A 67372-nucleotide genomic window follows, 5' to 3' on the forward strand; every position below is an offset into this window, starting at 1 on the left:
GCTTAACTGGAGTCATTCTCCCTCTGGTAAATGCTGCTCCGGGAGGTGGCTGGCGTGTCCCTGCGGCCCCTGAGAAAGGCAGAGCAGGGGGGCTCCACATGCTGTCCTTGCCTGCAGACACCGTTCCTGCAGCTCCATTGATCAGTAATGGGGAACCGTGGCCAGTAGAACCTGTGGGCTCGGTGCCTGTAGATGAGGGGCAGCACCTGGTGCAACAGAGCCATTGCTGGTACATGTCAGCTGCTTTCAGGAGTGAGCCGCCTTAACCCCACTGCTCCACCACCCGGAAGCAGTCTCAGAACCTGCCCTGAACCTCCTCCTGCCCCCAAACTCCTTCCTAGAGCTTGCACCCTGAAACCCCTCCTGGATCCCACTCCTCCACCCTGGGCTAAGCCCCTCCCACACTCTCAACCAGAGCCTGCACCCTAACCTCCTACCCCAGCCTGGCGCAAGTGAGTGAGGCTGGGGGAAGGAGGAGGATGGAGTGAGCAGAGTGAGGCCTTGGGGCAGGAAGGAAACGGGCCTGGGAGGGCGCTCACAGCGCACACATTGAAAGGGATTTTGTGGGGAAGAAGGGGAGACCCCCCCTGCTGTAGAGAGCACTGCTGCAGCATTCAGCCAGCTGGGGAAGCCATGGCCTCTGCACCAGAGCGGGGCGCTGTCGGGGGGCACAGTCACTTTCACACACGATTTATTGGAACCAGAACAGGCCCCCTACTCCTGCCCCCAGGCCTGGGGGGGGGGGGGGGGGGGAGAAGCAGGAAGAGCTGAAGTTCTTAGCAGAAACAGGCAGGGGGTGGGGATGGCAGCTGGGTCTCCAGGGTCAGCCAGGCCCAGCTCTCTGCGCTGCTCCGCCCTGCAGGGGCTCCAGCCAGGGCTGCTGCTTCAGTCCGAGCAAGGCCGCCAGCTTGCGGCGCATCAGCTGGATCATGGACTCCTCCTGGCTTGCCTGCGGAGGAGAGAGGACAAGCAGAAGGGCCAGTTCCCGGCGTGCAGGCAGCGCGTCCCCACTGAAGGAGCCGGGGCCCTGTGTGCTGTTGCCCTTCCCCCACCATGCAGCCACACACGCCTGCCTCCCCCCCCACCGCCTGGGGAGCCGGGGCAAGGCCACGGTGCCTACCATGGCCGCTGCCCGCTCCTCGCCGAAGGTGGTCAGCAGGGCGGAGACCAGCAGGTTTGTGAGCACGTACAGCATGGAGACTATGCTTGTGGGGATCAGCAGGGCAGCCAAGACGGGGTCCAAGTTGAGAACCTGGAAGGCAGCAGCCCCCGCCCAGCCCGGCATGTGGGGCAGGAGGCCCGTCAAGCATCCAGCCAGAGGCAGCTTTGACCTCCAGGCAGGTGCCTGCCAGCAATCCGCCCGAGCAGCTGGGCCGCGGGCCCCTCCCCCTGGCTGGGCTGCAGGCGAGCCCCCAGCAGCGCCCAGTCTGTGTTGGGGCAGAAGGGTCTGGCCCCAAAGCTGGGGGAGGAGCTGCACAGCTCCACTGGCGTGGGCCCCCCTCGTTTCTCCTGCTCCCCCGCAGCAGTTCCCCGCTGGGCCGGACTGGGGGAACCAGCTGGCAGCTGGCTTGGCACGCTCACCGTGTCGTAGTTGAAGTCCCCCACCAGGAGCCCCACAATGGTCACTGCCGCGCTGCAGAGTGTCCGGTAGCTGCGGATGCTCCAGCCAAACAGGAGGTTACACTGGAGCCGGGGCAGGGACGCAAAGGGGAGCGAAGGTGAGAACGGCCCAAAGGTCATCGCGCCCAGAGAACAGGGAACCGCCCAGGGATCCCTCCCACCACCTGCTCCCAGCTCCTGGCACGGGCCAGGGACACCCTCCCTGCTCAGCAGCCACTGACGGACCCAGTCTCCATGGACGTCTGGCCCGTTGACGTGGGGAATCCCTGGCCTGGCTGCTTCTGCCCAGGAATGTGCAGGGCGCCCCGCAGAGCGACTTACCGCCATGGCGTAGCCCAGGAGCAGCACCAGCAGCACCAGCAGCAGCCCCAGCATCTCCCGGCAGGCGCGGCGCAGGGTGCGGCTGGCCAGGCGCATGCGGGGACTGAGCTGCAGCAGGCTGCACAGCTTGCACGTGGCCAGGGCCAGCAGGCAGGCCAGCAGGCAGGTGAGCGCGGAGGCCGCTTGCGCTGGCCCGTAGAAGCTGACAAACCTGCCCCGGAGAGAAGCACAGCCCGTCGGCCCCTGCCCCCAAGCACATTCCCCGCCCCCGAGTGCGTCCCCCGCGGCCCGTTGGCCCCCGAGCACCTCCCCCGCGGCCCCGGCCACCGAGCAGCAGAGCTGGAGCCTCGTCGCCCAGCAGAAGCATCTGTTCCCCACCCAGCAGCCCCTGTTGCTGGCCCGCACTGGGCCTCCCGACAACCCCTCAGGCCAGGGTGGGGCCTGGCTGTAGGGCAGTTGAGGCAGCTGATGTGGGGCCCCCAAAGTGCAGGGCCTCGGGCAGCTGCCGCGAACCCCCCTCTACACAGAGGGCTCTGGCGTCAGCAGCGTGACTGACCTTTGTCATGCCACCCGCTAAATCCCACAGGCAAAGCTCCGTCTCCCTCCAGCTGCTGGCCGGCCAGGGCCTGCGCTGTGGGCAGGGAGCCCCGCTTGCCTGGGCGGGGCCTGCTCCACCCCCAGCAGAAACATGCTGCCTCTCCCCGCTGGGAGCCCTAGGTGGAAACCGCGCCTGCCCGGGCGGAGGGAGGGAGGGAGGGGCACAGTTCATTCGTAGCTAAACTTCACAGTTTGCTCAGCGGCCGGCAGTCTGTGGCCTGGCCCCTGCCCAGCTCTTGGGCCTGGCCTGGCCCTGGAGGCCGGGGGAGGGCCGAGACGTGTCTGGCTGCTGCTCGTGCCAGCCTGGCCATGGGCGCTCCTGGGGCCTTGCTCACCGCCGGCGGTCCTGGCGGTGCTGCTCCAGCGCGCTCTGCTGCAGCAAGTGGCACTCGACGGCGACTCCGCCAGCCGCCAGGCCCAGGAGAACGATGCTCCCGTCCAGCACGTTGCTCGGGCTGCGGAAGTATCCCCAGCGCTGCTGCCTCAGTCGCCGCCCCTGGGTACAGGCGAGGTCACCGCGGGCCTCACGCATCGTGGCCCGGCCGGGCAGTGGGGCCCACGGCGGGCGCAGGACACGGTGCCCTGGCCCCAGCAGAGCGACCGGCCAGGGAGGGGCCAGCGCCCGCGCGGAGGGGAGCCCTGGGCGTGTGGGGGCCAGGCCGGGGAGGGGCCGCGCGGAGGGGACCCCTGGGTGCAGCGGGGGAGCGAGGGGGCCAGGCCGGGGAGGGGCCGCGCGGAGGGGACCCCTGGGTGCAGCGGGGGAGCGAGGGGGCCAGGCCGGGGAGGGGCCGCGCGGAAGGGACCCCTGGGTGCAGCGGGGGAGCCAGGCCGGGGAGGGGCCACGCGGAAGGGACCCCTGGGTGCAGCGGGGGAGCGAGGGGGCCAGGCCGGGGAGGGGCCGCGCGGAGGGGACCCCTGGGCGCAGCGGGGGCTGTTGGAGAGCGGGGGCCAGGCTCGTGGCAGCGCTGGGGGGAGCAGCAGGGGGCGGGGGTCTCACGCCCGCCGGGAGGGGCTGGGCAGGGCGGGGGGGCTCACCTGCAGCCAGATGTGGAGCAGCAGCAGCAGGAGGCAGGCGGCTCGCGCGCAGGCCGCAGGGGTGAGGCCGGGGCTGCCGTCCAGCCGGATGCTCTGCAGCTGGGCCGAGGGGAGGAAGGCGCCTGGGAGGACAAAGGCAGCGGAGCGGAGCGGTCGGCTCTGGAGCCCCGGCCCCAAGGCGGCTGCGGGTGGAAGGGGCCCAGGCACCGGAGCCTCCCTCGAGGGGCCCCAGAGCAGGGACCCGGCTTCCGCCGCCGCGTAGCAACCCCCCTCGGGTTAGGGTGGGGGCTGAGCGGTTTGGGGGTTCGGGGCGGCTCGGGGCGGGGCTGAGCGGTTTGGGGGTGCGGGGAGGCTCGGGGCGGGGCTGAGCAGTTTGGGGATGCGGGGAGGCTCGGGGCGGGGCTGAGCGGTTTGGGGGTGCGGGGAGGCTCGGGGCGGGGCTGAGCGGTTTGGGGGTGCGGGGAGGCTCGGGGCGGGGCTGAGCGGTTTGGGGGTGCGGGGAGGCTCGGGGCGGGGCTGAGCGGTTTGGGGGTGCGGGGAGGCTCGGGGCGGGGCTGAGCGGTTTGGGGAGGCTCTGGGTGGGCCGGGGGTGGGGCTGAGCAGCTGCCAGGCCCCCGCCGTCCCCAGGGAGGCTCCGCCCCCCCCCTCCTCTTGGCGAAGCCCAGTGGGGAACCTCCCGGTGCCTCGGGGGCCTGGCAGCGAGGGGGAGCCAGGGCAGGTGGGAGCCTCAGCCCCGGCCCCGCTGGGCTCCCAGCCCGGCGAAGCCCCTACCCGTCCCGGCGCTCTCCAGGAGCAGGGTGGCCACGCACAGCAGGTTGGCGCTGGCGCTGTAGACGCTGAACTCCACGAGCAGGTTGGCGCTGGCGCTGTAGACGCTGAACTCCACGAAGACGGCGCAGCTGCACCCGTCCAGCCAGCGGCTCCGCTCCAGGGACTGCAGGACGCTGCGGGCGCCACTGGCCGTTAGCGGAGCGGGGCGGGGCCCCCCGCTCTGCCGCCCCCAGGCCAGCCCCCTCCAGAGCCCCAAGCCCCGGCCCCGCCCCTACAGCCCGCGCCCCGCTGCCCCAGGGCCCGGCCCCACCTGTGCGCGCTGCTGGCGTTGGTGCCCAGGGACGCCAGGTAGCCTGCTCCGGGGTACAGGGCCAGCTGCCCCCACACGGGCTGCTCCCGCAGGCTCTCGGCGCCCTGCAGCTCCCACACGCTGTCCCGCGGCCCCCTGCCCTGGCCGGCGGGGCCCCAGGCTGGCCCGGCGCCGCGGCAGGAGCAGAGCGGGGCCCGAGGCTGGGGCCGGAGCTGCCGCAGGCGCACGCTGCCGAGGAGGAAGCCGGTCCCGTCCGCGGTGAGCCCTGCGGCACAAGAGGGGCCGAGGGGCGGGGCTGAGTGGGGGGGGCGCCCGGGGTCCGGCAGCACCGCTCGCTGGACACGGCACCGGCCGCCGCCCCCGGGCCACGCGGGAGCCCGGCAGACTCCTCTGGCCAGGGGACCAGGCTGGTGGCACCGAGCCCGAGGGCTCTTCACCGTCCAGCTGCTCTGGAGCCCTAAAGGGGCACGGGCAGGGGGCAAGCGGGTCGGGAGGGCTCAGGCAGGTCCTGGGGGCGCAGGTGGGGCCGGGCGGGGGGCAGGCAGGGCTCAGGCAGGGCCCGGGGGCGCAGGTGGGGCCGGGCGGGGGGCAGGCAGGGCTCAGGCAGGCCCCGGGGGCGCAGGTGGGGCCGGGCGGGGGGCAGGCAGGGCTCAGGCAGGGCCCGGGGGCACAGGTGGGGCCGGGCGGGGGGCAGGCAGGGCTCAGGCAGGCCCCGGGGCGCAGGTGGGGCTGGGCGGGGGGCAGGCAGGGCTCAGGCGGGGCCCCGGGGCTCAGGTGGGGCCGGGCGGGGGGCAGGCAGGGCTCAGGCAGGCCCCGGGGGCGCAGGTGGGGCCGGGCGGGGGGCAGGCAGGACTCAGGCAGGCCCCGGGGGCGCAGGTGGGGCCGGGCGGGGGGCAGGCAGGGCTCAGGCAGGCCCCGGGGGTGCAGGTGGGGCCCGGCGGGGGGCAGGCAGGGCTCAGGCAGGCCCCGGGGCGCAGGTGGGGCCGGGCGGGGGGCAGGCAGGGCTCAGGCAGGCCCCGGGGCGCAGGTGGGGCCGGGCGGGGGGCAGGCAGGGCTCAGGCAGGCCCCGGGGCGCAGGTAGGGCCGGGCGGGGGGCAGGCAGGGCTCAGGCAGGCCCTGGGGCGGGAGTGGGCGGGTCCTGGGGTTCTCACCAGGCTCTGGCCCATGGAGGCCCGGCAGGAAGGTGCTGCGGGCCCAGCTGTAGAAGTGGGCCGGGCTGCGGACGTGCTGGAAGTGGCGCGCCAGGCTCCTGCCAATGGCCTGGTTGAGGTGCAGCTGGTCGGGGCTCCGCTCCGTGTAGCACATGCCCAGCAGGGCCGCCAGCAGCACCAGCTGCGCTGTGGGCAGACAGTGGCCACTCGGACCTGGAGTATTTGGGGGACGGGCGCCCGCAGGGCCAGGCCACCCTCATGGCCGTTAGCAGCCTTGGCCCAGCCTTGGCCCCGCTGGTGGGGCAGGACCCCAGCTCCTGTGGGCCAGGTCTGGGCCCCGAGGTTCCTCCCAGCCTCCCTTAGCCCCGCGGGAGCCCAACAAGGTAGTTCAGAGCCCCTGCCAGGTCCTGCTGTATGTGCTTGGCGGGTACCCTGCGGCCGGCTCGCCCGACGGGGCCTTGGCGGGTACCCTGCGGCCGGCTCGCCCGACGGGGCCTTGGCGGGTACCCTGCGCCCGGCTCGCCCGACGGGGCCTTGGCGGGTACCCCTGCGCCCGGCTCGCCCGACGGGGGCCTTGGCGGGTACCCTGCGGCCGGCTCGCCCGACGGGGGCCTTGGCCGGGTACCCTGCGCCCGGCTCGCCCGACGGGGCCTTGGCCGGGTACCCTGCGGCCGGCTCGCCCGACGGGGGCCTTGGCTGGGTACCCTGCGGCCGGCTCGCCCGACGGGGCCTTGGCTGGGTACCCTGCGGCCGGCTCGCCCGACGGGGCCTTGGCTGGGTACCCTGCGGCCGGCTCGCCCGACGGGGCCTTGGCCGGGTACCCTGCGGCCGGCTCGCCCGACGGGGCCTTGGCCGGGTACCCTGCGGCCGGCTCGCCCGACGGGGCCTTGGCGGGTACCCTGCGGCCGGCTCGCCCGACGGGGCCTTGGCCGGGTACCCTGCGGCCGGCTCGCCCGACGGGGCCTTGGCGGGTACCCTGCGGCCCGGCTCGCCCGACGGGGCCTTGGCGGGTACCCTGCGCCCGGCTCGCCCGACGGGGCCTTGGCCGGGTACCCAGCGGCCGGCTCGCCCGACGGGGCCTTGGCGGGTACCCTGCGCCCGGCTCGCCCGACGGGGGCCTTGGCGGGTACCCTGCGCCCGGCTCGCCCGACGGGGCCTTGGCGGGTACCCTGCGGCCGGCTCGCCCGACGGGGCCTTGGCCGGGTACCCTGCGGCCGGCTCGCCCGACGGGGCCTTGGCCGGGTACCCTGCGGCCGGCTCGCCCGACGGGGCCTTGGCGGGTACCCTGCGGCCGGCTCGCCCGACGGGGCCTTGGCGGGTACCCTGCGGGCCGGCTCGCCCGACGGGGCCTTGGCCGGGTACCCTGCGGCCGGCTCGCCCGACGGGGCCTTGGCCGGGTACCCTGCGGCCGGCTCGCCCGACGGGGCCTTGGCGGGTACCCTGCGGCCGGCTCGCCCGACGGGGCCTTGGCGGATACCCTGCGGCCGGCTCGCCCGACGGGGCCTTGGCGGGTACCCTGCGCCCGGCTCGCCCGACGGGGCCTTGGCGGGTACCCTGCGGCCGGCTCGCCCGACGGGGCCTTGGCCGGGTACCCTGCGGCCGGCTCGCCCGACGGGGCCTTGGCCGGGTACCCTGCGGCCGGCTCGCCCGACGGGGCCTTGGCCGGGTACCCTGCGGCCGGCTCGCCCGACGGGGCCTTGGCCGGGTACCCTGCGGCCGGCTCGCCCGACGGGGGCCTTGGCCGGGTACCCTGCGGCCGGCTCGCCCGACGGGGCCTTGGCCGGGTACCCTGCGGCCGGCTCGCCCGACGGGGGCCTTGGCCGGGTACCCTGCGGCCGGCTCGCCCGACGGGGCCTTGGCCGGGTACCCTGCGGCCGGCTCGCCCGACGGGGCCTTGGCGGGTACCCTGCGCCCGGCTCGCCCGACGGGGCCCTTGGCGGGTACCCTGCGCCCGGCTCGCCCGACGGGGCCTTGGCCGGGTACCCTGCGCCCGGCTCGCCCGACGGGGCCTTGGCGGGTACCCTGCGGCCGGCTCGCCCGACGGGGCCTTGGCGGGTACCCTGCGGCCGGCTCGCCCGACGGGGCCTTGGCCGGGTACCCTGCGGCCGGCTCGCCCGACGGGGCCTTGGCGGGTACCCTGCGGCCGGCTCGCCCGACGGGGCCTTGGCCGGGTACCCTGCGGCCGGCTCGCCCGACGGGGCCTTGGCCGGGTACCCTGCGGCCGGCTCGCCCGACGGGGCCTTGGCGGGTACCCTGCGGCCGGCTCGCCCGACGGGGCCTTGGCGGATACCCTGCGGCCGGCTCGCCCGACGGGGCCTTGGCGGGTACCCTGCGCCCGGCTCGCCCGACGGGGCCTTGGCGGGTACCCTGCGGCCGGCTCGCCCGACGGGGCCTTGGCCGGGTACCCTGCGGCCGGCTCGCCCGACGGGGCCTTGGCCGGGTACCCTGCGGCCGGCTCGCCCGACGGGGGCCTTGGCCGGGTACCCTGCGCCCGGCTCGCCCGACGGGGCCTTGGCGGGTACCCTGCGCCCGGCTCGCCCGACGGGGCCTTGGCGGGTACCCTGCGGCCGGCTCGCCCGACGGGGCCTTGGCCGGGTACCCTGCGCCCGGCTCGCCCGACGGGGCCTTGGCGGGTACCCTGCGGCCGGCTCGCCCGACGGGGCCTTGGCGGGTACCCTGCGGCCGGCTCGCCCGACGGGGCCTTGGCGGGTACCCTGCGGCCGGCTCGCCCGACGGGGCCTTGGCGGGTACCCTGCGGCCGGCTCGCCCGACGGGGCCTTGGCCGGGTACCCTGCGGCCGGCTCGCCCGACGGGGCCTTGGCGGGTACCCTGCGGCCGGCTCGCCCGACGGGGCCTTGGCGGGTACCCTGCGGCCGGCTCGCCCGACGGGGCCTTGGCCGGGTACCCTGCGGCCGGCTCGCCCGACGGGGCCTTGGCGGGTACCCTGCGGCCGGCTCGCCCGACGGGGCCTTGGCGGATACCCTGCGGCCGGCTCGCCCGACGGGGCCTTGGCGGGTACCCTGCGCCCGGCTCGCCCGACGGGGCCTTGGCGGGTACCCTGCGGCCGGCTCGCCCGACGGGGCCTTGGCGGGTACCCTGCGGCCGGCTCGCCCGACGGGGCCTTGGCGGGTACCCTGCGGCCGGCTCGCCCGACGGGGCCTTGGCCGGGTACCCTGCGGCCGGCTCGCCCGACGGGGCCTTGGCCGGGTACCCTGCGCCCGGCTCGCCCGACGGGGCCTTGGCCGGGTACCCTGCGCCCGGCTCGCCCGACGGGGCCTTGGCGGGTACCCTGCGGCCGGCTCGCCCGACGGGGCCTTGGCGGGTACCCTGCGGCCGGCTCGCCCGACGGGGCCTTGGCCGGGTACCCTGCGCCCGGCTCGCCCGACGGGGCCTTGGCGGGTACCCTGCGGCCGGCTCGCCCGACGGGGCCTTGGCCGGGTACCCTGCGCCCGGCTCGCCCGACGGGGCCTTGGCCGGGTACCCTGCGCCCGGCTCGCCCGACGGGGCCTTGGCGGGTACCCTGCGGCCGGCTCGCCCGACGGGGCCTTGGCGGGTACCCTGCGGCCGGCTCGCCCGACGGGGCCTTGGCCGGGTACCCTGCGCCCGGCTCGCCCGACGGGGCCTTGGCGGGTACCCTGCGGCCGGCTCGCCCGACGGGGCCTTGGCGGGTACCCTGCGGCCGGCTCGCCCGACGGGGCCTTGGCGGGTACCCTGCGGCCGGCTCGCCCGACGGGGCCTTGGCGGGTACCCTGCGGCCGGCTCGCCCGACGGGGCCTTGGCGGGTACCCTGCGGCCGGCTCGCCCGACGGGGCCTTGGCCGGGTACCCTGCGGCCGGCTCGCCCGACGGGGCCTTGGCCGGGTACCCTGCGGCCGGCTCGCCCGACGGGGCCTTGGCGGGTACCCTGCGCCCGGCTCGCCCGACGGGGCCTTGGCGGGTACCCTGCGGCCGGCTCGCCCGACGGGGCCTTGGCGGGTACCCTGCGGCCGGCTCGCCCGACGGGGCCTTGGCGGGTACCCTGCGGCCGGCTCGCCCGACGGGGCCTTGGCCGGGTACCCTGCGGCCGGCTCGCCCGACGGGGCCTTGGCCGGGTACCCTGCGGCCGGCTCGCCCGACGGGGCCTTGGCGGGTACCCTGCGGCCGGCTCGCCCGACGGGGCCTTGGCGGGTACCCTGCGGCCGGCTCGCCCGACGGGGCCTTGGCCGGGTACCCTGCGGCCGGCTCGCCCGACGGGGCCTTGGCCGGGTACCCTGCGGCCGGCTCGCCCGACGGGGCCTTGGCCGGGTACCCTGCGGCCGGCTCGCCCGACGGGGCCTTGGCCGGGTACCCTGCGGCCGGCTCGCCCGACGGGGCCTTGGCCGGGTACCCTGCGCCCGGCTCGCCCGACGGGGCCTTGGCCGGGTACCCTGCGGCCGGCTCGCCCGACGGGGCCTTGGCGGGTACCCTGCGGCCGGCTCGCCCGACGGGGCCTTGGCGGGTACCCTGCGCCCGGCTCGCCCGACGGGGCTTTGGCCGGGTACCCTGCGCCCGGCTCGCCCGACGGGGCCTTGGCGGGTACCCTGCGCCCGGCTCGCCCGACGGGGCCTTGGCGGGTACCCTGCGGCCGGCTCGCCCGACGGGGCCTTGGCGGGTACCCTGCGGCCGGCTCGCCCGACGGGGCCTTGGCGGGTACCCTGCGGCCGGCTCGCCCGACGGGGCCTTGGCGGGTACCCTGCGGCCGGCTCGCCCGACGGGGCCTTGGCGGGTACCCTGCGGCCGGCTCGCCCGACGGGGCCTTGGCGGGTACCCTGCGCCCGGCTCGCCCGACGGGGCCTTGGCGGGTACCCTGCGCCCGGCTCGCCCGACGGGGCCTTGGCGGGTACCCTGTGTCACGTTACTGGATTTTAAGGGGAGCAGCCAGGTCACTGCTGCCCCCGGGGGGGGTTGCCCCCAAAGTGTATACAAAGGGGGCCATGTGAGGTGTCACATGAAAGCTCCTGTTCTACTGGTTCTGCGTGTGCTATTCATGTGCTTGTGTGATGTCTGTGTGTGGAGTTACAAACATGGACGCTGTGTTGATGCTGGAAAATTCTCAGGCCGAGGCAGAGCGCTGGCAAGGAACGCTCAGCCAGTGGCTATGCTAATGAGTGAGGCTCCATGGACAATAGATCTAAGTGCCAGAGACCCACCTGGGCTGTGTCTAGACTGGCAAGTTTTTCTGCAAAAGCAGCTGCTTTTCTGGAAAAACTTGCCAGCTGTCTACACTGGCTGCTTGAATTTCCGCAAGAACACTGACTTCCTACTGTAAGAAATCAGTTCTTCCTGCGGAAATACTGTGCTGCTCCCGTTCGGCGCAAAAGTCCTTTTGCGCAAAAGCTTTTGCGCAACATGGCCAGTGTAGACAGCTCAGATTTGTTTTCTGCAAAAAAGCTCAGATCGCGAAAATGGCAATCGGGGCTTTTTTGTGGAAAAGCGCGTCTAGATTGGCACGGACGCTTTTCTGCAAAAAGGGCTTTGGCTGAAAAGCGTCCTGCCAATCTAGACGCTCTTTTCCACAAATGCTTTTAATGGAAAACTTTTCCGTTAAAAGCGTTTGCAGAAAATCATGCCAGTCTAGACGTAGCTCCAGGGAATGTCTGGAGACCTGCGAGCCAGCCAGGATAACGGTTGCTGACTTGGGACACAGGGCTAGGTCAATGGACCATGTGACCTGCAGTGACCTGCTCTGGCCAGGAAGATGCCAGGACTCAGGAGAGGTCTATAAGCGCCATGTGCACCCTCCATCTTGTCTTGAGTTTTGTTTCTGATCCCAGATGCAGCCTCGCAGGAACCACGAGCCGGGAAGAACCGTGGACCCGTGTTGACATAGGATGTAACCAGAGACTTGTAAGCCAGGAGCTAGAACGTCCCTGCTACGAGCCTGTGTCGAGAACTGGGAGAGTCGATGCAGGTGACGGATTCTCCTCAACCTCACTCTCAGGCTTTTCTTTCTTCGTAATAAAGCTCTAGGTGGTAGATGCTGAAGGACTGGCCCAGCGTGGTGTGTGGGTGGGATCCAGAGTGTAAATGGACCTGCGACCTGTGGCTGGCTTCTTGGCACTGGAAGAACCCGTCTGGGGTAGGTGCGATTGGGTTCTATAACCCTCGCCTGTGTGTTAGGCCCGGGGCTGATTGGGGCCAGAGCCAGCCCAAGGTACAAGCCAGCTGGGCTACCGCCCAGGGTGCCCCATTGTAGGGGCGCCGTGTGGGGCTCCTGGGCGGGGACGGGGCCACGCTTGTGTCGCACTCCCTGGGGCGGCACCATGCTCCCGGGGTCCCGGGGGTGCAAATGGCTCAGGCCGGCCCTGATTGGGGCACAGGGAGAGCTGGGGTGTCGGGGGGGTTTTGCTCGTGAGGCTTCAGGCAGGCAGCTGCAGCGCTCGGTGAGACCGGTGTGTGGCCTGTTTAGGAAGGTCTCCAGTCTGGGGGCTGTGAGGAGCCCCGAGTTTGAGCAACTCGCCCTCAGTGGTGCCCAGACCCGGCCTGGCCCGTTGGCACCGGCTCTGTGTGTGAGCTGCTAGGGCAGGGCCGGGGGATCGCGTCACCCAGCACCAGTGCTGCTGGCGGGGGCAGCTCCAAAGCTGGGGACAGGAGCCTGCAGGAGCTGCCATCGCCCGGGGCTGTGAGCAGCGCCGCCCGCTACCTGCGATCTCGCCCAGCTGAGAGTACAGCTGCTTCGCCCTCCCGCGCCTGCCCCTGCTGGGTGGCGCTGGCCTCGGGGGCGGGGGCTGGTAGACGGGGTCAGTCCAGTCTCTTGACCCGGGCAGCTCCATGTAGGGGCACCTGGCTGCAGAAAGAGACGTGTCAGGGCTGCAGCACCCGTAGTGGCCTAAGGGCCTGCCCCGCCCCTCCCCCGGCCTGGCCCCACCCCATCACGCCCCCTCCCCTGGCCTGGCCCTCCCTGCGCCTCCCTCGGCCTGGCCTGACCCTGTCACGCCCCCTCCTCCGGCCTGGCCCTACCCCATCACGCCCCCTCCCCTGGCCTGGCCCTCCCTGCGCCTCCCTCGGCCTGGCCTGACCCTGTCACGCCCCCTCCTCCGGCCTGGCTCTACCCCACCCCATCACGCCCCCTCCCCTGGCCTGGCCCTCCCTGCCCCTCCCTCGGCCTGGCCCGACCCTGTCACGCCCCCTCCCCAGCCTGGCCCTCCCCATCGCTCCCCCGGCCTGGTCCGACCCTGTCACACCCCTCCCCCGGCCTGCCCCTCCCCCGGCCTGGCCCTACCCCTTCACGCCCCTCCCCAGCCCTGCCATCCCGTCATGCCCCCTCCCTGGCCTGGCCCTTCCCAGCCTGACCTCCATCACACCCCTCCCAGTCCTACCCCGGCCTGGCCTGGCATAACCATGAGGGATGGTCAGCAGCCTGGAGACTAAGGGGTTAAAGATGTCCCTGTACCTAGCCAGGTATCTGGTCAGCCAATAGCAATTCAGGTAGGGATTTCAAACTGGGACAAAGGATTTTTAACTTTTCCTTCCTTTGTCTCTGAGCCAGTTTGCTCGCTAGCTACTGTGGGAGACAACAGACATGTCTCTCTCCAAGAAAAACTCTCTTCATAATGTGTAAGTAGGGTAAAGTCGAGATAAATGCGTCAGGTTTTATTGTTTTCTGGTTTGGGAATTTGGATCTGATGGCTGTGCTGTTAGAAATGGGGTTTCCTCTTTTGTAACCAAGTCCTGGGCCCATGGGGGTCCCCCATGCATATATTAATTGGTGACTTTTTCCATCTAGTCGTTATGCTTGCAACAGGAGTACTGTTTTGGATAATAAAAGTTATTTCTTTTTTTTTTTAACCCGGTATTGGTTCATTCTGTGTCCTGGAAAACCTGTCTGTGGGACCTGCAGGCCTCTGGCTAGGGGGCAGCAGCCACAGCCGGCAGCTGGTATTTTCTCTTTTCTTTTCAAGCTCTTTGGGGAAAAGCCGTTGGGGGGCCCGGGCTGGGTTCCAGTGCCCACCCCGCGTGTGGGTTCAACAGCACTTGATGGGGGCAGCGGATTCCCAAGATCCGGGGATTAGGATTTTGAGGGGAGGTTTTGTACCAAAGCCTGGAGAGATCAGATTTGGGGGCCCCCACTTCTGTGTTCATCGTGCCAGAGTGGGGAATTAGCCTTGACCCCTCCCCCATCACGCCCCTCCCTGACCCTTCCCCAGACCGGCCCTCCCCCATCACGCCCCTCCCTGACCCTTCCCCAGACCGGCCCTCCCCCATCACGCCCCTCCCTGACCCTTCCCCAGACCGGCCCTCCCCCATCACGCCCCTCCCTGACCCTTCCCCAGACCGGCCCTCCCCCATCACGCCCCTCCCTGACCCTTCCCCAGACCGGCCCTCCCCCATCACGCCCCTCCCTGACCCTTCCCCAGACCGGCCCTCCCCCATCACGCCCCTCCCTGACCCTTCCCCAGACCGGCCCTCCCCCATCACGCCCCTCCCTGACCCTTCCCCAGACCGGCCCTCCCCCATCACGCCCCTCCCTGACCCTTCCCCAGACCGGCCCTCCCCCATCACGCACCTCCCTGACCCTTCCCCAGACCGGCCCTCCCCCATCACGCCCCTCCCTGACCCTTCCCCAGACCGGCCCTCCCCCATCACGCCCCTCCCCAAGGCATTCCAGAGTGCAGGCCCCTGGACATCTCCTAGCAGGGAAAGCAAAGGGCTGAGCCCAGGGCTGACTGTGGCCTGCCAAGAGCTGAGCAGCAGGTGCCAGGGCCGAGGACGGGCCCCACACCCAGTGCCTGCCTGGGGGAGGGGCAGAGGTCACCTGGCTCACACGTCTGCTGTGAAGGGTGCTGGGGGCTGTGAATCAGGCAGGCACCCTGGGGGCTGCCACCGGGTCTGTGTCTGGCTGGGAGGGCCCCGGGCCCCGCAGACAGAACTCACAGTCAGACTGCAACTGGCTGGCAGGGCCACGTTTCACTCAGTCGCGCGTGGGCCTGCGGAACTCTCTGCCACAGGATGGGAGGGCAACCACTCAGGGAGGTTCCAGGAAGTCTCTCCCTGCCTGTGTGGAGCAGCGGGTGTGTCTCTGTGCACCCCCAGGGCAGCGTGTGGTGCCCTCCCTCTGGCCTGATTGGGCAGCTGCTCTTCAGGGGCGTGACGCACGTGTGGGTCTGCAGAGCGCCTGGGGCAGCCTGGCGTGTCTGCCTGGTGCTCTGACCAGCTCTGGGCCGCCGTGCCAGCGGGTGGCAGGCGCTGAGCCTGGCCGGGGGGCCGAGGTGCTCTGTGGTAGCCATGCGCAGCCTGGGGGGGCAGCTTGTGCCAGAGCCCGGGACGGACCCTCCTGCCTGGGAGCCGCCTCTGGGTTTGTGATGCAAACGGGCCAGCACAAGTCGGACCTCGGCTAGGCCACTGTGCTGTAGTGTGGGGCGCCCCCGAACCCGGCCGAGCCCCCCTCCCTGACCCCTGCTGAGCCCTCCCCTCTGAGCCCAGCTGTGCCCCCCTCCCCCCGAACCCGGCCGAGCCCCCCTCCCTGACCCCTGCTGAGCCCTCCCCTCTGAGCCCAGCTGTGCCCCCCCCCTCTGAGCCTGGCCGAGCCCCCCTCCCTGACCCCTGCTGAGCCGCCCCTCTGAGCCCAGCTGTGCCCCCCGCCCCTCTGAGCCCGGCCGAGCCCCCCTCCCTGATCCCTGCTGAGCCCTCCCCTCTGAGCCCAGCTGTGCCCCCCGCCCCTCTGAGCCTGGCCGAGCCCCCCTCCCTGACCCCTGCTGAGCCCTCCCCTCTGAGCCCAGCTGTGCCCCCCGCCCCTCTGAGCCTGGCCGAGCCCCCCTCCCTGACCCCTGCTGAGCCCTCCCCTCTGAGCCTGGCTGTGCCCCCCGCCCCTCTGAGCCTGGCCGAGCCCCCCTCCCTGACCCCTGCTGAGCCGCCCCTCTGAGCTCAGCTGTGCCCCCCGCCCCTCTGAGCCCGGCCGAGCCCCCCTCCCTGACCCCTGCTGAGCCGCCCCTCTGAGCCCAGCTGTGCCCCCCGCCCCTCTGAGCCTGGCCGAGCCCCCCTCCCTGACCCCTGCTGAGCCCTCCCCTCTGAGCCCAGCTGTGCCCCCCCCCTCTGAGCCTGGCCGAGCCCCCCTCCCTGACCCCTGCTGAGCCCTCCCCTCTGAGCCCAGCTGTGCCCCCCTCCCCCCAAGCCCGGCCGAGCCCCCCTCCCTGACCCCTGCTGAGCCCTCCCCTCTGAGCCCAGCTGTGCCCCCCCCCTCTGAGCCTGGCCGAGCCCCCCTCCCTGACCCCTGCTGAGCCCTCCCCTCTGAGCCCAGCTGTGCCCCCCGCCCCTCTGAGCCTGGCCGAGCCCCCCTCCCTGACCCCTGCTGAGCCCTCCCCTCTGAGCTCAGCTGTGCCCCCCGCCCCTCTGAGCCTGGCCGAGCCCCCCTCCCTGACCCCTGCTGAGCCCTCCCCTCTGAGCCCAGCTGTGCCCCCCGCCCCTCTGAGCCTGGCCGAGCCCCCCTCCCTGACCCCTGCTGAGCCCTCCCCTCTGAGCCCAGCTGTGCCCCCCTCCCCCCGAGCCCGGCCGAGCCCCCCTCCCTGACCCCTGCTGAGCCCTCCCCTCTGAGCCCAGCTGTGCCCCCCTCCCCCCGAGCCCGGCCGAGCCCCCCTCCCTGACCCCTGCTGAGCCCTCCCCTCTGAGCCCAGCTGTGCCCCCCCCCTCTGAGCCTGGCCGAGCCCCCCTCCCTGACCCCTGCTGAGCCCTCCCCTCTGAGCCCAGCTGTGCCCCCCCCCTCTGAGCCTGGCCGAGCCCCCCTCCCTGACCCCTGCTGAGCCCTCCCCTCTGAGCTCAGCTGTGCCCCCCCCCTCTGAGCCTCCCTGACCCCTGCTGAGCCCTCCCCTCTGAGCCCAGCTGTGCCCCCCGCCCCTCTGAGCCTGGCCGAGCCCCCCTCCCTGACCCCTGCTGAGCCCTCCCCTCTGAGCTCAGCTGTGCCCCCCGCCCCTCTGAGCCTGGCCGAGCCCCCCTCCCTGACCCCTGCTGAGCCCTCCCCTCTGAGCCCAGCTGTGCCCCCCCCCTCTGAGCCTGGCCGAGCCCCCCTCCCTGACCCCTGCTGAGCCCTCCCCTCTGAGCCCAGCTGTGCCCCCCGCCCCTCTGAGCCTCCCTGACCCCTGCTGAGCCCTCCCCTCTGAGCCTGGCTGTGCCCCCCTCCCCCCGAGCCCGGCCGAGCCCCCCTCCCTGACCCCTGCTGAGCCCTCCCCTCTGAGCCCAGCTGTGCCCCCCGCCCCTCTGAGCCTCCCTGACCCCTGCTGAGCCCTCCCCTCTGAGCCCAGCTGTGCCCCCCGCCCCTCTGAGCCCGGCCGAGCCCCCCTCCCTGACCCCTGCTGAGCCCTCCCCTCTGAGCCCAGCTGTGCCCCCCGCCCCTCTGAGCCCGGCCGTGCCCCCCTCCCTGACCCCTGCTGAGCCCTCCCCTCTGAGCCCAGCTGTGCCCCCAGCCCCTCTGAACCCGGCCGAGCCCCCCTCCCTGACCCCTGCTGAGCCCTCCCCTCTGAGCCCAGCTGTGCCCCCCGCCCCTCTGAGCCTGGCCGAGCCCCCCTCCCTGACCCCTGCTGAGCCCTCCCCTCTGAGCCCAGCTGTGCCCCCCGCCCCTCTGAGCCCGGCCGAGCCCCCCTCCCTGACCCCTGCTGAGCCCTCCCCTCTGAGCCCAGCTGTGCCCCCAGCCCCTCTGAGCCCGGCCGAGCCCCCCTCCCTGACCCCTGCTGAGCCCTCCCCTCTGAGCTCAGCTGTGCCCCCCGCCCCTCTGAGCCTGGCCGAGCCCCCCTCCCTGACCCCTGCTGAGCCCTCCCCTCTGAGCCCAGCTGTGCCCCCCGCCCCTCTGAGCCTCCCTGACCCCTGCTGAGCCCTCCCCTCTGAGCCCAGCTGTGCCCCCCGCCCCCTCGAGCCCGGCCGAGCCCCCCTCCCTGACCCCTGCTGAGCCCTCCCCTCTGAGCCCAGCTGTGCCCCCCGCCCCCTCGAGCCCGGCCGAGCCCTCCCCCGAACCCGGTCAAGGCCTCTCTGCTGCCAAGGCTCAGGCAGCTCCGGCCCAGCCGCAGCCCCTACCCAGGAGAGCCAGGACCCTCTGCAGCTGCTCCTCCTTCCGCGGGTCCGGCCACAGCAGCCTCTTCAGCACCAGCGAGAAGAGCAGGGTGAGCCCGGCCACCTGTGGCAGAGGCACCGGCTGAGGCTGGGCCATGGGGGAGACGAACCCGCGCGGCCGGTCCGCTGTGTCGGAGGGGCTGTTTGGGGGGGGCTGTGTCGGGGGGGGGAGCTGGCAGGACTCAGCCGGCTGCGGGGAGACGGCCGTGGGGGCGGGGGCCCTGGCGACTGGCCTGAGGATCCCTTCGCTGGATTCACAGCCCCATAGCCCCTACTGCTGGGCACTGGCTGGGGGTCGCTCTGGGCTGGGGAGCAGGGGGGCGCTGTCCCCTCTGGGAGGGGGGCCCCAGGGAGAGGGGCCCCTGAGGGGCTCACGGCAGAGGCGGGTGGCTGGAGGCCCTGAGAGGCGCCGTCCCGGAGGCGGAGGGGGGGCCCCAGGTGAGAGAGGCCCCGCGAGGGGGTCGCCGCACTGGAGGGGGGGGGCCTGCCCGGGAACAGATGGGCTGAGCGTGGGCACCACCTGTGAGTCGTGAGGCTGGGACCGGTGGCCGTGGCTGCGCTGTGGCTGGGGCCTTTGGCTCTCCTGGGGCTGTGACCCACGGCCGGGGGCCGTGGCTGGGGCCCGCGGCCGTGGTTATACTGTGGCCGGGGCCCGCGGCCGTGGTTATACTGTGGCCGGGGCCCCGCGGCCGTGGTTATACCGTGACTGGGGCCCGTGGCCGGGGCCTGTGGCCGTGGTTATACCGGGGCTGGAGCCCGTGGCCGTGGTTATACCGGGGCCGGGGCCCGTGGCCGTGGTTATACCGTGACTGGGGCCCGTGGCCGGGGCCTGTGGCCGTGGTTATACCGGGGCTGGAGCCCGTGGCCGTGGTTATACCGTGACTGGGGCCCGTGGCCGTGGTTATACCGGGGCTGGAGCCCGTGGCCGTGGTTATACCGTGACTGGGGCCCGTGGCCGGGGCCTGTGGCCGTGGTTATACCGGGGCTGGAGCCCGTGGCCGTGGTTATACCGGGGCTGGAGCCCGTGGCCGTGGTTATACCGGGGCTGGAGCCCGTGGCCGTGGTTATACCGGGGCTGGGCCCGTGGCTGTGGTTATACCGTGACTGGGGCCCACGGCCGTGGTTATACCGGGGCTGGAGCCCGTGGCCGTGGTTATACCGGGGCCGGGGGCCCGTGGCCGTGGTTATACCGGGGCTGGGCCTGTGGCCGTGGTTATACCGGGCCGTGGTTATACCGGGGCTGGGCCCGTGGCCGTGGTTATACCGGGGCTGGAGCCCGTGGCCGTGGTTATACCGGGGCTGGAGCCCGTGGCCGTGGTTATACCGGGGCCGGGGCCCGTGGCCGTGGTTATACCGGGGCGGGGCCTGTGGCCGTGGTTATACCGGGCCGTGGTTATACCGGGGCGGGGCCTGTGGCCGTGGTTATACCGGGCCGTGGTTATACCGGGGCCGGGGCCCGTGGCCGTGGTTATACCGGGGCCCGTGGCCGTGGTTATACCGGGGCGGGGCCTGTGGCCGTGGTTATACCGGGGCTGGGCCCGTGGCCGTGGTTATACCGGGGCTGAGCTGTGCTTTGCACGTGGGTCTCTCTTTACCTTCAGTGGCTGCATTAGGAAGATGCTCTGGAGCAGAGAGAGCAGCATGGAGACGACCCAGCTGGTGGCCTGCTGCCTGTCCAGCTGCAGGCTGAGGAGCACGGTGAAGTAGGCGGAGGCCAGGCAGGCCCCAGCCAGGGTGAGCCAGCAGAGGAACAGCGCCTCTCTGGGGCGCCGGCAGGGGAGGCCGGGCTGGCACGCGCGGGGCTCCGCGATGGGGAAGCTCCTCCCGCCCCTGGAAGGAGGAGAGGCGGTCAGGGGCGCGCCAGCCCTCGCCGGCAGCGCAAGGAAAGCGGCCGCGGCGCCTGGTACCTGGCCGACCCGGGCTCCTGCTGCGGGCGGGGCTGCTCCAGCTGCTCCACAAGGCTCTGCAGCTGCCTGGCAGCCTGCGCGTGGCCGTCCAGCGCTCGGAGCTGGCCCGGCAGCGGCCCCAGCACGTGGCTCAGGTAGCTGCTGAGGTGGCCCCAGCTCTCTGAAAGAGCAGGTGCCGCAGCGTCACTCCTGTTTGCCAGGCCCCTTGCTCCCCCGCTCGGTGGGGGATTGGTGGGGTCAGGGGGCCAAGGCGCGGGGGGTCAGCGGGGTCAGGGCGCTGGGGGTCGGCGGGGTCAGGGCGCTGGGGGGTTGGTGGGGTCAGGGGGCCAAGGCGCTGGGGGTCGGCGGGGTCAGGGCGCTGGGGGGTTGGTGGGGTCAGGGGGCCAAGGCGCTGGGGGTCGGCGGGGTCAGGGCGCTGGGGGGTTGGTGGGGTCAGGGGGCCAAGGCGCTGGGGGTCGGCGGGGTCAGGGCGCTGGGGGGTTGGTGGGGTCAGGGGGCCAAGGCGCTGGGGGTCGGCGGGGTCAGGGCGCTGGGGGGTTGGTGGGGTCAGGGGGCGAAGGCGCTGGGGGTTGGTGGGGTCAGTGGGGCCAAGGTGCGGGGGGCTCTGTGGGGTGACCCACTGGGAAGGTGAAGAGCTGGGCCAGTCCCGGAGGCTGCCAGCCGCTGGGCTGGGAACTGCCCCAGCGCCCCAGGTGGGAGCTGCCGCACGGGAGGGCGAGGGCCAGGCAGGCGTGGCAGGGGCGGCTGGCTGCGCGCCGGGGCAGGGCTCGGGCTGGCGGGCAGCAGGGCGACCGAGGCCGGTGTCCGTACCGGTGACCAGGCAGGGCTGGCCCGGCTCCCCGTCCCGGCGGCTGGCCCTCTGGAGCTCCGAGCCCACCCGGCGGCAGAGGCTGTGCACGAGCTGGGGGACGCTGTCCATCTCCTGGGGTAGAGCCTCCGGCTCCAGGCCGGGCTGGGTCCTGGACAGAAGGCCCAGCGTGTCCTGCAGCTCCTGCAAGGGACAGACGCCGGGACGTGGCTGCCCTGCCCAGTGCCACCGCGTCCGGCGGGGCCCTTCCCCGTCGCCAAGGGGCCAGGCTGGGCAGGCGGCTGGAACCGGCGGGTGAGTTCGGAGCCGGCTCCCTGCCTGGCCCCTGGGAGCACGCTGCCCCCCGCGCAGGACCTGCTACCACACGGGGCAACCCCCAGCTGGGGGTCCGGGGAGGCGTTCCTGCAGCGTGGGGCAGCAGCCCAGCATGAGGGACCTGGGGGGGCGGCTCTGGGGGCCACAGGGGAGGAGGCCCCACTCCGGGCTCACCTGCCTGATGCGTGTCAGGGGGGCGGCGTGGCGCGGGGGGGCCGAGGCCCGCGGCAGCTGGCCAGTGGCGTGGGGCAGCGGCAGCCCCTGGGGCGGGAGCAGCTGGAAGAGGCGCACGACGGCCAGGTTCACGGGGAGCAGGATGAGCGCGGTCTGCAGGCTGGCCAGCAGCTCCCTCCAGCTCAGCGCCACAGGCCCTGCCACAGGGAGAGGCGCCGTCAGGGAGAAACTGAGGCACCGCCAGGGCCACAGCAGCTGTGGGGCCCGGTGTGGCATGAGGGGTTTGAATGGGAGCACGGCCCCACAGCTGGGGCAGGGATGTGAGGAGCCGTGCTGGAGCCGGGCCTGCGCTGGTGGGTCGCCTGCCCAGGGAGAGGGGTGGGACCCAGCCTCTAGGGCGCCACAAGGGCCCCAAGCGCTGCCAGGTGCCCCCGCGGGGCGGCCGGTCCCCGCAGGTCCCTTGGGCGTGTCATCGGCCCCAGCGTCTGCCTGGTTGGTCCTGGTGCATCGGGCCCCGGCTTGGGCTGCTTCGGACCCCCTGGCCTAGTGCGCTAGGCCCCGAAGGCCCCCCCTGCAGCCAGCACAGAGGGGCAGGGCCCGGCGGGGGGTTAAGGACGAGTCGATACCCCCCCTTGCTCTCTCTACCGGATAGAGGCAGCCTAAGGCGGGGAGAGGGGGAGCTTCAAGGGGCAAAGCTGCAGGGAGCCGGGATCAGCTGGGGGGGCTCCGCGTGGCATTGCAAAGTGGCCCCGCAGCATGGAGCCCGGAGTCCCCCGCTGCCCCAGCTCCGTGACAGCACATCCGCCTGGAAATGCACTAGAGCCCCCAGCCCTGCCCCCCGCTCCTGCCCCCGCCCCACCCTCACGGGAGCGCCCCCAGCCCTGCCCCCCGCTCCTGCCCCCGGCCCCGCCCTCATGGGAGCCCCCAGCCCTGCCCCCGCTCCTGCCCCCGCCCCACCCTCATGGGAGCGCCCCCAGCCCTGCCCCCCGCTCCTGCCCCCGGCCCCGCCCTCATGGGAGCCCCCAGCCCTGCCCCCGCTCCTGCCCCCGGCCCGCCCTCATGGGAGCCCCCAGCCCTGCCCCCGCTCCTGCCCCCACCCCACCCTCATGGGAGCGCCCCCAGCCCTGCCCCCGCTCCTGCCCCCGGCCCGCCCTCATGGGAGCCCCCAGCCCTGCCCCCGCTCCTGCCCCCGGCCCCACCCTCATGGGAGCCCCCAGCCCTGCCCCCGCTCCTGCCCCCGGCCCCACCCTCATGGGAGCCCCCAGCCCTGCCCCCGCTCCTGCCCCCGGCCCCACCCTCATGGGAGCCCCCAGCCCTGCCCCCGCTCCTGCCCCCGGCCCGCCCTCATGGGAGCGCCCCCAGCCCTGCCCCCGCTCCTGCCCCCGGCCCGCCCTCATGGGAGCGCCCCCGGCCCTGCCCCCGCTCCTGCCCCCGGCCCGCCCTCATGGGAGCGCCCCCAGCCCTGCCCCCGGCCCGCCCTCATGGGAGCCCCCGGCCCTGCCCCCGCTCCTACCCCCGGCCCCGCCCTCATGGGAGCCCCCGGCCCTGCCCCCCGCCCCTACCCCCGCCCCGCCCTCATGGGAGCCCCCGGCCCTGTCCCCGCCCCTACCCCCGCTCCGCCCTTATGGGAGCCCCCGTCTCACCTGGCTCCAGGGCCCCCTGGCTGCCGGCCCCAGGGGGGTCCCTCCAGAACAGGATGTTGATGAGCATGGTGCACAGCAGGAGGGTCAGGCAGCAGGCCAGGCGCTGGAGCCGCGTGAAGGGGTCCCAGGGGCAGCGGGTCAGCACCGACAGCCACAGGTGCTCCTGCGTCACCTTGTCCACCAGCGCCGACCAGAACAGCCGCCTGGGGGGGGGAAGGGAGAGGCACTGGCTGTGGCTGCTCGCAGGCAGGAGCTAAGGGGGGGCAGGAGTCGGGGGGCTGAGTGGAGACACAGGAGCTGGGCAGGAGGCTGGGGAGCTGGGGGGGCGGGGAGGGCGGAGGCGGGGGAGCTGGGGGGCGGAGGCGGGGGCCCGGGAGCGGGGGGGCGGAGGCCCGGGAGCGGGGGGGGGGGGGCGGGCGGAGGCGCTCACCTGGCGCAGAGCAGCTGGCTGCGGGAGGCGGCGGGGAAGAGCCGGTCGCGCTGGCAGTCGCCCAGGTCTGCAGCCAGCCAGGTGCTGCAGAGGAAATGCCACTTCCTCCGCGCGGCCACCTCGCTGACCACCACCTGCCGCACGTACCTGCGCGGGCAGCAGCCCCGTCAGGGCCCCGCCCGGGTACCCGCCGCCCCTCCCCCACTGCCCCCCCCGCGCCCGGGGCCCCGCCGCCCCTCCCCCACTGGCCCCGCCCGGGGCCCCGCCGCCCCTCCCCCACTGCCCCCCCGCGCCCGGGGCCCCGCCGCCCCTCCCCCACTGCCCCCCCCGCGCCCGGGGCCCTGCCGCCCCTCCCCCACTGCCCCCCCCGCGCCCGGGTACCCGCCGCCCCTCCCCCACTGCCCCCCCCGCGCCCGGGGCCCCGCCGCCCCTCCCCCACTGCCCCCCCCGCGCCCGGGTACCCGCCGCCCCTCCCCCACTGCCCCCCCCCGCGCCCGGGTACCCGCCGCCCCTCCCCCACGAAGTGTCTCGCTCGGTTCCGTACCAGGAGGGGCTGGGCCCGGCGTTGTCGTGCCAGAGCCGCACGTGGTGCAGCTCCCCCAGGGCGCGCCGGGTGCGGACCAGGAAGACATCGGCCCCCCCGCGCTCCAACACGGGCTTGTGGGGGTCCCGCAGGCAGCACGGCTCGCTCCGGCCCTCGCTCCCGTACAGCGTCAGCACCACCTGCGCCGAGAGCCCAGCGCTGCAGCCCCCCGGCCCCCCAGGGCCGCAGAGCCCCCCCGGCCCCCCCCGGGGCGCAGAGCCCCCCCGGCCCCCCCCCGTCCCTCGCTCCCGTACAGCGTCAGCACCACCTGCGCCCGAGAGCCCAGCGCTGCAGCCCCCCGGCCCCCCCCGGGGCGCAGGGCCCCCCCGGCCCCCCCCCGGGGCGCAGAGCCCCCCCGGCCCCTCTGGCCCCCCCCGGGGCGCAGAGCCCCCCCGACCCCCCCCGGGGTGCAGAGCCCCCCCGGACCCCCCCGGGGCGCAGAGCCCCCCCGGCCCCCGCCCGGCCCCCGCCCCTCCGGCCCCTCCCGGGGCGCAGAGCCCCCCCGACCCCCCCCGGGGTGCAGAGCCCCCCCGGGGCGCAGAGCCCCCCCGGCCCCCCCCGGGGCGCAGAGCCCCCCCGGCCCCCCGTCCCTCGCTCCCGTACAGCGTCAGCACCACCTGCGCCCGAGAGCCCAGTGCTGCAGCCCCCCCGGCCCCCCCCCGGGCCGCAGAGCCCCCCACCGGCCCCGCTCCCGGGGCGCAGACACCCCCGGCCCTGCCCCCCCCCCGGCCCCGCTCCCAGGGTGCAGACACCCCCCTGGCCCTGCCCCCCCTGGCCCCGCTCCCGGGGCGCAGACCCCCCCCGGCCCTGCCCCCCCTGGCCCCGCTCCTGGGGCGCAGACCCCCCCCCAGCCCTGCCCCATCCTGCACAGCGACCCGCCTGGCACAGACCCCGGTGCACCCCTCCCCTTGCCGCACAGAACTCGCCCCGCCCCCTGCAGTCACCCCCCAGCTGGTGGCACGAGCCGCCTCTGGCGCGGCCCTGGCCGGGGCTGTGTTGGCAGGACCCCCTGGCCCCGTGGGCACCAGCCCCCCGAGCTGCCTGGCGGGAGCGGTGGAGACGGGGCCCGCAGCGCCCGGCCTACCTTGGCCGTCGTGGCTGCTGCCCGGCGGTAGCCAGTGAAGACCTGCACCACGTACCGGACGGGAGCCCCGGGGTCGCTGTCTGCCAGGACCGTGACCTTCACCTGGAGCCCCGGGAAAGCGGCCTGAGCAAGAGCCTGGCAGGCCAGGAGCAGCGCGGCGCAGCCTCTGGCCGTGGGCACTGGGCCTGTTAGCCCTGCCAGCCGGGGTGCAGCGCCCTGGGCCCCTAACTGTGTGCTGTGCCGCAGGCAGCCCGTGGGCAGGGCCCCCGCCAGACACCCCCGCTCGGGCTCCAGCCAGGGCCAAGCTGGGCCGCAGGGCCCTTGCACCCGTGTGCAGCGGCTCTTTGCCCGGCTCCCCTCCATAAGCCCATGAGAATGGGCCCCGCCCTGGTTCTGCAAGGGATAACCAGCCCTGGGGGAGGGCTGGGCCAGGAGCCAGCAGGTAACAGCCAATCAGGGCCCAGCTGGCTGGGGGGGCAGCAGGGGAGGGGAGGACAGAGGGTACCTGAGAGGGGCGGGGCTGGGGAGCGCTGGCCAGGTGAGGCCCAGAGGCAGGCACCTGAGGCTACCAGGGCTGCAGGGAGGCCCCAGGCAGGTCCACCCCCCGCCAGTGCTGAGTGGCCAGATGACGCTGGGCAGGGTCACTGAGGCACGGTGGGCACAGGGGCTTTGGGGCTCACTGCGGGGGCTGCGGCAGGGCACCGCCCTCTGGGCGGGTGGGGGTCCAAACGCAAGGGGGCGGTGCTGTTCACAGGGAGGAGCAGGCATGACACCAGCCAGAAGGGGGCGCTCCAGCACTGATTCCCTGCGTGAACAGCAGGCGTTGGGACCGCCCAGCGTCCTGTCGGCCCACAGCGGCCAAGCCCGGGTGCTCAGAGGGGTGAACAGAGCAGGGAACCATCCAGTGATCATCTCCCGTCGCCCATCCCCAGCCCTGACAAACACCATCCTGCCCATCCTGCCCAGCGGCCATTGATGGACCCAACCTCCATGAATTTATCTAACACTGTTAAAGTCCTGGCCTTCTTATGATCCTCTGGCAAGGAGTTCCACAGGTTGACTGTGCCTGCTCCCTATTAATTTCATGTGGTGACCCCTAGTTCTTATATTGCCGTAACAAGTAAATAACTTTTCCTTATTCCCTTTTCCCACACCTCTCATGATTTTATAGCCCTCTATCATATCCCCCCTCAGTCTCCTCTTTTCTGAGCTGAAAAGTCCCCGTCCTTTTAATCTCTCTTCACATGGGACCTGTTCCAAACCCCTTGTCCTTTTTGTTGCCCTTTCTGCACCTTTTCCAATGCCCGTATTTGTTTTTTGCGATGAGATGACCACATCTGCAGGCAGGGTTCCAGCTGTGGGCATCCCATGGTTTCCATAGAGGCAGTAGGCTAGTCTCTGCCCCTTTGCTAATGGTTCCTAGCAGTCTCGCTGCGGCGCGCGCGTGCCTGTCTCCACAGCGCCCCTGACACTCGAGGGGCTGGAGCTCTGCGTGCCTGGCTGGTTCCCAGTGGGCGCTGCTCAGCGCGTCACCCGCACCGGGTCGTGTTCGGTACCTTTCTCCCATCCGCCTGGTCTCTCCTCCAGGCCCACACGGCAGCCAGTCCGTGCAGCAGCAGCAGGCTGGCCAGCAGGGCCACCCCCACGGGGTTGCTGGCCACCTTGCGGAGCAGCCTGCCCGTGTCCTGCACCCTCACGGTCCTGGGCACCACGAAGAAGGAGCTGCCAAAGGCGCTGAGGTGGCTGCACAGACACTGGCTGCTGCTGACGGTGCTCCGAGGCCCCACCTGCAGAACAGGCCCCTTGACTCCTGGCCCTGCCCTGGCTGAGCCGGAGCCCCAAGCCACTGGGGCTCAGCAGGCGCGGCTGCCGTCTGGCCATGGCTCCGCACTGGACAGCCTGGAAGGGCTTTGGCTGCCCCGCCCTGGGGCTGTGCCAGCTCCTCTCCCAACGCCTGCGGCTCCAGCGCCCTGCCTGCAGCCCTCGGCTGCCAGGACCCTCCACCAGGGCCAGGGAGGCAGGTCCCGGCGGCTCCCTTCCCTCCGGCAGCGCCAGGCGGGGCCACTGGGTCTCCTGCTGTCCCGCACAAGCCCCAGTGCTCAGAGCTCGCACGCCCGGCTCCGCTCCTGGGGGCAGAGCTGCTGGGACGCCTGCCCACACAGCGGCAATTCCCAGACTGCCCCCTTCCCTGCCCTGCTCCCACTCCCAGCCCTGGCCCCGCTCCTGGCCCCCTCCCAGCCCCATCCCCACCCCCACCCCGCTCCCAGCCCCGCGCCCTGGCCCCACTCCCCAGCCCTGGTGTCGGAGTGGGCTTTTATATTTCTATTTCAGGTTTAGTATGTAGTAATGTCTGACTTCATTTCATCCTGCCGGACCGGTGTCAAGGCAGGGACAGGCCCGCTAGGTAAATGCACACGTCCGTGTTTTAAGGGTTAGTAAGTAGAAGGCAGGCCCTTGTACTGTGTCTCTGTTACTAAGATTAGAGGAATGTTGAAGGCCTGAGCCACATGTGAACTGTTCTGGTGACAAGAGTCAGTAAGGTTCAATTTCCAATGCTTTTTGCTTTTCCCCAATATAAAACACTGCTGGCTGCATACCTTAGAGGGGCTCTGTGAAAGGCTGTTTGTGTGCATGAGAGCTGTATGCATCAGGAAGAGCGAGGGCGAGAAGGCTGTCATTAAAGCCAGATGGTCAAGAGAGAAGCGGGAGAACACGGGGTGAAGACAGACTCATCAGCGTCAGAAAATCATCAGTGCGCATCAAGGAAGGGGGCAGATTGACGGCTCTGAAGGTGAAGGCTGGCACCCCCAAAGACAACTGATTAACAGGCCAGGACAGGCCGACCTCTCGGGGGTGTTTTGGAATGTTAATTTCAAAAGCTAACACCGATTAAGGAGCAAGCGGTCACAGACTGACAGCAGAACCCACAGCCTTCAACAGGGAAAGGGGACTATAAAAGCAGGCTGCTTTGCCATGGAACTTTGGGTTCGTCTTGCCACAACTCCAGGAGCATCAGCTCGCGACCGCCAGAGCCCGGCTCCCCTCTGCGATCAATGTGGCCACTGGATTGGTCCAGACTTGGACTGGTAACTATGGCGGCGACTGGCGGGACGGTGTGCACGGGGCGTGAGTGACTGACTGACCTGCAGATGCTACTGTTGGATTCTCAGGAAATGCGGCCTGCTGCCTTCCCCCCTTGAAAAGATCTCGTGTGCTTTGAATGGCCGTAGCACCAGCCCCACGCCCAGCCCTGGCTCCGCTCTCTGGCCCCAGGCTGCCCACTCCTCACCTGGCAGCCGTCCTGCCTCCAGGCCTGCTGGCGGGGGTCCCAGAAGTGGCACTGTGTGGCCAGCGTGGTGATGGTGTAGGTCACGGGGCCTGGCAGCTCTTGCGCTGGGCTCTGCTGTACCACGGCCCGGATGTGGTAGGGCCCTGGGCCACCCTGCAGCCTTGCGGGAGGCACTACCCACGTGTAGTTGTCACCTGCGGGCAAAGCACCAATCGCTCGGCTGGGTGGGGAAGCATCAGGGCTGGGGTGAAAGAGGGAGAGTGGGGGGGCAGGAGAGGGGGAGTGGCGGGGGGCCCAGGATGGGGCGGGAGGAGGGGAGAGTGGGGGGGCAGGAGAGGGTGATTGATGGGGCGGGAGGAGGGGAGAGTGGGGGGGCAGGAGAGGGTGATTGGTGGGGGCCCAGGATGGGGCGGGAGGAGGGGAGAGTGGGGGGGCAGGAGAGGGTGATTGGTGGGGGCCCAGGATGGGGCGGGAGGAGGGGAGAGTGGGGGGGCAGGAGAGGGGGAGTGGCGGGGGGGCCCAGGCTGGGGCGGGAGGGGAGCAGCGGGGGGGCCCAGCCTGGGCAGGAGGGGAGAGCGGGGGAGGCAGGCTGGGGCGGGAGGGGAGTGGGGGGGGGGGACCAGGCTGGGGCGGGAGGGGAAAGCGGGGGGGCCCAGCCTGGGGTGGGAGGGGAGCAGTGGGGGGGCCCAGCCTGGGCAGGAGGAGAGAGCGGGGGGGCAGGCTGGGGCAGGAGGGGAAAGCGGGGGGGGACCAGGCTGGGGCGGGAGGGGAGCAGTGGGGGGCCCAGCCTGGGCAGGAGGAGAGAGCGGGGGGGCAGGCGGGGGGGACCAGGCTGGGGCGGGAGCGGAGCAGCGGGGGGGACCAGGCTGGGGCGGGAGGGGAGCAGCAGGGGGGCCCAGCCTGGGCAGGAGGGGAGAGCGGGGGGGGCAGCCTGGGCAGGAGGGGAGAGCGGGGGGGGCAGGCTGGGCAGGAGGGGAGAGCGGGGGGGCAGGCTGGGCAGGAGGGGAGCGGTGGGGGTGCAGGCTGGGCAGGAGGGGAGAGCGGGGGGGCAGGCTGGGCAGGAGGGGAGCGGTGGGGGTGCAGGCTGGGCAGGAGGGGAGCGGTGGGGGTGCAGGCTGGGGCGGGAGGGGAGAGCGGGGGGGCGCAGGCTGGGGCGGGAGGGGAGCAGTGGGCGGGCCCAGCCTGGGCAGGAGGGAAGCGGCAGGGGACCAGGCTGGGGCGGGAGCGGAGCGGCGGGGGGGCCCAGCCTGGGCTGAAGGGGAGAGCGGGGGGGGCCCAGCCTGGGGTGGGAGGGGAGCAGTGGGCGGGCCCAGCCTGGGCGGGAGGGGAGCGGCGGGGGGGCCCAGCCTGGGCAGGAGGGCAGAGCGGGGGGGCAGGCCGGGGCGGGAGGGAAGCGGCGGGGGACCAGGCTGGGGCGGGAGGGGAGCGGCGGGGGGGCAGGCTGGGGCGGGAGGGGAGCGGGGGATGCTCCCGGGGGTTGGCTGCTGGGCCTTACCCGGGTGCTGCCCGTGGGCCGTAGGCAGGGTGGTGCTGAGGAGGGTGCCGGTGCCGTTGGGCGGGTGCAGGAGGCCCAGGTGCAGCCGGAGGAGCAGGGGGGCGTCGGGCAGCACTCGGACGACCAGGGCTGCCTCGGGGGATGTGATGTTCACCTGGATCACAAACTCCCCGGTGCCGGTGCTGAGGCCGGTGGAGCTCGTCTCGGGGGGCTCCTCTCGCCACAGCCCGATCTGCCAGGGCACAGGGCCTCAGGTGCTTGCCCCACGGCACCGGCCTGGGCTCCCAGGCGCCAGGGGGTGCTGGGCCTGGCGCCGGTGCCCGGAGACTGGCCGGGGTGGGGCAGGGCGCTGGAGATGGGAGGCCCAGGCTCACATGGCCCCGTCCATTCGGCGACGAGGCAGAGCTGGGTCGGCACCGTCCCTCTCTACTTCCCACCACTGCCCAAGGCCCAGTCGCCTGGCGAGACCCCTGATCTGACACCCAACATCCAGCGGGACCCTCCTAGGGGCGCCAGGTGTCCGGTTCTCTACCGCACAGGCCGGTACTTGCGCCCTCTGGCCGGTGGAAACAGTCAGAAAATACGGGACACGTGCAATGCGCAAAGTCGGTATTTTCTGAATTCCCGGCTGGGCACCGGAGGGAAGCCTAGCGGGGGCGGGGCCGCGATTGGTGCTAGGAGCCTGTGGTCGTGTGCAAAAGGGGAGGGGGTCCGGGACTCCCAGCCACTCCCCCCACCCGGCTTTTGCACGCGACCAGAGGCTCCCAGCGCCAATCGCGGCCCCACCTCCCAGCTGGGAGCCTCTGGTTGGTGCAAAAGCCGGGCGGGGGGAGTGGCTCCCAGACCCGCCCCCACCCGTCCAGCTTCTACTAGCAACTCGAGGGAGTGCCTGCCGGGGGCGCGGCCCCTTGGAGTCCAGCTGCGGCCAGTGGCTGCACCCCCCCCGCCAGCTCCGCTTCCCGCCCCCCTTCCTCCGCCCCCCCTCCTGTCCAGCCCCACGGCCCCCAACCCACCCCAGTTCTGCTTCCCGTCCTCCCTTCCTCCGCCCCCCCCTCCTGTCCAGCCCCCTGCCCCCGATCAAGTGTGTCCAGTATTTTGGGGGGAGGGTCTACCCGGTAACCCTACATGGGTCTGTCTACACTAGGCCCCTAGTTCGAACTAGGGAGGCTAATGGAGGCATTCGAACTTGCAAATGAAGCCCGGGATTTAAATATTCCGCGCTTGATTTGCATCTTCCCGGCCGGTCGCCATTTTAGAAATGTACAAGTCCGGACTGCGAGCCCGCGGCTACACGCGGCAGGGACCCGGAACTGCCAATTACAGCCCTAAGTCGAAATACTGTTCACCCCATTCCGGGAGAGATAACAGGGAGTGCGAACTGGGGGCTAGTGTAGACGTGCCCCACGCCTGGCCTGTGCTCAGCAACGGGACTGCTGGAAGACCTGCCACCCGGAAGCACTTCCCAGGTGGCCCCACACTCTAGCCCGGCTCCGCGTGCCCCACTCCCGGCCCCACTCCCGGCTCCCCGTGCCCCACTCCCGGCCCTGCGTGCCCCACTCCCGGCTCTGCGTGCCCCACTCCCGGCTCCCCGTGCCCCACTCCCGGCCCCACTCCCGGCTCCCCGTGCCCCACTCCCGGCCCCACTCCCGGCCCCACTCCCGGCTCCGCGTGCCCCACTCCCGGCTCCCCGTGCCCCACTCCCGGCCCCACTCCCGGCTCTGCGTGCCCCACTCCCGGCCCCACTCCCGGCTCCCCGTGCCCCACTCCCGGCCCCACTCCCGGCTCCGCGTGCCCCACTCCCGGCTCCACGTGCCCCACTCCCGACCCCACTTCCGGCTCCCCGTGCCCCACTCCCGGATCCCCATGCCCCACTCCCGGCCCCACTCCCAGCTCCGCGTGCCACACTCCCGACCCCAGTCCCGGCTCCCCGTGCCCCAGTCCCAGCCCCACTCCCGGCCCCAGTCCTGGCTCCCTGTGCCCCACTCCTGGCTCCCCGTGCCCCAGTCCCAGCTCCCCGGGCCCCACTCCCGGCCCCACTCCCGGCTCCGCGTGCCCCACTCCCGGCCCTGCGTGCCCCACTCCCGGCTCTGCGTGCCCCACTCCCGGCTCCCCGTGCCCCACTCCCGGCCCCACTCCCAGCTCCGCGTGCCACACTCCCGACCCCAGTCCCGGCTCCCCGTGCCCCAGTCCCAGCCCCACTCCCGGCCCCACTCCTGGCTCCCCGTGCCCCACTCCTGGCTCCCCGTGCCCCACTCCCAGCTCCCCGGGCCCCACTCCCGGCTCCCCGGGCCCCACTCCTGGCTCCCCGTGCCCCACTCCTGGCTCCCCGTGCCCCACTCCCGGCCCCACTCCCGGCTCCCCGTGCCCCACTCCCCATGCCCCACTCCCGACCCCACTTCTGGCTCCCCGTGCCCCACTCCCGGATCCCCATGCCCCACTCCCGGCCCCACTCCCAGCTCCGCGTGCCACACTCCCGACCCCAGTCCCGGCTCCCCGTGCTCCAGTCCCAGCCCCACTCCCGGCCCCAGTCCTGGCTCCCTGTGCCCCACTCCTGGCTCCCCGTGCCCCAGTCCCAGCTCCCCGGGCCCCACTCCCGGCTCCCCGTGCCCCACTCCCGGCCCCACTCCCGGCTCCCCGTGCCCCACTCCCGGCCCCACTCCTGGCTCCCCGGGCCCCACTCCCGGCCCCACTCCTGGCTCCCCGGGCCCCACTCCCGGCTCCCCGTGCCCCACTCCCGGCCCCACTCCCGGCTCCCCGTGCCCCACTCCCCATGCCCCACTCCCGACCCCACTTCTGGCTCCCCGTGCCCCACTTCCGGATCCCCATGCCCCACTCCCGGCCCCACTCCCAGCTCCGCGTGCCACACTCCCGACCCCAGTCCCGGTTCCCCGTGCCCCAGTCCCAGCCCCACTCCCGGCCCCAGTCCTGGCTCCCTGTGCCCCACTCCTGGCTCCCCGTGCCCCAGTCCCAGCTCCCCGTGCCCCACTCCCGGCCCCACTCCTGGCTCCCCGTGCCCCACTCCCGGCCCCACTCCTGGCTCCCCGTGCCCCACTCCTGGCTCCCCATGCCCCACTCCCGGCCCCACTCCTGGCTCCCCAGGCCCCACTCCCGGCCCCACTCCTGGCTCCCCATGCCCCACTCCCGGCCCCACTCCTGGCTCCCCATGCCCCACTCCCGGCCCCACTCCTGGCTCCCCGGGCCCCACTCCCGGCTCCCTGTGCCCCAGCTCCCAGCCCTGCAGAGGTGCCTGGCTGCCCAGTGGACGCACCTCTATGTGCTCAGCCAAGCCCTGCACCCTGATGGGCTCCGCGCCGGCCGTGAGGACGACGTCCCCGACGCTCCCGACCTGCGTCCTGTCCAGGTGCTTGAAGGGGTTGACGGCCAGGACTGTCACCTAGAGCAGCGAGAGCCTGAACTGCAGGTCGGCCGAGCGCTGCCTCTGAAGTGCCCTCCCCTGGGCTGGGCGCAATGGGCCCCAGCGGGACTCGGCGGGTCAGCAGGCGGGGCCCTGCCGGGGGGTGTCCCTGGCACTGGCCACTGTCCGGAGGCAGGACGCCCGCAGAGGCCTTGGGCCCAGCGCTTGGGAGATGGGCTGTGACACGGGCAGGCCAGGGGCCAGCTCTCGCCACGGTCCCGGGCCGGGTGGAATCCTGGCGGGTCCTGAGCGGGGCAGCCTGGCCCCCAGGGCCGTGTAGGGACCGGACGGATCAGCGCTTCGGCCTCACCAGTGCGCCTGAGCGGCCCTGCCCTGGGCTCCCCTGTCCCCCCGCGCCGACCGGCCAGCTCCCCCCCGAGGGGCACGGCCGCCGCGCCAGGACCCCTGCCCTGCCCCCCCCTGCGCCGACCGGCCAGCTCCCCCCCGAGGGGCACGGCCACTGTGCCAGGACCCCTGCCCTGCCCCCCCGCGCCGACCGGCCAGCTCCCCCCCGAGGGGCACGGCCACTGTGCCAGGACCCCTGCCCTGCCCCCCCGCGCCGACCGGCCAGCTCCCCCCTGAGGGGCATGGCCACCACGCCAGGACCCCCTGCACCCCCCCGCGCCGACCGGCCAGCTCCCCCCCGAGGGGCACGGCCACCGCGCCAGGACCCCTGCCCTGCCCCCCCCTACGCCGACCGGCCAGCTCCCCCCCGAGGGGCACGGCCACCGCGCCAGGACCCCTGCCCTGCCCCCCCCGCGCCGACCGGCCAGCTCCCCCCCGAGGGGCACGGCCACTGTGCCAGGACCCCCTGCCCTGCCCCCCCCTGCGCCGACCGGCCAGCTCCCCCCCGAGGGGCACGGCCACCGCGCCAGGACCCCCTGCCCTGCCCCCCCCTGCGCCGACCGGCCAGCTCCCCCCCGAGGGGCACGGCCGCCGCGCCAGGACCCCCTGCACCCCCCTGCGCCCCCCTGCGCCAGGCTCCCCTGCCCCTGCCTGTGTCAACTGCCCCCCACCCTTGGCCAGGAGAAATGCATCACGGCCCCTGACCTCCGGCCCTTCGTGGCCTCGTGTCCTGGCTCGCGGGTGGGAGGGGAGAGCAGCGTTTCCCGCTGGTGCGCGGGGGCTGCGCTATCGCCCCTTCCAGCTGCGCTGCCTCGTGGCTGGGCGCCCCGCCCTGCCTGCAGAGCCGCCACCCGCAGCAGCACAGAGGAGCGGAGGGGCTGCGCCCTCCACTTGCCGGACCCTGCGGTTCCAGCTGGCGCTAGCTGAGGCCGGGAAGTGCCCAGCGGAGGAGGCCTGGGCCGGCCCTGGGGGCGTAATGCCCGGGGGGCTGACTCCCCTGCACCCCACCCAGCGCGGCGCCGGAGAGAGGGGCCTGAGGCCTGGGACCGTCAGCAAGAGGGTGTCCTGCCAGCGGGGCGGGGCAGCCAAAGCCTGTGGCCCCGGAGCGAGGGCTGAGCAGCGAGCGGTTCCCAGGCCCGGGCTGGCTGAGCCCTGCGGACGCGCGGGCCCGTCTCGGCCGACGCCAGGCCTGGCCGCAGGCGCCGAGGTGCAGACCCTGCAGCCTAGCGCTGGCAGGGCCCTCGGGCGTCACGGAGGCCAGGCCAGTCCCCCGGCCGCACGGCAGGGCTCGGCACCTGGCGGGCGGCTGCCCGGCCTGCTCTTCAGTGTCGCCAGCCCCCGGCAATGTGCGTGACGGCCCCCGGGGCCCGGCCACAGGCTGCGCATCGCCCGGCGCAGCCCACGAAGGCGAGCCGGAGCGGAGGCCGGGGACGGCGGGGCTGAGTCCCGCGATGGAGGGTGACGTAGTGGGGGGCTGTTTACGCTAGTGGCCCTGGGCCCACGCTGGGGGCACCCCTGGGCGCTGTGTGGGCTGTGGGCGACCCCTACTGGCCTGCGTCTGTAGCACTGCCCAGACGGCTCTCGCCCAGCCAGGGCAGGGTCTGAACACAGGGAGGGGGTGGCTTGGAAAACATGCAAAGAAGGTACCAAGCAGAGTCCTGGGGGAGCCGGTGGACCCCCCCTACCCCAAGGGGGCTGAGGCTGCCTGGTCTGACTCCTGTAACCTCATCCCGGCTGTGCTGGGCTGCGTCCCAGAGAAGCAATAACCCCCCCCCCCCCGGCCTGGCGCCAGAGCTGGGAGGGTGCTGATGCAGAGGCGCCCGTCCCCAGCCCGCACTGGAGCCGGCTGTTTGCAGGAGGCTTGCAGCGCTTGGGAGGCGTTTTGCAGGTGGGCGGCTTTCGGCTCCCGGGCTGAGCGCGGCAGGTCCTGGGCTCCCTCTCCCGCTGGCGGACTGGCGCCCCGGGCAGAGACGGCCGCTTTGCCAGTGCACGCGGCGGGGGTGGCTGGCCCGCGATGGCAGACCCGCAGTGGAGGACGCGCCCCTGTTGCGCTGGCTGAGGCGTCGCTAGTGTAGATGTGTGGGCAGGCCGGGGTCCCGGGGGAGTGTGTCTGAGCCGTGGTGCGGGGCTGCTAGGGGCTGTCTGTCCAGGCCTGGGGGGCTCGTTTTGCAGCCCAGGCTGGCTGGAGGGGCTGAGCTGGGGGGTAGGCGTAACCAGCGGGGTGAAATCCGAGGGCAGAGCTGGCCGGTGCCCTGCGGTTGCCCACGCCCTGTGGCACGGCTGTACCGTGCAGTGAAGCGCCAGGCGCTCAGCCCCGGGCAGGGGAGGGCACCACGGCACCTCTCCGGAGCTGCCCCAGGCAGGTGGCGATGCTGGGGCTGTGAGGCCGGGAGGGGCTTTGTGCACCAAGCTGCCTGCCCTGAGCCCAGCAGGCGGGGCCCGAGGAGCCCACGGGACGGCAGCCGGCAGCGCTGTGGGCCCACTTACCCGGACCTGCAGGCGGGAGCGGTTGGCGAGCAGGGCGCCCCAGGCGGCGGTGGCTGGGAAGGCCAGCGTCAGAGGCACCGGCTGGGCCAGGCGGTAGGAGCTCTGGGGCAGGGCGGAGGCGTTGAGGCTGGGACAGGGAGGGGCAGAGTTAACAGGCTGCAGCTCCCTCACCCCAGCCAGACCCCCGGCCCCTCACCTGCTCAGCATGGTGCTGGCCACGGGAGAGGCCACGGCCACGGACCCCTCTGCTGCGCCGCTGTCCTCCCAGAGCACCGTCTGTATGGCCGGGAGCGAGGCCAGCGTGTCCTCCAGCGCCTCCGCCAGCTGCAGCAAACAGCCCACGTCACCAGGGCCCCGGACAAGGGGCAAAGGCGAGCAGCCCAGGGAGGGGCAGGAGGTGGGGGGGAGAGGCAGGAGGCGAGCGGGGAGGGGGAGAGGCAGGAGGCGGGGGGGGAGCGGCAGGAGGCGAGCGGGCCCAGGGAGGGGCAGGAGGCAGGGGGGGGAAGCAGGAGGAGAGCGGGCCCAGGGAGGGGCAGGAGGCGGGAGGGGGAGGCAGGCGGCGAGCGGGCCCAGGGAGGGGCAGGAGGCGGGGGGGGAAGCAGGAGGAGAGCGGGCCCAGGGAGGGGCAGGAGGCGGGGGGGGAAGCAGGAGGAGAGCGGGCCCAGGGAGGGGCAGGAGGCGGGGGGGGGAGGCAGGAGGCGAGCGGGCCCAGGGAGGGGCAGGAGTCGGGGGGGGAGGCAGGAGGCGAGCGGGCCCAGGGAGGGGCAGGAGTCGGGGGGGGAGGCAGGAGGCGAGCGGGCCCAGGGAGGGGCAGGAGTCGGGGTGGGAGGCAGGAGGCGAGTGGGCCCAGGGAGGGGCAGGAGTCGGGGGGGGAGGCAGGAGGCGAGCGGGCCCAGGGAGGGGCAGGAGGCGGGGGGGGGGAGGCAGGAGGCGAGCGGGCCCAGGGAGGGGCAGGAGGCGGGGGGGGGAGCGGCAGGAGGCGAGCGGGCCCAGGGAGGGGCAGGAGTCGGGGGGGGAGGCAGGAGGCGAGCGGGCCCAGGGAGGGGCAGGAGTCGGGGGGGGAGGCAGGAGGCGAGCGGGCCCAGGGAGGGGCAGGAGTCGGGGGGGGGGAGGCAGGAGGCGAGTGGGCCCAGGGAGGGGCAGGAGTCGGGGGGGGAGAGGCAGGAGGCGAGCGGGCCCAGGGAGGGGCAGGAGTCGGGGGGGGAGGCAGGAGGCGAGTGGGCCCAGGGAGGGGCAGGAGGCGCTGGGCGGGGGAGGCAGGAGGCGAGCGGGCCCAGGGAGGGGCAGGAGTCGGGGGGGGAGGCAGGAGGCGAGCGGGCCCAGGGAGGGGCAGGAGGCGCTGGGCGGGGGAGGCAGGAGGCGAGCGGGCCCAGGGAGGGGCAGGAGTCGGGGGGGGGAGGCAGGAGGCGAGCGGACCCAGGGAGGGGCAGGAGGCAGGGGGGGGAAGCAGGAGGCGAGTGGGCCCAGGGAGGAGCAGGAGTCGGGGGGGGGGAGGCAGGAGGCGAGCGGGCCCAGGGAGGGGCAGGAGTCGGGGGGGGAGGCAGGAGGCGAGCGGGCCCAGGGAGGGGCAGAAGGCGGAGGGGGGAGAGGCAGTAGGCGAGCGGGCCCAGGGAGGGGCAGGAGGCGGAGGGGGGAGAGGCAGTAGGCGAGCGGGCCCAGGGAGGGGCAGGAGGCGGAGGGGGGAGAGGCAGGAGGCGAGCGGGCCCAGGGAGGGGCAGAAGGCGGAGGGGGGAGAGGCAGGAGGCGAGCGGGCCCAGGCGGGGCAGAAGGCGCTGGGCGGGGAAGGCAGGCGGCGAGCGGGCCCAGGGAGGGGCAGGAGGCGCTGGGCGGGGGAGGCAGGAGGCGAGCGGGCCCAGGGAGGGGCAGAAGGCGGAGGGGGGAGAGGCAGGAGGCGAGCGGGCCCAGGCGGGGCAGAAGGCGGAGGGGGGAGAGGCAGGAGGCGAGCGGGCCCAGGGAGGGGCAGGAGGCGCTGGGCGGGGGAGGCAGGAGGCGAGCGGGCCCAGGCGGGGCAGAAGGCGGAGGGGGGAGAGGCAGGAGGCGAGCGGGCCCAGGGAGGGGCAGAAGGCGGAGGGGGGAGAGGCAGGAGGCGAGCGGGCCCAGGGAGGGGCAGGAGGCGGAGGGGGGAGAGGCAGGAGGCGAGCGGGCCCAGGGAGGGGCAGGAGGCGGAGGGGGGAGAGGCAGTAGGCGAGCGGGCCCAGGCGGGGCAGAAGGCGGAGGGGGGAGAGGCAGGAGGCGAGCGGGCCCAGGGAGGGGCAGGAGGCGGAGGGGGGAGAGGCAGTAGGCGAGCGGGCCCAGGCGGGGCAGAAGGCGGAGGGGGGAGAGGCAGTAGGCGAGCGGGCCCAGGCGGGGCAGAAGGCGGAGGGGGGAGAGGCAGTAGGCGAGCGGGCCCAGGCGGGGCAGAAGGCGGAGGGGGGAGAGGCAGGAGGCGAGCGGGCCCAGGGAGGGGCAGGAGGCGGAGGGGGGAGAGGCAGTAGGCGAGCGGGCCCAGGCGGGGCAGAAGGCGGAGGGGGGAGAGGCAGGAGGCGAGCGGGCCCAGGGAGGGGCAGGAGGCGGAGGGGGGAGAGGCAGGAGGCGAGCGGGCCCAGGGAGGGGCAGGAGGCGGAGGGGGGAGAGGCAGGAGGCGAGCGGGCCCAGGCGGGGCAGAAGGCGGAGGGGGGAGGCAGGAGGCGAGCGGGCCCAGGCGGGGCAGAAGGCGGAGGGGGGAGAGGCAGGAGGCGAGCAGGCCCAGGCGGGGCAGAAGGCGGAGGGGGGAGAGGCAGGAGGCGAGCGGGCCCAGGGAGGGGCAGGAGGCGGAGGGGGGAGAGGCAGGAGGCGAGCGGGCCCAGGCGGGGCAGAAGGCGGAGGGGGGAGAGGCAGGAGGCGAGCGGGCCCAGGGAGGGGCAGGAGGCGCTGGGCGGGGGAGGCAGGAGGCGAGCGGGCCCAGGGAGGGGCAGAAGGCGGAGGGGGGAGAGGCAGGAGGCGAGCGGGCCCAGGGAGGGGCAGGAGGCGGAGGGGGGAGAGGCAGGCGGCGAGCGGGCCCAGGGAGGGGCAGAAGGCGGAGGGGGGAGAGGCAGGCGGCGAGCGGGCCCAGGGAGGGGCAGGAGGCGCTGGGCGGGGGAGGCAGGAGGCGAGCGGGCCCAGGGAGGGGCAGAAGGCGGAGGGGGGAGAGGCAGGAGGCGAGCGGGCCCAGGGAGGGGCAGGAGTCGGGGGGGGAGGCAGGAGGCGAGCGGGCCCAGGCGGGGCAGAAGGTCGCTGGGCGGGGGAGGCAGGAGGCGAGCGGGCCCAGGGAGGGGCAGGAGGCGGAGGGGGGAGAGGCAGTAGGCGAGCGGGCCCAGGCGGGGCAGAAGGCGGAGGGGGGAGAGGCAGGAGGCGAGCGGGCCCAGGGAGGGGCAGGAGGCGGAGGGGGGAGAGGCAGTAGGCGAGCGGGCCCAGGCGGGGCAGAAGGTGGAGGGGGGAGAGGCAGTAGGCGAGCGGGCCCAGGCGGGGCAGAAGGCAGAGGGGGGAGAGGCAGTAGGCGAGCGGGCCCAGGCGGGGCAGAAGGCGGAGGGGGGAGAGGCAGGAGGCAAGCGGGCCCAGGGAGGGGCAGGAGGCGGAGGGGGGAGAGGCAGTAGGCGAGCGGGCCCAGGCGGGGCAGAAGGCGGAGGGGGGAGAGGCAGGAGGCGAGCGGGCCCAGGCGGGGCAGAAGGCGGAGGGGGGAGAGGCAGTAGGCGAGCGGGCCCAGGCGGGGCAGAAGGCGGAGGGGGGAGAGGCAGGAGGCGAGCGGGCCCAGGGAGGGGCAGGAGGCGGAGGGGGGAGAGGCAGGAGGCGAGCGGGCCCAGGCGGGGCAGAAGGCGGAGGGGGGAGAGGCAGGAGGCGAGCGGGCCCAGGGAGGGGCAGGAGGCGGAGGGGGGAGAGGCAGGAGGCGAGCGGGCCCAGGCGGGGCAGAAGGCGGAGGGGGGAGAGGCAGGAGGCGAGCGGGCCCAGGGAGGGGCAGGAGGCGGAGGGGGGAGAGGCAGTAGGCGAGCGGGCCCAGGCGGGGCAGAAGGCGGAGGGGGGAGAGGCAGTAGGCGAGCGGGCCCAGGCGGGGCAGAAGGCGGAGGGGGGAGAGGCAGGAGGCGAGCGGGCCCAGGGAGGGGCAGAAGGCGGAGGGGGGAGAGGCAGGAGGCGAGCGGGCCCAGGGAGGGGCAGAAGGCGGAGGGGGGAGAGGCAGGAGGCGAGCGGGCCCAGGGAGGGGCAGAAGGCGGAGGGGGGAGAGGCAGGAGGCGAGTGGGCCCAGGGAGGGGCAGAAGGCGGAGGGGGGAGAGGCAGGAGGCGAGCGGGCCCAGGCGGGGCAGCAGGTGCTGGCTGGCGCTGTGGGGTGCGGACTGCCCCCCATGCGGGGTGGGGAGCCAGGGCGCCGGGCCGGATCCGCAGGCAGCCGTGTGGCTGGGCTCAGCCCCGCCCCGTGCTGGGCCCACCTGGCGCCGGGCTGTGGGCGAGGCGGGCGAGCTGCTGGCCGCGGCTCTCAGCAGGTGGCCGAAGGCCTGGAAGAGCGAGCGGGCGGCGGAGCCCCTGGCGCCGAGGAGCGGTGCCCGCAGGAGCTGGGTGCTCAGGAACAGCAGCGCCTGGCTGGCGTCTCTCTGCGGACAGAGCGGGGCTCAGAGCCGTGCAGCCCGCGGTGTCGCCGGGCCTGGCCCGGGCAGCAGGGAGAGGGGCCAGTGACACCGCGGCGCTAGAGCCCTTCCGGCGCTCAGCCGCCCCCGCTCCCGCCTGCCCCGCGGCTACCTGGGCTGGCTCGGAGAGCAGGTGGGTGGGCTCCGTGAGGCGCTGGAGGGTGGGGCAGGCTCCCGGCAGCGCGGCCGGGTGGGGCAGGCTGCGGATGGCCTGGTTGAATCGTCTCATGACGTCCTCCGTGGCCTGCGAGGAAGTGAGCGTGATGACAGCGGGCCCGGCTCTGCCCCCGGGGACACGCAGGCCAGGGGTGGGAATTTCCCACGGGGCCAGGGGGTGCAAACAGGGATCAAATGGCCCGGGGGGGCCCTGGGCTGTGAGGGGGGCAGGGCAGAGGGGCTGGGGGGGGGGCTGTGGGCTGGGAGGGGGGCAGGGCAGAGGGGCCAAGGGGGCTCTGGGCCGGGAGGGGGGCAGGGCAGGGGGGCTGTGGGCCGGGAGGGGGGCAGGGCAGAGGAGCCAGGGGGGCTCTGGGCCGGGAGGGGGGCAGGGCAGAGGAGCCAGGGGGGCTGTGGGCCGGGAGGGGGGCAGGGCAGAGGAGCCAGGGGGGCTCTGGGCCGGGAGGGGGGCAGGGCAGAGGGGCAGGGGGGCTCTGGGCCGGGAGAGGGGCGGGGCAGAGGGGCCGGGGCAGGTTCCTGGCCAAGGCACCACAGCTGCCCCTTCAGTGCCAGCATCCCCCACACCTCAGGCCATGTCTCCCTTCCAGAGCCCCGTGCAGCTGAGGCCTGGTCGCTGGGGGCCCCCCCTTCCCAGTGCCCGATAGCGACAGGCAGCCTGCCAGGGCCCCCGCCAGGAGAGGCATAAACCCACCCCCCTGGGGCCACAGGAGCAGAGCATGCACCTCCGGAGCCCTGCTTGGCCTCTGACCTGTATGGCCCCCTCTGAGGAGGCTTCCTGGAGCAGAGGCCAAGGGGTCGCAGTAAATGAGTCCAGGCTAGGCTCCTGCAGGGCGGTGGCTGTCCCGGGGGAGAGTGGCTGCAGAGGGGACCCCAGCATAGCTTGCTGCGTGGCTTGCTGGGCGGCTGGGTCCCGTGTGGCTGGCTGGGCGGCTGGGCCCCGCGTGGCTGGCTGGGCGGCTGGGCCCCGCGTGGCTGGCTGGGCGGCAGGGTCCCGCGTGGCAGGCTGGGCGGCAGGGTCCCGTGTGGCTGGCTGGGCGGCAGGGTCCCGTGTGGCAGGCTGGGCGGCAGGGTCCCGTGTGGCTGGCTGGGCGGCAGGGTCCCGCGTGGCTGGCTGGGCGGCAGGGTCCCGTGTGGCTGGCTGGGCGGCAGGGTCCCGCGTGGCTGGCTGGGCGGCTGGGCCCCGCGTGGCTGGCTGGGCGGCAGGGTCCCGCGTGGCAGGCTGGGCGGCAGGGTCCCGTGTGGCTGGCTGGGCGGCAGGGTCCCGTGTGGCTGGCTGGGCGGCTGGGCCCCGCGTGGCTGGCTGGGCGGCAGGGTCCCGTGTGGCTGGCTGGGCGGCTGGGCCCCGCGTGGCTGGCTGGGCGGCTGGGTCCCGTGTGGCTGGCTGGGCGGCTGGGCCCCGCGTGGCTGGCTGGGCGGCAGGGTCCCGTGTGGCTGGCTGGGCGGCTGGGCCCCGCGTGGCTGGCTGGGCGGCTGGGTCCCGCGTGGCTGGCTGGGCGGCTGGGCCCCGCGTGGCAGGCTGGGTGGCTGGGCCCCGCGTGGCAGGCTGGGCGGCTGGGCCCCGCGTGGCTGGCTGGGCGTCTGGGCCCCGCGTGGCAGGCTGGGCGGCTGGGCCCCGCGTGGCAGGCTGGGCGGCTGGGCCCCGCGTGGCAGGCTGGGCGGCAGGGGCTGCTGTAACAGCTGTAGTCGGGGTTCTGTGGCACATCTGTTTCCTGCAGGAATGCGCCTGCGCGAAGGCAGAGAAGAGGTTAATGGTGACCAGCAGCGTTGTCACGGCCGCCCCACGCATAGGGAAACCGGCTCGGGCGCGTGCCCAGCTCCCAGCCCTGGCGGGCCGCACGGAGGCCAAGGCGAGTGTCTCCCTGGGCCGGGCGGGTCCGTGCGACCTGGCTGGGCAATCAGAGATCCGAGCGCTAACGAGGCCCCCCCAATTCCCGGAACATGGATCCCGTCGCCGCCCCGAGAACAGGCTAGTTTGTCCTGCCAGCCCGGCTGTGGGTGGCCTCCCGACGCTCGTTAGCACCCTCGCCGTGGCCTCCGTGCGGCTCTGGCGCGCCAGGGCGTGAGCCGGCCACACCCCTGGGCCAGCTGCCCTAAAGCTGGGGGGCGTAACAACCGGGTCTCCTCTTGCAAAGCCAATGCTGCCTCCTTCGGCCGCCATCGGCAAAGCCACCATCCCCGGCCCGCAGCAGCCCAGGGGAGCCACGCACGAGCGTGAACCCTGCGCACACCAGCCCCTCCACGGACCCCACTGCCACTCACCGGCCAGGCCACGGCGGCAGCCCTGCGCCGCACCAGCAGCCCTGCTGAGGAAAGGAGACAGGATCAGGCCAGGTTCCTCCAGCGAGCCCCCCGGCCCCACCTGAAAGCAGGCGGAGGGGCCTCATGTCCCAGGCCACGCTGTGGGGCGGGAGCACAGGCCGGGGGCTCAGCTGGGGCAGCCCAGGACTGTGTAGGGCAGAGGGAGAGGCCTGCCTAGCCCCGCTGGCTTTCAGCCCCTCTCCGCGAGCTGGGCCTGGCTGCGAGCCGGGAGGACGCTGTGACGTAGTGGGGGTACTTGCTGGGCTGTGGTGACCCCTGCTGTCTGGAGCAAGACCCAGCAGGGAAAACCTCGCTAGGCAGAGGGAATGCCAAACTTGTTGAGCCAGTGGCCAGACACCCCCCATGGAGAGGAACAAAGGAAGGTGGAATGCGGCCCTGACTGGGGGGGCAGGGCTGCAAGGGAATTTAGTTAGTTACTGTGGGAGAGCATGGAGGAGAGCCTAGGAGAAGGGACTGGAGTTTAGGGGCCCAGTCTCCCCCATCTCAAGGGGGCCTGAGGCATCCTAGCCCAGCTCTGTGGCCAGACTACATCTGTGCTGGGCTGTATCCTGGAGAGGCAATAAACCACCCTCAATTCCACTGGCTGGTGCAGTCTGTTTGTGCCATTTCGGGGTGCAGGAGACGGGGAACCCCCAACGCGCCGTCACACTGGTGTCAGGAGTGGGATCCACTGCACCCTGTGGATGAAGCTTCCAGCGGCAAGCGACAAGGCGCAGTAGAAGCAAGAGCCCTGGAGCCAGGCGTGCTGGAGACAGAGCGAAGCGGTTCCTGGGAATCGTGGGGCGCTGCAGCACTAGACTGGTGAGTCTGCACCGAGGGGCCCAGCGGGCAGATGGCCTACGCCCGACTCTTGAAGGCAGAGCTGGTGGGGCTGTGCAGAGAGAGGGGCTTGCCTGTGCAGAAAGCAACCAAGGCCCAGCTGATTGCCCAGCTGGAAGAGAATGACCAGCCACGGGGCCAGGATCTTGTCCCCAGGGGAAGCAGCCAGACCCCCCCTGAGAGTGTGTCAGGCTCAGAGAGGGGGAGGAGCGCTGGAACCCACCGGAGAGATGAGACAGCTTCCCCCAGGAGGCCTGCAAGCCGTAGCCCATCTAGGGCAGGGGCCAGCCCAGCGGAGCTGCGGCGGCTGGAGATCCAGCTGCGGATCAGGGAATTGGAAGTAGAGGACCGAGAGAGGGACCGCCAGGACCGAGAGAGGCAGCGGCAGCATGAGCTGGCCATGGCAGAGCGGAGAACCGGCGGGGCACCGGCTGCGCCAAGTGCGGATGGGCCCCAGGGTCCCAGGACTGCCCGGCGCTTGGAGAGGCTCGTGGTGGCCCAATTGAAGGACATGGGCGACATAGACGGGTTCCTCAGTGCCTTTGAGAGGGCCTGTGGACTGCAACGGGTTCCCCCAGCTGACTGGCTGCAGGAGCTCATCCCCGCACTGAGCCAGGAGGCGGCCGGAGTGCTCAGTCAGCTGGAGGACCTACAGCCAGGGGATTACAACCGAGTCAAGGAGGCCCTGCTGCACAAGTTCGGGCTGACCCCCGAGATGTACAGGAAGAAGTTCCGGGGGGTACAGAAAGGGCCACGGGAGACCTATGTGGACCTGGCCTCCCGCCTGGCGCAATACTGCCGCAAGTGGGTGTCTGGAGTCGGAGCCCAGACCGCAGAGGAGCTGCTCAAGCTGGTCATGATGGAGCAGTTCTATGAAGCGTGCCCACCCAAACTGAGGCTGTGGCTCAAGGACCGGAGACCAGAGAACCCCCAGGAGGCCGGGAGACTGGCGGATGAGTTCGCGGAGAGCCGGTCCGGGTGTGAACGGGAGTCCCGGAGAGAAAGGGAACCGCGCAGAGACCGGATCTCGGCTGAACGACGGAGGGAGTCAACTACGGGGCGAGACCAAGGAACAGGTCGTCTGCGCCCCAGAGAACCAGCCAGGGCCTGGACAGAGACAGCCCAAAGCCTAACTTGCCAGCGCTGTGGGCAAAAAGGCCACAAGAGGGCTCAGTGCACCAGGTCCCGGGACCGGGGACTTTCCAGGGTTAACTGGCTGGGGCGGGAGGAAGGGCAGGCTGCCCCAGAGGCAGGGGCTGGCCGGCAAACCTCAGCTCAGAGAGAGGGGAAGGATGCTCAGTGCACCTCCCCTGGGAGGTCTGATTCTCAGGAGGCGGATTTCTCCGTGTACCGGGTGGGGGCAGGACGGCCCCTGCGGAGCGAGTGCCTCATACCCCTGGAGGTGGATGGTAGGAAGGTGACGGGCTTCTGGGACACGGGGGCGGAGGTGACTCTGGCCCGATCCGAAATAGTGGCCCCGGAGCGGATACTACCCCACGCGCAGCTGACCCTGAAGGGCATAGACGGGTCCCCGTTTAAGGTGCCTGTAGCCAGGGTGCATCTGAAATGGGGGGCCAAGGAGGGCCTCAAGGAAGTGGGGGTGCACCCGCACTTGCCCACCGAGGTGCTGATGGGGAACGACCTAGAGGAGTGGCCCCATGAATCCCAGCGGGCTCTAGTCACTACCCGGAGCCAGAGCCAGCGGGGGGCTGACAACGTGGGTCCAGGGAAGGACTCCGGGCAGCGTCCTCAGGGTCCCATCCCAGTGGACACGGGGTCCAGCCAGGCTGGGACTCCGGACCTAGGCAGAGGTGGGGGACAGGTCCCGATCCCTGCCTCAGCAGCTGAATTCCAGGCTGAGGTGCAGGCAGACCCCTCCTTGCAGAGGCTGAGGGACCAGGCTGGCCTCCGTGCAGCTCAGCCCCGGGGGAGAGGTGGCCAGGAGAGATTCCTGCGGGAGCGTGGGCTCCTGTTCCGTGAGTGGCTCCCCCCCAGGAAGGCGAGGGCATGGGGTGTCCAGCGGCAGCTGGTCGTCCCCCGAAAGTATCGCCTCAAGCTGCTGTATTTGGCCCACGATGTCCCCGTTGGGGGCCACCGGGGGATCCGGAGCACCCGGCTGAGGCTGCTCCAGCACTTCTATTGGCCGGGAATCTTTACAGCCGTGCAGCGGTACTGCCGGTCCTGTGACTCCTGCCAGAGGGGCGGGAAGGCCCAAGACAGGAGGAAAGCGGCTTGGGGGTCTCTACCCCAGATAGACCCTCTGGGCTTGCTGAGAGAGTTATGGGAGGGGAAGTCCTCCCTGGATGGAGCATCGGGGGTGGAAGCCGCCCTGGCTGCCCAGAGAAGGCTCGCTGGGCTCATGGCCCCGGCCCGAGAGACCCTGGCCAGAGATCAAGGCCAGCGGAAGGGTGGGTGTGACCCCCGAGGACAGGCCTGCGCCAGTCGCCCTGGAGCGGGGCGGCGAGTGGACAGAGGGAAGCCAGCTCATGTGGGGCCTTGCCACGGCCGGCCTGAGTCAAGGGGAGCACCCATGTCCCCAGGGCGGGTTCCCACGCAGAGGACCCGAACTTCCCCAGGTCACGAGCAGAGTGACCCTGCTCAGTTCGCTCTCGGAGGGGGGAGAACTGTGACGTAGTGGGGGTACTTGCTGGGCTGTGGTGACCCCTGCTGTCTGGAGCAAGACCCAGCAGGGAAAACCTCGCTAGGCAGAGGTAAGGCCAAACTGGTTGAACCAGTGGCCAGACACCCCCCATGGAGAGGAACAAAGGAAGGTGGATGCTGCCCTGGCTGGGGGGGCAGGGCTAGAAGGGAATTGAGTTAGACGGTGGGAGAGCATGGAGGAGAGCCTAGGAGAAGGGGCTGGAGTTTAGGGGCCCAGTCTCCCCCATCTCAAGGGGGCCTGAGGCATCCTAGCCCAGCTCTGTGGCCAGACTACATCTGTGCTGGGCTGTATCCTGGAGAGGCAATAAACTTCCTCTATTCCACCGGCTGGTGCAGTCTGTTTGTGCCATTTCGGGATGCAGGAGACGGGGAACCCCCAACGCGCCGTCACAGACACTCAGTGGCAAGGGCCCTGGGGGGCTCTGAACAGGGTGGGTGTGCTCCCCTGCCAGGCCTGCCACAAGAGGGACAAGGTCTCCTGCTGGGCGCTGGCCAGGCCCGGTGCACATGGCGCTGTCGGGTCGCCAGGTGTCCGGTATTTGAGCTTTCTGTTCGGAGGAACCAATGGAGCCTGTAGCAATGGCCGGTGTGCTCCAAGGCGGACGCAGTGTCGACGGTGGTGCGATGGCAGGCGTGGCCGGGATTCGTGTGGAAACCATCGGGCAACCCTCACCCGCGGCCGGCCCGGTGGCCCTGTCGGTCTCTCACCCGCGGCCGGCCCGGTGGCCCTGTCGGTCTCTCACCCGCGGCCGGCCCGGTGGCCCTGTCGGTCCCTCACCCGCGGCCGGCCCGGTGGCCATGTCGGTCCCTCACCCGCGGCCGGCCCGGTGGCCCTGTCGGTCCCTCACCCGCGGCCGGACCGGTGGCCCTGTCGGTCTCTCACCCGCGGCCGGCCCGGTGGCCTTGTCGGTCCCTCACCCGCGGCCGGCCCGGTGGCCCTGTCGGTCTCTCACCCGCGGCCGGCCCGGTGGCCCTGTCGGTCCCTCATCCGCGGCCGGCCCGGTGGCCCTGTCGGTCCCTCACCCACGGCCGGCCCGGTGGCCCTGTCGGTCCCTTACCCGCGTCCGGCCCGGTGGCCCTGTCGGTCCCTTACCCGTGGCCGGCCCGGTGGCCCTGTCGGTCCCTCACCCGCGGCCGGCCCGGTGGCCCTGTCGGTCCCTCACCCGTGGCCGGCCCGGTGGCCCTGTCGGTCCCTCACCCGCGGCCGGCCCGGTGGCCGTGTCGGTCCCTTACCCGCGGCCGGCCCGGTGGCCGTGTCGGTTTCTTACCCGCGGCCGGTCCGGTGGCCGTGTCGGTCCCTCACCCGCGTCCGGCCCGGTGGCCTGTCGGTCCCTCACCCGCGGCCGGCCCGGTGGCCCTGTCGGTCCCTCACCCGCGGCCGGCCCGGTGGCCCTGTCGGTCTCTCACCCGCGGCCGGCCAGGTGGCCCTGTCGGTCCCTCACCCGCGGCCGGCCCGGTGGCCTGTCGGTCCCTTACCCGCGGCCGGCCCAGTGGCCCTGTCGGTCCCTCACCCGCGGCCGGCCCGGTGGCCCTGTCGGTCTCTCACCCGCGGCCGGCCCGGTGGCCCTGTCGGTCCCTCATCCGCGGCCGGCCCGGTGGCCCTGTCGGTCCCTCACCCGCGGCCGGCCCGGTGGCCCTGTCGGTCCCTTACCCGCGTCCGGCCCGGTGGCCCTGTCGGTCCCTTACCCGTGGCCGGCCCGGTGGCCCTGTCGGTCCCTCACCCGCGGCCGGCCCGGTGGCCCTGTCGGTCCCTCACCCGTGGCCGGCCCGGTGGCCGTGTCGGTCCCTTACCCGCGGCCGGCCCGGTGGCCGTGTCGGTCCCTTACCCGCGGCCGGCCCGGTGGCCCTGTCGGTCCCTTACCCGTGGCCGGCCCGGTGGCCCTGTCGGTCCCTTACCCGCAGCCGGCCCGGTGGCCGTGTCGGTTTCTTACCCGCGGCCGGTCCGGTGGCCGTGTCGGTCCCTCACCCGCGTCCGGCCCGGTGGCCTGTCGGTCCCTCACCTGCGGCCGGCCCGGTGGCCCTGTCGGTCCCTCACCCGCGGCCGGCCCAGTGGCCCTGTCGGTCCCTTACCCGCGGCCGGCCCGGTGGCCCTGTCGGTCCCTTACCCGCGGCCGGCCCGGTGGCCCTGTCGGTCCCTCACCCATGGCCGGCCCGGTGGCCTGTCGGTCCTTTACCCGCGGCCGGCCCGGTGGCCTGTCGGTTCCTCACCCGCGGTCGGCCTGGTGGCCGTGTCGGTCCCTTACCCGCGGCCGGCCCGGTGGCCCTGTCGGTCCCTTACCCGTGGCCGGCCCGGTGGCCGTGTCGGTCCCTTACCCGCGGCCGGCCCGGTGGCCCTGTCGGTCCCTGCAAGTGGCCGGTTGTTCCCCTGTGAGGTTTCTCTCTTGCTCTCCCCTGCTTGGTGAGCAGCGCCCGAGGGTCTCTCCAGGGCGGGATCTGTGGGAAGTGCAGCACAGAGGCGAGCGTTGGATGTGGCTGCACTGCCCCGGCCCTGCTCTCTGTTTGGGGCTCCGAGCCTGAGATCCCTTTCAGTGACTGGCCCTGGGACCTCTTCAGGAGCCGACTGTCACGTTAGTGGATTTTTAGGGGAGCAGCCAGGTCACTGCTGCCCCCGGGGGGGTTGCCCCCAAAGTGTATACAAAGGGGGCCATGTGAGGTGTCACATGAAAGCTCCTGTTCTACTGGTTCTGCGTGTGCTATTCATGTGCTTGTGTGATGTCTGTGTGTGGAGTTACAAACATGGACGCTGTGTTGATGCTGGAAAATTCTCAGGCTGAGGCAGAGCGCTGGCAAGGAACGCTCAGCCAGTGGCTATGCTAATGAGTGAGGCTCCATGGACAATAGAGCTAAGTGCCAGAGACCCACCTGAGGCATGTCTGGAGACCTGCGAGCCAGCCAGGATAACGGTTGCTGACTTGGGACACAGGGCTAGGTCAATGGACCATGTGACCTGCAGTGACCTGCTCTGGCCAGGAAGATGCCAGGACTCAGGAGAGGTCTATAAGCGCCATGTGCACCCTCCATCTTGTCTTGAGTTTTGTTTCTGATCCCAGATGCAGCCTTGCAGGAACCACGAGCCGGGAAGAACCGTGGACCCGTGTTGACATAGGATGTAACCAGAGACTTGTAAGCCAGGAGCTAGAACGTCCCTGCTACGAGCCTGTGTCGAGAACTGGGAGAGTCGATGCAGGTGACGGATTCTCCTCAACCTCACTCTCAGGCTTTTCTTTCTTCGTAATAAAGCTCTAGGTGGTAGATGCTGAAGGACTGGCCCAGCGTGGTGTGTGGGTGGGATCCAGAGTGTAAATTGACTGGGACTGGTGGCTGGTTTCTTGGCATGGGGGTGGGTGAGATGGGTCCGAGAACCCCTCCCCTGTGTTAGGCCTGGGGCTGAGTGGGGCACAGGGAGAGCTGGGTGTCCGAGGGGTTTTGCTCGTGAGGTTCCTGCTGGCCGGATCGGCAGCTGCAGCGCTCGGTGTGACCGGTGTGTGGCCTGTTTGGAAGGTCTCCAGGCTGGGGCTGTAAGCGGCCCTGGTTTGAGCAATTCGCCCGGAGGGGACGCCCTCAGCCGTGCCCAGACCTGGCCCGGCCTGTCACCCCGACAGTCAATAAACACGAAACCCACCTGCCCCCATGCAGGGCCGGCCTTACCATGAGGACAGCTGAGGCGGCCGCCTCAGGTGCCGGACTGTGGGGGGGGGGCACCACTAGGCCGGAGAAGTGTAGAGTCTTGTGTCTGCTGCTGCTGCAGCGAGGGGCAAGGAGGCGTCATTTGAGCTCCCCGCCTCAGGTGCCAAAATGTTGTGGGCCGGCCCTGCCCCCACGCACGGCCTCCAGGCACCATGGCAAAGGGCCTGAAGGGACCCTGGGGCAGACCAGGCGTGCCCGGCCTGCTCCTAGTGCCTCCCCAGGGAGCAGGGGCCTCCCAGGGCCGGGGTCTGGCGGCTCCATCTACCCCGTCTCTTTGCTCCAAGAGCGGCTGGAGAGGGGCTGGGGCGGGGGCTGGGGAGGGAGCAGGTGTGGGAACCCTCGGCCCTCCGGTGAGAGGCCAGTGATGCCCAGGAGTGTCCTGGCCTGGACTCTGGCCACAGAGAGCAAGTCTCTAGCGACCGGGATCAATCTGTGGGACTCTCCCTTCCACACGCAGGCTCTGGCTCCCTTACCCAGCTCCTCTGTACTGCGCCGGATCCAGCCGCTCCGCCCCCATCAGACTCACGGGGGTGAGCCAAGAGCCCCACCCATGCACAGCTCCCCACCCTTGCGTAACGCCCGGGGCGTCCGGCTCAGCCCCGCTCCCGTAATGCCCGGGGCGTCCGGCTCAGCCCCGCTCCTGTAACGCCCGGGGCGCCCGGCTCGGCCCCGCTTCCATAACGCCCAGCTCAGCCCCGCTCCCGTAACGCCCGGGGCTCCCGGCTTGGCCCCGCTCCCCTAACGCCCGGGGCGCCCGGCTCGGCCCCGCTCCCCTAACGCCCGGGGCGCCCGGCTCGGCCCCGCTCCCCTAACGCCCGGGGCGCCCGGCTCGGCCCCGCTCCCCTAACGCCCGGGGCGCCCGGCTCGGCCCCGCTCCCGTAACGCCCGGGGCGCCCGGCTCGGCCCCGCTCCCCTAACGCCCGGGGCGCCCGGCTCGGCCCCGCTCCCGTAACGCCCGGGGCGCCCGGCTCGGCCCCGCTCCCCTAACGCCCGGGGCGCCCGGCTCGGCCCCGCTCCCCTAACGCCCGGGGCGCCCGGCTCGGCCCCGCTCCCGTAACGCCCGGGGCGCCCGGCTCGGCCCCGCTCCCCTAACGCCCGGGGCGCCCGGCTCGGCCCCGCTCCCGTAACGCCCGGGGCGCCCGGCTCGGCCCTGCTCCCGTAACGCCCGGGGCGCCCGGCTCGGCCCCGCTCCCCTAACGCCCGGGGTGCCCGGCTCGGCCCCGCTCCCGTAACGCCCGGGGCGCCCGGCTCGGCCCCGCTTCCATAACGCCCAGCTCAGCCCCGCTCCCGTAACGCCCGGGGCGCCCGGCTCGGCCCCGCTCCCGTAACGCCTGGGGCGCCCGGCTCGGCCCCGCTCCCCTAACGCCCGGGGCGCCCGGCTCGGCCCCGCTCCCGTAACGCCCGGGGCGCCCGGCTCGGCCCCGCTCCCGTAACGCCCGGGGTGCCCGGCTTGGCCCCGCTCCCCTAACGCCCGGGGCGCCCGGCTCGGCCCCGCTCCCGTAACGCCCGGGGCGCCCGGCTCGGCCCCGCTCCCCTAACGCCCGGGGCGCCCGGCTCGGCCCCGCTCCCGTAACGCCCGGGGCGCCCGGCTCGGCCCTGCTCCCGTAACGCCCGGGGCGCCCGGCTCGGCCCCGCTCCCGTAACGCCCGGGGCGCCTGGCTCGGCCCCGCTCCCCTAACGCCCGGGGTGCCCGGCTCGGCCCCGCTCCCGTAACGCCCGGGGCGCCCGGCTCGGCCCCGCTTCCATAACGCCCAGCTCAGCCCCGCTCCCGTAACGCCCGGGGCGCCCGGCTCGGCCCCGCTCCCGTAACGCCCGGGGCGCCCGGCTCGGCCCCGCTCCCCTAACGCCCGGGGCGCCCGGCTCGGCCCCGCTCCCGTAACGCCCGGGGCGCCCGGCTCGGCCCCGCTCCCGTAACGCCCGGGGTGCCCGGCTTGGCCCCGCTCCCCTAACGCCCGGGGCGCCCGGCTCGGCCCCGCTCCCGTAACGCCCGGGGTGCCCGGCTCGACCCCGCTCCCGTAACGCCCGGGGCGCCCGGCTTGGCCCCGCTCCCGTAACGCCCGGGGCGCCCGGCTCGGCCCCGCTCCCGGGCAGCGCTCACCGAACTGGCAGATGAAGTACAGCTCCCGCACACAGGTGCCTCTCCGGGACCAGACGGAGCCCGCGTCCCTGATGATGGACGTGCACCTGGCAGGGGCGCGAGTCACGGCTGCTCCCGCCGGCAGGACCGAGTCGCCTGCGGGGGAGACGTGGGGCAGTGACCCTGCTGCCGGCTGGGCAGGCTCTTTGGGGGATTCTCACTGGTGCAGGCAGCCATGCGCGTGCGGCGTCGCCCAGCCCTGGGCATGAGGCCTGGCTGCAGAGCTCGGCCTGCGTGTGGCACTGGGCAGGGCCTGGCATCTCCCCAGTGCGCAGACCGGGCCCTGCTCCCCGCGGCAGCCAGGCAGGTGCCCCCGGGCTTGCCGGGCAGAGCAGAGGCCACGGCTGCGTCACCTGCGGCCCCCGGCCGATCTCGGCTCGGCGGGCACTGCCATGTGGGCGGCGCTTTGACGCTCTTCCTCAGGCAGGAGCTTTGGCGCCAGAGGCCCGGGCCCCGGCTTGGCTGGTGCTGGTGTGGGGGCCCGAGACTGCCGCCCTGCCGTGGGCTGCTGGAGCGTCCCCGCGACGGCCCAGGGCTGCCCTGAGCCCTGGACGTGCCTTAGCACTGCCGGCCAGAGAGGCCGAGCCCCCCAGGCCCTTGTCCCCGCACGTGTCCCAGCCCCCTCGCCCTCACCTGGGCTCTTGGCATGTGGCTGCTCTCCCGGGCCGATCCACCACTCCTCCCCTTCCGCCAGGCGGCTGCTGAGGAGACCCTGCGTCTCCGGGCCCCAGGGCTGCGCCAGGCCCCCGCCACTGGCCCGGCACCAGGCCTGGGCGCCCCAGAAGCTGTTTGGGAGCCTGACAAACTCGTAGCAGGCAGCTCCCGCGTGCTGCTGGGGCCAGGGGCACCCGGGCCCAGGCCCGGCTTGGGCAGCACTTGCCAAACACAGCCAAAGCCACATCGCTGCTGGCAGGCACATGGCACCGGCGGCTGTGGCTGCCCGCCCCGTGCTGCCCTGCGCTTTATACCGGCCGGCCGCTCTCCTCCAGGCCTGAGCCAGCCCGCCCAGCTCGGGCCCCGACGGCTGAGCAAACAGGCCAGCGCGTCCCACCTGCCTGCCCGGCAGCCAGGGCGCTGCGCTGTTTGCAGAGGGCGAGGCGGTTGCTGGCCCAGCACAAAGGCCGGTGGAGGACACGGTGTTCCAGGCAGGGCGCGGGGAGCTGCACACCTGCCGGGGCTGGGCTGGCAGCCTGCCCTGGGGCGGGAACCCCGGGGGGGCTGTGTTTCCGTGGTGTCATGGGAGAGGCACGCATGGCCGGCTGCTGCCTGCATGGCACAGGCCACGGGCTGCGTCCCCAGGCCCCAGGGTGCCAGCACTGACCCCTGCCGCTGAGCCGAAAGCGTCTCGTTCAGGCGCAGCCGCCAGGCCTGCCAGGGTTTGAACCGGACAGTCCGGAGTTTGAGCTTTGTGTTCGGGAAACACACTGGGCAGGTAGGAAGGAGCAAACAGCTGCTGGGCATGTCCCACGGCCGGCGCGAGGGCCATCGGGGCACAGGGGCAAGAGTGTCCGGGGCCCTTGTTGGAACGTCTGGCAACCCCAGCAACTGGTGGGCAAGGGGCGATCGGACGCCAGACTGCCCCATGGGACTCTGCCCCGGGTGCTTCCGTCTGGTGCCACCGGGGGAAGGAACAACTGGCAGCATGTAACTTCTAGAAGGGGAAAAAGGCCACCATGAGAATCCCCCGATGCTATAGAGGTAAGCAATCACTTTCAGCTCTCTCCACAGGCTCTGTAGTGCTGAAAGCTCTGGAAGGGACCTCACAAGGAAGAAACCAGAAGGGAACACCGTCTACTGGAAGGCATGGGATGCGTAGTCCTACGGATGGGGGTTCCACGGCCACCCCCACAAAAGGAAACGACGGGTGGTGGTGGTCGGGGACTCCCTCCTAAGAGGGACTGAGCCATCCCTCTGCCGTCCGGACCTGGAATCTTGAGAGGCGTGCTGCTTACCGGGAGCTTGCATTCAGGATGTGACTGAGGGTATGTCTACACTACAGCACTAATTCGAACTAACTTAGTTAATTCAAACTAAGCTAATTCAAATTAGCGCATCTAGACTTAAAAACTAGTTCGAATTAGCGTTTTGCTAATTCAAACTAGCATGTCCACACTGAGTGGACTCTGAACCGGGGTTAAGGCTGGCCGGAAGCAGTGCCGGCAGGGCGTCAGAGGAGGACTTAGAGTGTGGAGCTGCTGTCTCAGGCTAGCCGAGGGCTGCGCTTAAAGGGACCCGACTCCCACCCCGGACAGACCGTTCTCAGGGGTTCCCCGCTTGCAAAGCAGTCCTGGCTTGGAGTGCCCTGAGTGCCCACACTCGGCACATCACAGCACTCGGCCATCAGCCCGGCTGCACTTGCCACAGGCTGCCATCCAGGGGGGTCAATCGGGGGGCTGCAGGAGAGTTTCCACCCCGAGGAGCCTGCAGAGCCACCCCAGTCCTCCCCATCGGGGGCTCGTGCCCCATTCCTCCCTCACCTCCTTCCACTTACCCTCCCTAGCCCCCCTTCCTGATGTACAAAATAAAGGACACGTGTGTTCAAAAATAGAAACTCTCTTTATTGAACAAAACTGTGGGGGGGTTAACCTCTGGGGAGACGGGAAAAAGGAGGTAGGAGCGTATCAGCCGGTGGGGAGTGGGACTCACCCGGCCAGTGCAGATCCCAGGGCGCTCCCACCCCCCGCACGGTACAGGCGAAGCGTGAGTCAGTCCAGCTGCGCCTCCACCATGCGCTTGACCAGTGCACAGGAGCACGGACCGGGCTGCCCCTCTGCCTCACACGCAACCAGGGCTCCCAGCGCCGATCGTGCCCCGCCTCCCAGCCACTTCCCCCGCCAGGCTTCTGGGTGCCCAGTCGGAAAACCAGAAAATACCGGACATTGCACACGTCTCGTATTTTCTGGATTTTTTTTTTTTACCGGACAGAGCCCCAAAAAACGAACTGTCCGGTAGAAAACTGACACCTGGCAACCCTAAGCCAGTAGGGTGTGCCTGGGCACCCCCAGCACACGGTGAGCGGGACGGCAGCACAGGTGTGGAGGTGAGCCACAAGTGGGAATCTTGCAGTTAACCAGGAAACAGCCATTGTCCGAGGCTGAATTGAATTAGCAGCATTGACAGCGCCCTGGAGACACCCCATGGCACCTGACAATCGCTAACACCTCGGACAGAGGCCTGAGCACCACGCTCCACGGGCTCCAATGAGAACTGCACGGATGAGCAGGGACCATCCTGCCGCTAGACTTTGGGTTTGGCCCTGCAGGCCAAGCCGCAGAGGAGTCTCAAATCGCCATCCCCCGCTCAGTCAGCCTGGCCTGGCCAGTGAGACCGACGTGCGCCCGACGGACCGGTCACCAGGCACTGCCGGCAGGACGCGCTTTCCACGTGCCGGCGCCCTGACGGACCGGTCACCAGGCACTCCCGGCAGGACGCGCTTTCCACGCGCCGGCGCCCGACGGACCGGTCACCAGGCACTGCCGGCAGGACGCGCTTTCCACGTGCCGGCGCCCTGACGGACCGGTCACCAGGCACTGCCGGCAGGACGCGCTTTCCACTCGCCGGCGCCCTGACGGACCGGTCACCAGGCACTGCCGGCAGGACGCGCTTTCCACTCGCCGGCGCCCTGACGGACCGGTCACCAGGCACTGCCGGCAGGACGCGCTTTCCACGCGCCGGCGCCCGACGGACCGGTCACCAGGCACTGCCGGCAGGACGCGCTTTCCACTCGCCGGCGCCCTGACGGACCGGTCACCAGGCACTGCCGGCAGGACGCGCTTTCCACGCGCCGGCGCCCGACGGACCGTTCACCAGGCACTGCCGGCAGGACGCGCTTTCCACGTGCCGGCGCCCTGACGGACCGGTCACCAGGCACTCCCGGCAGGACGCGCTTTCCACGCGCCGGCGCCCGACGGACCGGTCACCAGGCACTGCCGGCAGGACGCGCTTTCCACGTGCCGGCGCCCTGACGGACCGGTCACCAGGCACTCCCGGCAGGACGCGCTTTCCACGCGCCGGCGCCCGACGGACCGGTCACCAGGCACTGCCGGCAGGACGCGCTTTCCACGTGCCGGCGCCCTGACGGACCGGTCACCAGGCACTCCCGGCAGGACGCGCTTTCCACGCGCCGGCGCCCGACGGACCGGTCACCAGGCACTGCCGGCAGGACGCGCTTTCCACGTGCCGGCGCCCTGACGGACCGGTCACCAGGCACTGCCGGCAGGACGCGCTTTCCACTCGCCGGCGCCCTGACGGACCGGTCACCAGGCACTGCCGGCAGGACGCGCTTTCCACGCGCCGGCGCCCTGACGGACCGGTCACCAGGCACTGCCGGCAGGACGCGCTTTCCACGTGCCGGCGCCCTGACGGACCGGTCACCAGGCACTCCCGGCAGGACGCGCTTTCCACGTGCCGGCGCCCTGACGGACCGGTCACCAGGCACTCCCGGCAGGACGCGCTTTCCACTCGCCGGCGCCCTGACGGACCGGTCACCAGGCACTGCCGGCAGGACGCGCTTTCCACGCGCCGGCGCCCTGACGGACCGGTCACCAGGCACTGCCGGCAGGACGCGCTTTCCACGCGCCGGCGCCCGACGGACCGGTCACCAGGCACTGCCGGCAGGACGCGCTTTCCACGTGCCGGCGCCCTGACGGACCGGTCACCAGGCACTGCCGGCAGGACGCGCTTTCCACTCGCCGGCGCCCTGACGGACCGGTCACCAGGCACTGCCGGCAGGACGCGCTTTCCACGCGCCGGCGCCCTGACGGACCGGTCACCAGGCACTGCCGGCAGGACGCGCTTTCCACTCGCTGGCGCCCTGACGGACCGGTCACCAGGCACTGCCGGCAGGACGCGCTTTCCACGTGCCGGCGCCCTGACGGACCGGTCACCAGGCACTCCCGGCAGGACGCGCTTTCCACGCGCCGGCGCCCGACGGACCGGTCACCAGGCACTGCCGGCAGGACGCGCTTTCCACGTGCCGGCGCCCTGACGGACCGGTCACCAGGCACTCCCGGCAGGACGCGCTTTCCACGCGCCGGCGCCCGACGGACCGGTCACCAGGCACTGCCGGCAGGACGCGCTTTCCACGTGCCGGCGCCCTGACGGACCGGTCACCAGGCACTCCCGGCAGGACGCGCTTTCCACGCGCCGGCGCCCGACGGACCGGTCACCAGGCACTGCCGGCAGGACGCGCTTTCCACGCGCCGGCGCCCGACGGACCGGTCACCAGGCACTGCCGGCAGGACGCGCTTTCCACGCGCCGGCGCCCGACGGACCGGTCACCAGGCACTGCCGGCAGGACGCGCTTTCCACTCGCCGGCGCCCTGACGGACCGGTCACCAGGCACTGCCGGCAGGACGCGCTTTCCACGCGCCGGCGCCCTGACGGACCGGTCACCAGGCACTGCCGGCAGGACGCGCTTTCCACTCGCCGGCGCCCTGACGGACCGGTCACCAGGCACTGCCGGCAGGACGCGCTTTCCACGTGCCGGCGCCCGACGGACCGGTCACCAGGCACTGCCGGCAGGACGCGCTTTCCACGCGCCGGCGCCCTGACGGACCGGTCACCAGGCACTGCCGGCAGGACGCGCTTTCCACGCGCCGGCGCCCTGACGGACCGGTCACCAGGCACTGCCGGCAGGACGCGCTTTCCACTCGCCGGCGCCCTGACGGACCGGTCACCAGGCACTGCCGGCAGGACGCGCTTTCCACTCGCCGGCGCCCTGACGGACCGGTCACCAGGCACTGCCGGCAGGACGCGCTTTCCACTCGCCGGCGCCCTGACGGACCGGTCACCAGGCACTGCCGGCAGGACGCGCTTTCCACGCGCCGGCGCCCTGACGGACCGGTCACCAGGCACTGCCGGCAGGACGCGCTTTCCACTCGCTGGCGCCCTGACGGACCGGTCACCAGGCACTGCCGGCAGGACGCGCTTTCCACGTGCCGGCGCCCTGACGGACCGGTCACCAGGCACTCCCGGCAGGACGCGCTTTCCACGCGCCGGCGCCCGACGGACCGGTCACCAGGCACTGCCGGCAGGACGCGCTTTCCACGCGCCGGCGCCTGACGGACCGGTCACCAGGCACTGCCGGCAGGACGCGCTTTCCACGTGCCGGCGCCCTGACGGACCGGTCACCAGGCACTGCCGGCAGGACGCGCTTTCCACGCGCCGGCGCCCGACGGACCGGTCACCAGGCACTGCTGGCAGGACGCGCTTTCCACGTGCCGGCGCCCTGACGGACCGGTCACCAGGCACTCCCGGCAGGACGCGCTTTCCACGCGCCGGCGCCCGACGGACCGGTCACCAGGCACTGCCGGCAGGACGCGCTTTCCACGTGCCGGCGCCCTGACGGACCGGTCACCAGGCACTCCCGGCAGGACGCGCTTTCCACGCGCCGGCGCCCGACGGACCGGTCACCAGGCACTGCCGGCAGGACGCGCTTTCCACGCGCCGGCGCCCTGACGGACCGGTCACCAGGCACTGCCGGCAGGACGCGCTTTCCACTCGCCGGCGCCCTGACGGACCGGTCACCAGGCACTGCCGGCAGGACGCGCTTTCCACTCGCCGGCGCCCTGACGGACCGGTCACCAGGCACTGCCGGCAGGACGCGCTTTCCACTCGCCGGCGCCCTGACGGACCGGTCACCAGGCACTGCCGGCAGGACGCGCTTTCCACGCGCCGGCGCCCTGACGGACCGGTCACCAGGCACTGCCGGCAGGACGCGCTTTCCACTCGCCGGCGCCCGACGGACCGGTCACCAGGCACTCCCGGCAGGACGCGCTTTCCACGCGCCGGCGCCCGACGGACCGGTCACCAGGCACTGCCGGCAGGACGCGCTTTCCACGTGCCGGCGCCCTGACGGACCGGTCACCAGGCACTCCCGGCAGGACGCGCTTTCCACGCGCCGGCGCCCTGACGGACCGGTCACCAGGCACTGCCGGCAGGACGCGCTTTCCACGCGCCGGCGCCCGACGGACCGGTCACCAGGCACTCCCGGCAGGACGCGCTTTCCACGCGCCGGCGCCCGACGGACCGGTCACCAGGCACTGCCGGCAGGACGCGCTTTCCACGTGCCGGCGCCCTGACGGACCGGTCACCAGGCACTCCCGGCAGGACGCGCTTTCCACGCGCCGGCGCCCGACGGACTGGTCACCAGGCACTGCCGGCAGGACGCGCTTTCCACGCGCCGGCGCCCTGACGGACCGGTCACCAGGCACTGCCGGCAGGACGCGCTTTCCACTCGCCGGCGCCCGACGGACCGGTCACCAGGCACTGCCGGCAGGACGCGCTTTCCACTCGCCGGCGCCCTGACGGACCGGTCACCAGGCACTGCCGGCAGGACGCGCTTTCCACGTGCCGGCGCCCTGACGGACCGGTCACCAGGCACTCCCGGCAGGACGCGCTTTCCACGCGCCGGCGCCCGACGGACTGGTCACCAGGCACTGCCGGCAGGACGCGCTTTCCACGCGCCGGCGCCCTGACGGACCGGTCACCAGGCACTGCCGGCAGGACGCGCTTTCCACTCGCCGGCGCCCGACGGACCGGTCACCAGGCACTGCCGGCAGGACGCGCTTTCCACTCGCCGGCGCCCTGACGGACCGGTCACCAGGCACTGCCGGCAGGACGCGCTTTCCACTCGCCGGCGCCCTGACGGACCGGTCACCAGGCACTGCCGGCAGGACGCGCTTTCCACGCGCCGGCGCCCTGACGGACCGGTCACCAGGCACTGCCGGCAGGACGCGCTTTCCACGCGCCGGCGCCCTGACGGACCGGTCACCAGGCACTGCCGGCAGGACGCGCTTTCCACTCGCCGGCGCCCTGACGGACCGGTCACCAGGCACTGCCGGCAGGACGCGCTTTCCACTCGCCGGCGCCCTGACTGACCGGTCACCAGGCACTGCCGGCAGGACGCGCTTTCCACTCGCCGGCGCCCTGACGGACCGGTCACCAGGCACTGCCGGCAGGACGCGCTTTCCACTCGCCGGCGCCCTGACTGACCGGTCACCAGGCACTGCCGGCAGGACGCGCTTTCCACTCACCGGCGCCCTGACGGACCGGTCACCAGGCACTGCCGGCAGGACGCGCTTTCCACTCGCCGGCGCCCTGACGGACTGGTCACCAGGCACTCCCGGCAGGACGCGCTTTCCACTCGCCGGCGCCCTGACGGACCGGTCACCAGGCACTGCCGGCAGGACGCGCTTTCCACGCGCCGGCGCCCGACGGACCGGTCACCAGGCACTGCCGGCAGGACGCGCTTTCCACGCGCCGGCGCCCTGACGGACCGGTCACCAGGCACTGCCGGCAGGACGCGCTTTCCACTCGCCGGCGCCCTGACGGACCGGTCACCAGGCACTGCCGGCAGGACGCGCTTTCCACTCGCCGGCGCCCTGACGGACCGGTCACCAGGCACTGCCGGCAGGACGCGCTTTCCACTCGCTGGCGCCCTGACGGACCGGTCACCAGGCACTGCCGGCAGGACGCGCTTTCCACGTGCCGGCGCCCTGACGGACCGGTCACCAGGCACTCCCGGCAGGACGCGCTTTTCCACGCGCCGGCGCCCTGACGGACCGGTCACCAGGCACTGCCGGCAGGACGCGCTTTCCACTCGCCGGCGCCCGACGGACCGGTCACCAGGCACTGCCGGCAGGACGCGCTTCCACGCGCCGGCGCCCTGACGGACCGGTCACCAGGCACTGCCGGCAGGACGCGCTTTCCACGTGCTGGCGCCCTGACGGACCGGTCACCAGGCACTGCCGGCAGGACGCGCTTTCCACTCGCCGGCGCCCTGACGGACCGGTCACCAGGCACTGCCGGCAGGACGCGCTTTCCACGCGCCGGCGCCCTGATGGACCGGTCACCAGGCACTGCCGGCAGGACGCGCTTTCCACGCGCCGGCGCCCTGATGGACCGGTCACCAGGCACTGCCGGCAGGACGCGCTTTCCACGCGCCGGCGCCCTGACTGACCGGTCACCAGGCACTGCCGGCAGGACGCGCTTTCCACTCACCGGCGCCCTGACGGACCGGTCACCAGGCACTGCCGGCAGGACGCGCTTTCCACTCGCCGGCGCCCGACGGACCGGTCACCAGGCACTGCCGGCAGGACGCGCTTTCCACTCACCGGCGCCCTGATGGACCGGTCACCAGGCACTGCCGGCAGGACGCGCTTTCAAACTCGCCGGCGCCCGACGGACCGGTCACCAGGCACTGCCGGCAGGACGCGCTTTCCACTCGCCGGCGCCCTGACGGACCGGTCACCAGGCACTGCCGGCAGGACGCGCTTTCCACGTGCCGGCGCCCTGACGGACCGGTCACCAGGCACTGCCGGCAGGACGCGCTTTCCACTCGCCGGCGCCCGACGGACCGGTCACCAGGCACTGCCGGCAGGACGCGCTTTCCACTCGCCGGCGCCCTGACGGACCGGTCACCAGGCACTGCCGGCAGGACGCGCTTTCCACTCGCCGGCGCCCGACGGACCGGTCACCAGGCACTGCCGGCAGGACGCGCTTTCCACTCGCCGGCGCCCGACGGACCGGTCACCAGGCACTGCCGGCAGGACGCGCTTTCCACTCGCCGGCGCCCGACGGACCGGTCACCAGGCACTGCCGGCAGGACGCGCTTTCCACGTGCCGGCGCCCTGACGGACCGGTCACCAGGCACTCCCGGCAGGACGCGCTTTCCACGCGCCGGCGCCCGACGGACCGGTCACCAGGCACTGCCGGCAGGACGCGCTTTCCCACGTGCCGGCGCCCTGACGGACCGGTCACCAGGCACTCCCGGCAGGACGCGCTTTCCACGCGCCGGCGCCCGACGGACTGGTCACCAGGCACTGCCGGCAGGACGCGCTTTCCACGCGCCGGCGCCCTGACGGACCGGTCACCAGGCACTGCCGGCAGGACGCGCTTTCCACGCGCCGGCGCCCTGACGGACCGGTCACCAGGCACTGCCGGCAGGACGCGCTTTCCACTCGCCGGCGCCCTGACGGACCGGTCACCAGGCACTGCCGGCAGGACGCGCTTTCCACTCGCCGGCGCCCTGACGGACCGGTCACCAGGCACTGCCGGCAGGACGCGCTTTCCACGCGCCGGCGCCCTGACGGACCGGTCACCAGGCACTGCCGGCAGGACGCGCTTTCCACGCGCCGGCGCCCTGACGGACCGGTCACCAGGCACTGCCGGCAGGACGCGCTTTCCACTCGCCGGCGCCCTGACGGACCGGTCACCAGGCACTGCCGGCAGGACGCGCTTTCCACTCGCCGGCGCCCGACGGACCGGTCACCAGGCACTGCCGGCAGGACGCGCTTTCCACGCGCCGGCGCCCGACGGACCGGTCACCAGGCACTGCCGGCAGGACGCGCTTTCCACTCGCCGGCGCCCTGACGGACCGGTCACCAGGCACTGCCGGCAGGACGCGCTTTCCACGTGCCGGCGCCCTGACGGACCGGTCACCAGGCACTCCCGGCAGGACGCGCTTTCCACTCGCCGGCGCCCTGACGGACCGGTCACCAGGCACTGCCGGCAGGACGCGCTTTCCACGCGCCGGCGCCCTGACGGACCGGTCACCAGGCACTGCCGGCAGGACGCGCTTTCCACGCGCCGGCGCCCTGACGGACCGGTCACCAGGCACTGCCGGCAGGACGCGCTTTCCACTCGCCGGCGCCCTGACGGACCGGTCACCAGGCACTGCCGGCAGGACGCGCTTTCCACGCGCCGGCGCCCGACGGACCGGTCACCAGGCACTGCCGGCAGGACGCGCTTTCCACGCGCCGGCGCCCTGACGGACCGGTCACCAGGCACTGCCGGCAGGACGCGCTTTCCACGCGCCGGCGCCCTGACGGACCGGTCACCAGGCACTGCCGGCAGGACGCGCTTTCCACTCGCCGGCGCCCGACGGACCGGTCACCAGGCACTGCCGGCAGGACGCGCTTTCCACGCGCCGGCGCCCTGACGGACCGGTCACCAGGCACTGCCGGCAGGACGCGCTTTCCACTCGCCGGCGCCCTGACGGACCGGTCACCAGGCACTGCCGGCAGGACGCGCTTTCCACTCGCTGGCGCCCTGACGGACCGGTCACCAGGCACTGCCGGCAGGACGCGCTTTCCACGTGCCGGCGCCCTGACGGACCGGTCACAAGGCCCTCCCGGCAGGACGCGCTTTCCACGCGCCGGCGCCCGACGGACCGGTCACCAGGCACTCCCGGCAGGACGCGCTTTCCACGCGCCGGCGCCCGACGGACCGGTCACCAGGCACTCCCGGCAGGACGCGCTTTCCACGCGCCGGCGCCCGACGGACCGGTCACCAGGCACTGCCGGCAGGACGCGCTTTCCCACGTGCCGGCGCCCTGACGGACCGGTCACCAGGCACTCCCGGCAGGACGCGCTTTCCACGCGCCGGCGCCCGACGGACCGGTCACCAGGCACTGCCGGCAGGACGCGCTTTCCACGTGCCGGCGCCCTGACGGACCCGGTCACCAGGCACTCCCGGCAGGACGCGCTTTCCACGCGCGGCGCCCGACGGACCGGTCACCAGGCACTGCCGGCAGGACGCGCTTTCCACGCGCCGGCGCCCTGACGGACCGGTCACCAGGCACTGCCGGCAGGACGCGCTTTCCACTCGCCGGCGCCCTGACGGACCGGTCACCAGGCACTGCCGGCAGGACGCGCTTTCCACTCGCCGGCGCCCTGACGGACCGGTCACCAGGCACTGCCGGCAGGACGCGCTTTCCACGCGCCGGCGCCCTGACGGACCGGTCACCAGGCACTGCCGGTAGGACGCGCTTTCCACTCGCCGGCGCCCGACGGACCGGTCACCAGGCACTGCCGGCAGGACGCGCTTTCCACGCGCCGGCGCCCGACGGACCGGTCACCAGGCACTGCCGGCAGGACGCGCTTTCCACTCGCCGGCGCCCTGACGGACCGGTCACCAGGCACTGCCGGCAGGACGCGCTTTCCACTCGCCGGCGCCCTGACGGACCGGTCACCAGGCACTGCCGGCAGGACGCGCTTTCCACTCGCCGGCGCCCTGACGGACCGGTCACCAGGCACTGCCGGCAGGACGCGCTTTCCACTCGCCGGCGCCCTGACGGACCGGTCACCAGGCACTGCCGGCAGGACGCGCTTTCCACTCGCCGGCGCCCTGACGGACCGGTCACCAGGCACTGCCGGCAGGACGCGCTTTCCACTCGCCGGCGCCCGACGGACCGGTCACCAGGCACTGCCGGCAGGACGCGCTTTCCACGCGCCGGCGCCCGACGGACCGGTCACCAGGCACTGCCGGCAGGACGCGCTTTCCACTCTCCGGCGCCCTGACGGACCGGTCACCAGGCACTGCCGGCAGGACGCGCTTTCCACTCGCCGGCGCCCTGACGGACCGGTCACCAGGCACTGCCGGCAGGACGCGCTTTCCACGCGCCGGCGCCCTGACGGACCGGTCACCAGGCACTGCCGGCAGGACGCGCTTTCCACTCGCCGGCGCCCTGACGGACCGGTCACCAGGCACTGCCGGCAGGACGCGCTTTCCACTCGCCGGCGCCCTGACTGACCGGTCACCAGGCACTGCCGGCAGGACGCGCTTTCCACTCGCCGGCGCCCTGACGGACCGGTCACCAGGCACTCCCGGCAGGACGCGCTTTCCACGCGCCGGCGCCCGACGGACCGGTCACCAGGCACTGCCGGCAGGACGCGCTTTCCACGCGCCGGCGCCCTGACGGACCGGTCACCAGGCACTGCCGGCAGGACGCGCTTTCCACTCGCCGGCGCCCTGACGGACCGGTCACCAGGCACTGCCGGCAGGACGCGCTTTCCACTCGCCGGCGCCCTGACGGACCGGTCACCAGGCACTGCCGGCAGGACGCGCTTTCCACGCGCCGGCGCCCTGACGGGACCGGTCACCAGGCACTGCCGGCAGGGACGCGCTTTTCCACTCGCCGGCGCCCTGACGGACCCGGTCACCAGGCACTGCCGGCAGGACGCGCTTTCCACTCGCCGGCGCCCGACGGACCGGTCACCAGGCACTGCCGGCAGGACGCGCTTTCCACGCGCCGGCGCCCGACGGACCGGTCACCAGGCACTGCCGGCAGGACGCGCTTTCCACGCGCCGGCGCCCGACGGACCGGTCACCAGGCACTGCCGGCAGGACGCGCTTTCCACGCGCCGGCGCCCTGACGGACCGGTCACCAGGCACTGCCGGCAGGACGCGCTTTCCACGCGCCGGCGCCCGACGGACCGGTCACCAGGCACTGCCGGCAGGACGCGCTTTCCACGCGCCGGCGCCCTGACGGACCGGTCACCAGGCACTGCCGGCAGGACGCGCTTTCCACGCGCCGGCGCCCTGACGGACCGGTCACCAGGCACTGCCGGCAGGACGCGCTTTCCCACTCGCCGGCGCCCTGACGGACCGGTCACCAGGCACTGCCGGCAGGACGCGCTTTCCACGCGCCGGCGCCCTGACGGACCGGTCACCAGGCACTGCCGGCAGGACGCGCTTTCCACGCGCCGGCGCCCGACGGACCGGTCACCAGGCACTGCCGGCAGGACGCGCTTTCCACGTGCCGGCGCCCTGACGGACCGGTCACCAGGCACTGCCGGAAGGACGCGCTTTCCACTCGCCGGCGCCCTGACTGACCGGTCACCAGGCACTGCCGGCAGGACGCGCTTTCCACGCGCCCGGCGCCCTGACGGACCGGTCACCAGGCACTGCCGGCAGGACGCGCTTTCCACTCGCCGGCGCCCGACGGACCGGTCACCAGGCACTGCCGGCAGGACGCGCTTTCCACTCGCCGGCGCCCTGACGGACCGGTCACCAGGCACTGCCGCAGGACGCGCTTTCCACTCGCCGGCGCCCTGACTGACCGGTCACCAGGCACTGCCGGCAGGACGCGCTTTCAACTCGCCGGCGCCCGACGGACCGGTCACCAGGCACTGCCGGCAGGACGCGCTTTCCACGCGCCGGCGCCCTGACGGACCGGTCACCAGGCACTGCCGGCAGGACGCGCTTTCCACGCGCCGGCGCCCTGACGGACCGGTCACCAGGCACTGCCGGCAGGACGCGCTTTCCACGCGCCGGCGCCCTGACGGACCGGTCACCAGGCACGGCCGGCAGGACGCGCTTTCCACTCGCCGGCGCCCTGACGGACCGGTCACCAGGCACTGCCGGCAGGACGCGCTTTCCACTCGCCGGCGCCCTGACGGACCGGTCACCAGGCACTGCCGGCAGGACGCGCTTTCCACGCGCCGGCGCCCGACGGACCAGTCACCAGGCACTGCCGGCAGGACGCGCTTTCCACTCGCCGGCGCCCGACGGACCGGTCACCAGGCACTGCCGGCAGGACGCGCTTTCCACGCGCCGGCGCCCGACGGACCGGTCACCAGGCACTGCCGGCAGGACGCGCTTTCCACTCGCCGGCGCCCTGACTGACCGGTCACCAGGCACTGCCGGCAGGACGCGCTTTCCACTCGCCGGCGCCCTGACGGACCGGTCACCAGGCACTGCCGGCAGGACGCGCTTTCCACGCGCCGGCGCCCTGACGGACCGGTCACCAGGCACGGCCGGCAGGACGCGCTTTCCACTCGCCGGCGCCCTGACGGACCGGTCACCAGGCACTGCCGGCAGGACGCGCTTTCCACTCGCCGGCGCCCTGACGGACCGGTCACCAGGCACTGCCGGCAGGACGCGCTTTCCACTCGCCGGCGCCCTGACGGACCGGTCACCAGGCACTGCCGGCAGGACGCGCTTTCCACTCGCCGGCGCCCGACGGACCGGTCACCAGGCACTGCCGGCAGGACGCGCTTTCCACTCGCCGGCGCCAGACGGACCGGTCACCAGGCACTGCCGCAGGACGCGCTTTCCACGCGCCGGCGCCCGACGGACCGGTCACCAGGCACTGCCGGCAGGACGCGCTTTCCACTCGCCGGCGCCCTGACTGACCGGTCACCAGGCACTGCCGCAGGACGCGCTTTCCACTCGCCGGCGCCCCTGACGGACCGGTCACCAGGCACTGCCGGCAGGACGCGCTTTCCACTCGCCGGCGCCCTGACTGACCGGTCACCAGGCACTGCCCGGCAGGACGCGCTTTCCACTCGCCGGCGCCCTGACGGACCGGTCACCAGGCACTGCCGGCAGGACGCGCTTTCCACGGCG

The 67372-nt window shown here is 72.8% G+C and overlaps 1 protein-coding gene across 1 annotated transcript; it reads right to left on the reverse strand.

Moving 5' to 3' along the window:
- Nucleotides 1–808: 808 nt before the first annotated feature.
- On the reverse strand, nucleotides 809–53883 carry PKD1L3 (polycystin 1 like 3, transient receptor potential channel interacting). The gene is made up of 32 exons (XM_075918206.1): nucleotides 52874–53883; nucleotides 52202–52336; nucleotides 48730–48849; nucleotides 42877–42920; nucleotides 41366–42340; nucleotides 40556–40687; nucleotides 40249–40410; nucleotides 36030–36157; nucleotides 35834–35960; nucleotides 32855–32980; nucleotides 29587–29818; nucleotides 28092–28285; nucleotides 26359–26589; nucleotides 24803–24904; nucleotides 23680–23858; nucleotides 23136–23282; nucleotides 22706–22908; nucleotides 21063–21259; nucleotides 20576–20756; nucleotides 19766–19925; nucleotides 19454–19688; nucleotides 17823–17922; nucleotides 12466–12609; nucleotides 5806–5991; nucleotides 4655–4919; nucleotides 4345–4517; nucleotides 3574–3851; nucleotides 2874–3034; nucleotides 1942–2152; nucleotides 1582–1683; nucleotides 1121–1252; nucleotides 809–949 (listed from the first exon to the last, which is right to left on the reverse strand). Exons 1-32 carry the CDS (start codon nucleotides 53157–53159, stop codon nucleotides 824–826), a joined length of 6174 nt encoding a protein of 2057 aa, XP_075774321.1. The 5' UTR covers nucleotides 53160–53883; the 3' UTR covers nucleotides 809–823.
- Between the last annotated feature and the right edge of the window lie 13489 nt (nucleotides 53884–67372).

This window comes from Pelodiscus sinensis, unplaced genomic scaffold (genome assembly GCF_049634645.1).
Source record: "Pelodiscus sinensis isolate JC-2024 unplaced genomic scaffold, ASM4963464v1 ctg64, whole genome shotgun sequence".
In the NCBI taxonomy this organism is placed as follows: domain Eukaryota; kingdom Metazoa; phylum Chordata; order Testudines; family Trionychidae; genus Pelodiscus; species Pelodiscus sinensis.

Excerpts from the sequence above, each read along its gene's own strand:
- PKD1L3 (XM_075918206.1), bottom strand. The coding sequence starts at position 53,159 with ATGTGCCTGCCAGCAGCGATGTGGCTTTGGCTGTGTTTGGCAAGTGCT. Across the intron at positions 32,981-35,833 it reads GCTCCCGCCTGCAGGTCCGG|GTGACAGTCCTGGCCGTCAA; the intron begins GTAAGTGGGCCC and ends TCGCTGCTCTAG. Across the intron at positions 21,260-22,705 it reads CCAGGGGGCCCTGGAGCCAG|GGCCTGTGGCGCTGAGCTGG; the intron begins GTGAGACGGGGG and ends TCCCTGTGGCAG.